Source organism: Oreochromis aureus, linkage group 3 (assembly GCF_013358895.1).
Source record: "Oreochromis aureus strain Israel breed Guangdong linkage group 3, ZZ_aureus, whole genome shotgun sequence".
Classification (NCBI taxonomy): domain Eukaryota; kingdom Metazoa; phylum Chordata; class Actinopteri; order Cichliformes; family Cichlidae; genus Oreochromis; species Oreochromis aureus.
This window is the reverse complement of record NC_052944.1, coordinates 81,477,420-81,549,508: the sequence shown is the minus strand read 5'-3', so window position 1 is coordinate 81,549,508 and position 72,089 is coordinate 81,477,420. Positions and strand designations below refer to the sequence as shown.

At 41.7% G+C, this 72,089-nt stretch overlaps 2 long non-coding RNA genes across 2 annotated transcripts; one reads left to right on the top strand and one right to left on the bottom strand.

Annotated features, from left to right (window-relative positions):
• The first annotated feature begins 19,237 nt into the window (after nucleotides 1-19,237).
• LOC120438354 lies at nucleotides 19,238-29,115 on the top strand. Its single transcript, XR_005611832.1, has 3 exons — nucleotides 19,238-19,408; nucleotides 20,509-21,072; nucleotides 28,941-29,115. It is a non-coding gene; the product is annotated as an uncharacterized LOC120438354 (long non-coding RNA).
• A 5,677-nt stretch (nucleotides 29,116-34,792) lies between these two features.
• Nucleotides 34,793-69,322, bottom strand: LOC120438347. The gene is made up of 6 exons (XR_005611819.1): nucleotides 69,052-69,322; nucleotides 37,542-37,723; nucleotides 36,949-37,444; nucleotides 35,869-36,467; nucleotides 35,662-35,763; nucleotides 34,793-35,519 (listed from the first exon to the last, which is right to left on the bottom strand). It is a non-coding gene; the product is annotated as an uncharacterized LOC120438347 (long non-coding RNA).
• Nucleotides 69,323-72,089: the final 2,767 nt, after the last annotated feature.

The following is a 72,089-nucleotide window of genomic DNA, read 5'->3' as shown; positions in this document are numbered from 1 at the left end:
GAAAAAACCTGTCAGGTGATTTTGTTTTGTACTTTGATGAGCTAATAATCAGCTCTCTTTTTCATTTTTGTTCTAAGCAGGCCTGGAAGAGAGTGAACGGACGGCGCTGACAAAATTACCGAGTACGAAAATCAGGTGGGCTTTATAGATTATAATTGATTACAATCAGAGACTGATTGGCGGCAAGTCTCTGTCTAAAAATGGATTGTATCGATTCAATCCAGTCAAAAGTATAGAGAACTATTTTCCTAAAAAGGAAAACGAATTAAAACAAATGATTGAGCTCATTTTGCTGATGTGGAGCATCTGATGACGTGCGCAGAAGGCTGCAGTATCAGCAAAAAATATCATGTGTGAATGCATGGGAGTGAATGTGAGTGATGGGACCAAGGGGGAAATAAATGAAAGGACAAGTGGGAGACTTAAATCTGGGGATGCGGATTTTGGGATATTGATGTTTGTTTTGAGAAAATTATTTACTGGGGTTGGATTATGTTATTACACTATAGAATGCTAAATGCTAAAAGGGGAAACATTGTTTGATGAAATTCAAGTTACCATTAACTGAGGTAATTCATGATTAATAACTGTTTTGTTTAAGTTTGTTTTTGTCATGACACAGACTGGGTCATAGAGGGAGAGTATGAAATGTAAAGTACAGGTTTTGTTTTCAGGAAGTTCCAAGGAGCCAGACTTTGCATGGAGCAACGATTTGGAGGAGATTTGACATGATGATTAAATTGATTTTGTTCCTTAAACACAGGTTTTCAGGGCTGGAGCAAAATACCGGAGAGGAGGATGGCTGAAGTGTTCTGAGAAATGATATGATATGACTAACCTTTTTTCCCTTGTTAATTTCCTAAGCTTGGGTGGAGCATTTTGAGTTTTTTGCCACATGAGATGTGTCAAAAAAGAGAGGGATTTAAGATTTAATTTGTTTAATTTGAAAGGGGTTTTACTAGGATTCTATAATGATTGGGGTTGTTTGATAATCTAGATATAGTAAAACTGAGGACTTGTTAAAAGAAAGGATTAAAATGAACTGAATTAGGTTTAGGAGATAAATTGCTGGGGTTAATAAGAAGTTGTACACCAAACTTAAAGGGAAACTGTGGGAATAGAGGATATGCTTTGGGGAAAATAGTGACGATTTTATGAGTAGAAAATGTGTGATTTCTTTTTGATTTTTAGGATAAGATGTCACAGTGACATAATGTTAGAATGTTGTTATAATGTAGGCTTTAGAAACAGATAGTAAATAGATTTATTTCTAGGGTAGAGGAGAGTTTTTATGAGGATGTTAAAAGTGTTATGGACTCAAATGAATAATATTGGAGATTATATATGTAGAGATGATTTTTCTTACACATTGCAATCGTGCTCATTAACAGAGTTGAGGTTCGGTCCATTTAAAGGTCATAAGCTTCGATGAGCGTTATGTCTCAGTCGATATATTGTAGGGGACTTGGAGCAACAGAAGGATAAACAGCATTCACGCTTACAAACACATATGGTTTAAACATAGGTGAGGCCTAGGGCCTGAAATTCCTTTAGCTTTTAACTGAATTTGAGGTGGCCCAATAACAAATGACAGAAAGAGGAACTGAATAGGAGTTTCGGTGGTAACTAAACTGGGTGACATGTAAAATATGGAGATAACACATGCAGTTCTAAATTAGTCCTCTTATATAAAATGCAGTTACAGAATAACAAATGCTTGTTGAAGTAAAAAAGTTGTTGTTTAAAACAGAAGCAAAGGGAGAAAGCTTATACATTTTGGTTAAGTCTGATAAAGTTTAAGTTAGAAGGAGTCATTACATTAAAAGCAGCAGAATGAAATAAAATGACAGATTCAAACAGGTTATCACCCAGGAAATGGGAGTTCAAAATACAGTGAGAGTTCAGTTTTTAGCTATGATGAAGTTTATCTAGGAGCAATTAACTAGGTGCTTACACTTAGTGATTAAAGTGGTTGTTTTTTCTTTGATCCTTTAGCAGAATAAGTGTTTAGGATTTTTCTTGTGAAAGGTGACTTTAGATGAGAGGTAGGCCCTTGCAGCAGTGACAGTTTGGTGTACAGGATGTGGGTGATTAGATAAGGAACAATAGGAAACATATGACAGCAGTGCTGTAAGACTGTTAAAAGCTGTAGATTGAGATGAGTGATGTTTAAGATTAGATAGGAACAAAAGTCAGAAAGTCAAAACATAATTAGGTTTATGCCTTTGAATGAAGAGAACAATTGAGGAAACAGAGTAAGTTAGAGCATCGGCTCTTTGAGCACAAGAATGACAACATCACGGAGCGTAAGTTTGATAACATCATGGAGAAACGCACGGCTTTCCAACGGGAGATTGAGAGACCAGTGTTGGACTGTTAGAACAGCTTTGAAATTCATATGAGTTGTTCGCACTAAAGTAAAAACCACCATCACTTCATGCAGATGCCCCTTTGGCGCCAGCTGCGGTCTCTAGGCTGGAGCTGAACAACAACACCCTGATATGGACTGTGTTGAGACTTTTCTTCCCATTCTATGCAAGGCCACCTGGCTTGGCTGTAAGACTGTTTACTTAGCCTGGCAGGGCGAAGGACACTGTCTCAGCTGAACTCTGGACACATACACACACACACACACAGACATATATACACAAGCAGATATACACTCATCCCCCCTCCAAACGCCTTCGATGCTTATTCCCTTCCGATGCTGACGGTGGATCATGGAGACCAGCGCATAGGCTGCAGGCCCGGATGTACTGTCTACACTGGCTGTCTCTCACCCTTTACCCATCCCTGTTGCTTGCCACGTGTTTCCTAAGTGTATTAAGAGTTTTTTCATGTGCTATGTGCAGAGGTGTTTTTTTTTCTGTTCTCAAACTGATCTCCCTGTTGGAGCTCAGTCTGGGGGGTTATTTTTTTTCTCCTTATCTTTCCTCATGTGGTGCATTTTCCATTGTTATACCTCTCTGACCTGTCTTCCCCATGTGATGTTTTTGTGTAATGTATGTATGGTCGGAGGGTAAGATTGCGCTGCCATTGCGTGCAATAGGTCGGCAGCCTTAACATGAAATTTCCCTTTGTGGGACTAATAAAGGTATATCAAATCAAATCAAATCAAATGTTTCAATGTGTTTTATATATTTTGCTGATTCATATTTTGTGGTAAATGTGAATAATTGCATACATTGTTGCACTTGTATATAAATTGGATTGATTTGCACACTCAGTCGGGACATCCTTGCAAAAGAGATTTTTTTATTCTCAATGGATTTTTTTTTCCTGGTTAAAAAAAAGTTTAATTAAAACATTGAAATGCAGCATTTCTATCATCTCAATGAACATCAGCAACACAAACGGTGTTGCAGCTAAAGTTTCAGCTGCTGTATTTCACAGGGAGAGAAAAGAAAGAGCAACTTTCACTCAAAGATGGAGAAAGATCAGAAAGAGGAGAGGAAGAAGAGAGGTTAGATATAAATGGAAGGATGCTCATTCAAAGCTCACATCCTCATGCTTTTAAATCAGATATTGGGTCTGTATGCTGTCAGAGGAAGGTTACATCAAGTACAGCAGAGATGAATATGAAGTAGAAGATTCATTCGTGCTTAAATTCATTCACTGAATTCCAGTCACACCAACTTTATACAGTCTAGTACAAAGACAGCTTGAACGGTGTACTGTCAGTGTAGAGGATGAAACCAGCCAGGACAGCTCATGAAACATCTGCTCACATCTGGTTGAATTCAGTTGTGTACAAAGAGCAGCAGGTCAGCTGATCACAGCCTGCACACTAAGAAAATCTACTGAAGCTCTCAATAGTGTCAGGAGGCGATGAAGAGATGACCCAAACGCTGGACTCACGGTGCGGAATGACGAGGATTTATTGGAGCGGGTGAATGAACAAAGCAGGAACAGCAAGACTGACTGAATGGCTGGCTGCACAACTGAATACAAATGGGAACGACAAATAATGGCAACATCAACATCTATGACACAACAAAGGCTAAAGGGAACAGAGGGCTTAAATACATGACTAACGATGACAACAATTGGAGACAGGTGAGTGCACGGCTGAACTTAGTCTAACTAATGATGCATGGAAGGAACTGGAACATGATACACTAGTAGACAGGCTGGCACAGAAAACATGGATGTGAAAATAAACTGAACATGACAAAACAGAAAACACTGGGTCAACGACCCAGGAAACCTGACAAATAGAACATCTTGATGCATTCTCAATCATCCAGCGTTATGTCCAGATGAACAGAATCAACTTTTGGAGACTGACAAATAGAAGTTAAACACTAATAGAGATATATTTTTATTTTCCTTCTTTTTCTCTGCTCATGTTCTCATTTACCACTTTATTACTTCTAGAAGGGAGATGCGCCCTGCACGACACGCTAAATGGTAGTGTGCCCCTGACAGTTTTATTACAAAAGCTCTCCGGTGGCACAAAGACTGTACAACTCTTCCTCACTCTGAAGTTGATTTTCCTGAGACTATTACCAATGTCATTCTGTTCCCTTTCAGACCGTGCAATATTACCCAACAGTACCTTATTGAATATTTGTTTCATCCCCCCATCATAAGCTGCTACTCCCTTTATTCTATTAAACAATACTATGTCACTTTCTAGAATCGCCTGCACTGATAGTTATTTATTCTCCAGAATATAGTTATATATATTACTTCGTTAGAGTTATTTGATACTATGTCTTGCACTATCCTACTGTATATTATTGTATACTGCTATTCTAATTGTATATATTGTATATCTTATTCATCTGTTCCTCTGTCTCCTGCTGCTTTGAGCATGTACATGACAAAAGAATTTCCCACGGGATATATAAAATTATTCTTATTCTTATATGTGGTGTCAATGCGAGCTGTTCTAAAGTGCATAAAGCCTGACTATGTGAAGTTAACTTACAATTCTAGTTTTCCTGCTCCACGTGTCTCTGGTCTTTAATGTTCTCTGCAAAATTAAAGACCATCATCAGCCAAAATGACGTTACTGTATAAACATGTATGTTTTACTATGGAGGAGGCAGCATTTAGCTGTAGCCTCCATAAAACCACAGCTCTTCTGGAGAACTTTGTCCAAAGTTTCAGTGACAGAGAAGCAGCAGAACAAAGCAGATATAAGACTGACGAAAGATGAGCAGCCGCAAATACTCTGCAGGGAGAGAGAGCATGCAGCGCTGCAGCACTTCCTGGAAATCATATCACTGTAATTAGAGTACAGGAGAGTAACTGAGTACACTTCCCCTTTGTATCAGTTTTAGTAGAGCCCTCTTGTTATCTCCTGTAGTCTGAGTGTAGCCATGATAACAGTGAGACAGCACTGCCACCATGAGGTCAAACTGGAGCATTGCAGGTAATAATTCTCAGCCTGAACACTGTTGGAACAGCAGACCTCCTCACACTTTGGACTCATTTGTTATTCTGAATGTTTCTAGTTTCACTTTGATTCTATTATTTTCTTCTCTCTGTGGTGATCCTTTGGTTTCTGTGCCTCCCTGTCTGGGTTTGCTCCTTATCTCTCTCTGTAATCACTTCCTGTTTTATTTGGAAAGAATCTGTTTCTGTCACTTTACATCCTTATATAAATATAGTAAACATACCTTGTGTGCCTCAGACTGCTCCCAAACACGAGGTGGCAAATAATACCTCTAAAACACTTAAGTTGGCTTTATTAAACGTTAGATCTTTAGCTGGGAAAACATTTTTAATTAATGATTTAATCACTGAGCACAGCCTTGATTTTATGTTTTTAACTGAAACTTGGTTGGACCAAAGTAACAGTGGAGCTGTTCTCATCGAGTCGACCCCTCCTAACTACAGTTTTATCAGTGAGGCCAGGGTGAGCAGGAGAGGAGGAGGGGTTGCTGTCTTATTTAATGAATCATTTCAATGTAAGCAGCTATCCCCTGGAAGTTTTCAGTCTTTTGAATATGTGTCTTTACAGCTGAAGGCCCCATCCAATGTTGTGTTTCTTAATGTTTACAGGCCTCCCAAATACTGCACAGACTTTTTTTAATGACCTCAGTGAACTGCTGTCTGTGATCTGTGTTGATTTCGACTGTGTAATTATTGTTGGGGATTTTAACATGCATGTGGACAACCCTCAGGACAAAGGGACTAAAGACCTGATTAACACTCTGGGCAACTTTGGGCTGACTCAGCATGTAACAGAGGCCACACATAATAGAGGACACACTCTTGACCTACTGATCTCCAAGGGCCTGAGCATTTCGAAGGTTACTGTGTCTGATGTGGGCCTGTCTGATCATTACTGTGTTTTCTTTGAAAGTAAAATTTCAGCCCACACAAATATATTAACAACAGTGATCACAAAACAGCGTATAACTGAATACAGTAGTGAGATCTTTAACCAGGTCTTCCCATTAACACCTAACCTGTCCAGAGGTTCAGTCAATGAGCTTGTCAATAGCTTCAATGCTAAAATGTTAAATGTTGTGGACACTATTGCTCCCATTAAGGTGAAGGTTATCTCTGGAAGGAAAAAGTCTCCCTGGAGAAACTCCACACTGGTGAAAAATGAAAAAAGAGAGTGTAGGAAAGCTGAGCGCAGATGGAGAAAAACAAATTCATTATGACATCTATAAAGAGAAACTTCACAATTATAATTTACAACTGAGGAGTGCAAGGAGGTGCTATTTCTCTGACATCATCACCAAAAACAGTCATAATGCTCGGGTCTTATTTTCTACAGTTGACAGGCTAACAAACCCTCCTGTGTCAGTGGCTGTTCTGAAGGCAGGACTGTGATGCAGTTTTCTGCCTCGCCACTAGAGGGCGCGGCCGTTTTGTGAGTAATGTTTTGACTAGAATGTAAAATGGTGTTCATGGAGGCAGTGTGAATCACAAGTTATCCTTTGGAGCGGTTTATGTGGGTTCATTGAGAGTGTGCGTCCATAAGACTGGTGAGTTACAGGATATTTCTTGTGTAAGAATGATAGCCTGCATGTTTTCTTGCTCTGGGCATCCTCTGTTCGTACATTTGCTATAAGCTAATTTATCGCTAAGCTAAGCGGGCTAAGCTAAGCTAAGTTCACCTAGGCCAAACTGAGTTTGGTTTGAGTTGGTGATTTGTTATGTGTATTTGCCTTCTTTATTTAGCATCATAAGTGAGTGAGGCACAAGGGTTAAGTGATAGAAAGATGTTTATTTTCTTTGTTGCCAAATATGGATCAGACTAAAAGTACAGGCCGTCAGCCTAGTAGTAAGTCCTATAAGACAAGTATGTGGCTGTAATATGTTATATAGTGATTATTGTTGTCTATATTTGATTGTAATTTGTGTTCTGTTTTCCCATTCTGTTTGTAGAACCACACACACACACCCACACATACCCACGCCAAATCTGCCATTAAAGAGCTGAACGATCATCCCTGTCCTCGTTATTTCCTGGAGGGTCATAGTGGCACTTGACCTGTGCACACCCCACGATCACCACCGTAGAACTGAACCTCATATCAGAAATCATCATAACAAATTGGTCCTTCGAGCCGGATAGGCGATTACAGAGAGTGAAGATGGATTATGACCCCAGAGAGCAGGTGCACGTCCCGGAGGGCTGTGCGACCACCAGGATGGATGACTCAGTATGAAGGCTACACACTGCCACCCACTGCTACATTGGAGCAGCAGCAGACTAGAGAGGATACGCCAAGATGACGCCCCTCACCCAGACTCCTGGTTCCATTGGAGCTGCAGGACGGACCCCAGTGTCACCCAGCCTTCCACCGGAGTTCATGAACATTGTGCAGCAACTGCAGGAGGACAACAGGCAACTTCAGCTGATGGTAGGAGACATGAGGAGGCAGATGGATCGCAATGTCACCACGTTGGAATCCACCCGCCACGTTCTGCCCAGCAGCCAGGGGCTACATTTCAGCTGATGACACTTGGGTCTCCACACCTCTAACCCCACAGCCTTTCCCCTGAGACCAGAGCAGCACAATACATCCTACACACAGGATGCAGCTGAAGAATGGCCAGTACCACCACCTCCAGTTTTTTCTCCCGAGAGATCATCCTGATCTACCAGAAGTACAGTTTGTTCCACCTCCACCGCTACCAGCCATTGCACAAGAGCTTAGCCGACGCCTACAAGAGCTACAGTTACAGCAACCCTCAGCCACTGAAGCTCCTGACTTTCAGCCTCGTGCACCACAGTCCACCCCCTTATCTCGATCACTAGCTGGACCTGGTTTCGACGCGAACATGCTCCCCCCAGAACCGGTGTTAGCTCCCACTACAGCCATAGCTGTAAAGGAGAAGACCTACAGAGGCCATCTCCTCCATCCCAGAGTTCACAAAGGGTGATCCCAGGCAGTTTGCTAGATTAAGGCTTGCCCTAGACAATATTCTCCCCTTTGATGCAACCGAGAGGTTCAAATATCAGGTCCTATGTGACCACCTTAAATTTGAGGAAGCTCTTTTAATTGCTGACTCATACAGTAACTCACCCCGCCCCTACTCTGACACGATGGCCTCGCTCACTAAACATTATGGTCAGCCGCACCAGCTGTCACTGCAGAGAATAGCAGAGCTTATGGATGAGCCCAGCATCCGCCCGGGTGACACGACTGGATTCAGAAGGTTTGCACTGAGAGTCCGTGCTCTGGTCGGCATGTTAGAGCAACTTGGGGAAGATGGACACATAGAGCTGCAATGCGGGTCCCATGTTGCTAGACTGACACGAAAGCTACCCCAAGACCTACGTGCTGCTTTCCGCCGCTACCTTTACCCACAGAAAGATGGAATACCATCATTGAGAGACTTTGCAGAGTGGCTGGAGTATGAGCTGGTCATTCAAGAGGGCGGAGATCACACAGAGAAGGTAGAGGAGAGCTCGAGAGACAGGAGCAGCATGAAAAGAGATAAAAGAGCCACCAAAAGGACTACCACCGTGCTGCATGGTGCAACACATAACACTGCCCCTCAAAGGTCCTCAGCCACAACCCCTTCCACCTCTGAGGTCCAAGACAAGCCCACAGCTTATTGTCCATATTGTAATAACACTCTGCACTTCTTAGATCAATGTGTCAACTTCAAGATGCTGACTAAGGAGCAGAAATCAACTTGGATTAAGTCCAACAATCGCTGCTGGCGTTGTGGGCGGCACCACCAGGCCGCTCAGTGTCGACTTAAAGTGCAGTGCAAGACATGCAGGGGAAAACACCTTGAGGCCCTGCATGAAGTGAACCTCAGACCTGCTGCACCCAATCCACCAATGGAACACGTTGCTGAGCTGGGGAGTAAACCATCTACTGAGGTACTTTATCTAGACCGGCGTGCTGGCTGTAGCCAAGTGCTTCTGAAGATAACCAAAGTGCTGCTGCAGAACGGTGAGCACACCTTGGAGACATTCGCCATATTGGATGATGGATCTGAGAGGACGATCCTTCTCCCTGAGGCCACTCAAAGACTGCAGCTACAGGGCATGGCAGAGAGTCTTACTCTACGCACGGTGAGACAAGGATTGAGAACCTTGGATGGCGCCTCAGTGACAGTCAAAGTCTCCCCTGCCAGCCAACCATCCAGAACATTCACCATTGAGAGAGCCGTCACAGCTGATGATCTAGGCTTAGCTGAACATTCATACCCTGTGAAAGCACTTCAACAGAAATATAGACACTTGAGAAGGCTTCCCTTGCAACCCTTCACAAATGCCCAGCCACTCCTTCTGATCGGCTCTGACTGTCCTCACCTAGTAACGCCCATCAAACCTGTGCGCCTAGGCTTACCTGGAGGACCAGCTGCAGTCAAGACTAGACTTGGTTGGGTACTACAGGGACCAATCCTCCCTTAAGCACTCTGCTCAACCGCAACAGTGCCTCTTCCTGTCAGCTGCCTCTCCTCAATCAGAGCTTCATAGTCAAGTAGAGAGGCTTTGGCAACTCGACACTCTCCCATATCAAGTGAGAAACTGGTGACACGGTCTCGGAGGGAAGAGCAAGCTATGAAGCTTTTGGAGGCAAAGACAACAAGATTGAATGTCGAGGAGTAAACAGATATTCAACTCCTCTTCTGCGTGTCAGTGATATGCCTGCACTCCGGTGCCACCTGAAGCAGTACTCCCCAATCTCGTGGCACGGAGAAGCGCCTCAGTCGAGACCCAGAGAAGGCTAAAAGCTTATCAAGCGGAGATGACAAAGTTGATAGCAGCAGGCTATGTCAGAGAAATCAGCGAAGAGGAAATGAGGGCCTCAAAGAATCATGGTTCATCCTCACCACATGGTGACACACAACGGAAAGAACCGTGTGGTGTTTAATTGCTCATTCACCTATAGGGATCAGAACCTCAACGAGCTGCTTTTACCAGGCCCGAACCTGGGGGCCTCTCTTCTTGGTGTGCTGCTACGCTTCAGAGAACGCCCATCGCAGTTAGCAGTGACATCAAGGGATGTTCCACCAAGTGAGACTACTGCCTGAGGACCGGCCGCTACTATGTTTCATCTGGCGCGATCTGCAAAGAGACACCCATCCCAAGGTGTATGAATGGCAGGTGCTCCCCTTTGGGACAACATGCTCACCATGCTGTGCAATTATGCACTCCAGCGACACGTCCATGACCACAGTGACCAGGGAGATGACGTGCGTGACTCCATTGAGAAGCATTTTTATGTTGACAACCGGTTACAGAGCTTCTCTTCTCCAGATGTGGCCACAGAGGTTGTGGACAAACTACGGTCACTATTATCGGAGGGAGGATTTGAGCTCAGACAGTGGGCCAGCAGCACCCCAGATCTCATCAGCCATCTACCACAGGAGATAAGATCGGAGAGCAGCGTACAGTGGCTGAATCGAACCGACATGGACCCTCAAGAACCTGCTCTAGGTTCTGCGCTGGATGTGCTGCTCTGACACTCTGCACTACAAGTCCAGGCAGCTGGAGAGTAATCCTCCTACCATGAGGAACATCTACCGGGTTCTGGCGAGTCAGTATGACCCACTAGGGTTTCTCGTCCCCTTCACAACGAGAGCAAAGGTACTAGTCCAGCAGTTGTGGGACAAAAAGCGTGAGTGGGATGACCCCTGTTACCAAGTGACCTGCTCTCTGCATGGAACGAATGGGAAGCTGAGCTGCAGCATCTGGACAACATTAGTCTACAACGTTGTTATGTAAGCCCGAGCTGGACAAATCCGACAGTAGGCGTGAGTTGCACATCTTCTGCGATGCATCTCAACAGGCATATGGAAGTGTTGCCTACCTACGGACGGAAGATGCTGCTGGAAAGGTGGAAGTTGCTTTCCTGACTGCCCGCCTAGGGTGGCCCCTAAACGGCAGATGTCCATGCCACGTCTGGAACTATGTGCAGCCTTGACTGGAGCTCAACTCGCTAGCCTGCTGACCAAAGAGCTCACCCTACCACTGTGCGGAGTGGTGTTATGGACAGACTCCACCACTGTCCTAACATGGATCCAGTCCGAGTCCTGTCATTTCAAGGTGTTCGTGGGAACTCGAATAGCTGAGATCCAGGAACTGACAGACAGCCAGTCTTGGCGTTATGTGACAACATATGACAATCCGGCAGATGATCTAACTAGGGGTAAGAAGCTACAAGACCTCACAGTCCATTCCCGGTGGGCATGTGGGCCCCGCTTTCTGCAGCTACATCGAGACCAGTGGCCACAGCACCCAGCCACACCATGTACAGACTTTGGTGAGGAGCAGCGTAAACCAATAACTTGCCTAGCTGTGTCTACTGACTCTATCTCCTGCCTGATGCACAGCAGTTTACCAGTTTTAGCAAGCTATTGGAAGAAACAGCCAGGTGCCTTCACGGGCGGCTGGTGACAACCTCACATCAGAGAACTACAAGGAGGCTGAGCTTATTCTGCTGAGAGCTGCTCAGAAAAACAGTTTCCCAGATGAGATCCAGTGCCTGACCACTGGGAAACCAGTTCACTCATCTAGCCGTCTGTTTTGCCTGGCCCCAGAATTCGATGAATCGCTTCAACTCATAAGAGTAGGTGGTCGCCTTAGACGGTGCCATGATTTGGAAGCTGCTGTGATACATCCAGTAGTATTGGACCCTAAACATCCAGTCACCAGACTACTCATCCGACAGGCTGACAGTGATTTGAAGCACCCAGGAGCAGAGAGATTGTTTGCAGAGTTGAGAAGGAAATACTGGATTCTTCGCGGCCGTGAAGCCGTAAGAAGTGAACAGCGCTCCTGCCCTGAGTGCCAAAAATGGAGAGCCCAACCTGTCAACCCAAAGATGGCAGACCTTCCCCTTGCACGCCTACGATTACATCAGCCAGCCTTCTTCTCCACAGGCATCGACTGCTTTGGGCCAATGCAGGTGAAGGTTGGTCGGAGAAATGAAAACGCTGGGGCCTGCTCTTTAAATGCTTGACGACTCGTGCCATTCATATTGAGGTGCTGTCTAGCATCAACACCGACTCATTTCTGATGGCATTAAGAAGATTTGTCTCTCGCCGTGGGAAACCAGCTGAGATACTGTGCGACCAGGAACAAATTTCCGAGGTGGGGATCGGGAGCTCCAGGAAACTTTCAATGCCCTGCATCCCTCTTTACAAGGCAAGTTAGCAGAGCATCAGATCAAGTTTCAATTTAACCCTCCCAGTTCTCCCCACTTTGGAGGATCCTGGGAGCGAGAGATCAGGTCCATAAAGGCAGCTCTGGCCTCCACATTGGGCTCGCAGGTTGTAAAAGAGGAAATCCTCCAAACAGTTCTGATCGAGATCGAGGAATGCTCAACTCAAAACCTTTGGGGTACGTATCATCAGACGTGGCCGACCCAGACCCCATTACCCCAAATTTGTTGCTGATGGGGCGGCTAGACCCTTCCCTACCCCAAGTGATATACCACGACTCAGAGCTCATTGGACGACGACCATGGAGGACCTGTCAGGTGTTATCCGATCGCTTCTGGACACAGTTCATACGCCACTACCTGCCTACACTGCAGACACGGTCAAAGTGGCAGAAGGACACTGCTCCGATCCAGCTGGGCACTGTGGTGATGATAGTGGATCCCCAACTTCCCAGAGCATCATGGCCTGTTGGGAAGATCAACAGGGTATTCCCGGAGCTGATGGTTTAATCCGGTCTGCACAAGTGAACGTAAGGACCGTACCTACGTGCGCCCAGTGAGCCGCCTTTATTCGACTACCTGCAGTACCAGAACAAAATGGACAGTAAACTACATTCTGCAAACTTGCGAGTGCAAGTTTGGGGGCGGCTGTTCTGAAGGCAGGACTGTGATGCAGTTTTCTGCCTCGCCACTAGAGGGCGCGGCCGTTTTGTGAGTAATGTTTTGACTAGAATGTAAAATGGTGTTCATGGAGGCAGTGTGAATCACAAGTTATCCTTTGGAGCGGTTTATGTGGGTTCATTGAGAGTGTGCGTCCATAAGACTGGTGAGTTACAGGATATTTCTTGTGTAAGAATGATAGCCTGCATGTTTTCTTGCTCTGGGCATCCTCTGTTCGTACATTTGCTATAAGCTAATTTATCGCTAAGCTAAGCGGGCTAAGCTAAGCTAAGTTCACCTAGGCCAAACTGAGTTTGGTTTGAGTTGGTGATTTGTTATGTGTATTTGCCTTCTTTATTTAGCATCATAAGTGAGTGAGGCACAAGGGTTAAGTGATAGAAAGATGTTTATTTTCTTTGTTGCCAAATATGGATCAGACTAAAAGTACAGGCCGTCAGCCTAGTAGTAAGTCCTATAAGACAAGTATGTGGCTGTAATATGTTATATAGTGATTATTGTTGTCTATATTTGATTGTAATTTGTGTTCTGTTTTCCCATTCTGTTTGTAGAACCACACACACACACCCACACATACCCACGCCAAATCTGCCATTAAAGAGCTGAACGATCATCCCCTGTCCTCGTTATTTCCTGGAGGGTCATAGTGGCACTTGACCTGTGCACACCCTGCGATCACCACCGTAGAACTGAACCTCATATCAGAAATCATCATAACAGTGGCTGCTGAACTTCATTCGACCATGGCCTGCAATGACTTTGCCAAATTCTTCACAGAAAAAATCCAAAAGATTAGACAAGCAATTGGTACATCAACAGCAGATCCAGGATATGTACTGTGTCCACCGAAAAACTGTCTAAACACCATCGAACAGTTTCACCCTATAAACAGCAAGGACCTGGAGGGCATCTTAGGTCAACTGAACTCCTCCTCTTGCTGTTTAGATGTCCTGCCAACAAGTTTTTTCAAAAAGGTCTCAAAGACTTTGGAGTCAGACCTGTTACAGATTGTAAACTTTTCTTTAATATCAGGTGTGTCCAGAATCACTAAAAACTGCTGTAATAAAACCTATACTGAAAAAGGACAATCTTGACAAGACACAAATGAACAACTACAGGCCAATCTCAAATCTCCCATTTTTAAGTAAGATCATTGAAAAAGCAGTTTCTCAACAGCTCAATTACTTCTTAACACAGAATAACTGCTATGATGCCTTCCAGTCAGGTTTTAGACAGAACCACAGCACTGAAACCGCTCTGACCAAAGTGTTTAATGACATATGTCTGAATACAGACAGTGGAAAAATGTCAGTCTTAGTTTTACTGGATCTCAGTGCAGCATTTGATACAGTTGACCACAACATATTACTCAAACGACTGGAGAACTGGGCAGGTCTTTCAGGAACTGTACTAAACTGGTTCAAAACATACTTAGAAAACAGGAAATACTTTGTATCAATAGGTAACTTCACATCTGAGCAGACAAGTATCACATGTGGAGTTCCCCAAGGTTCCATCTTCGGACCCCTTCTGTTTAACATTTACATGCTCCCACTGGCACAGATTATAAAGAACAACAAAATAAACTATCATAGCTACGCAGAAAACACACAAATATATATCACAATGTCACCAGGAGACCGAGGCCCTGTACAGGCTCTTGGTAGATGCATTGAGGAAATTAATGACTGGTTGTGCTACACAGTCTTTCTCTCGTTGCACCAGTTATTAGAAACCATATGTTTGCCCCCTGTAAAAATGGTATTCTGTCAATGCAAGACCTTTACATAAGCAACAAATCTGCCTCTTTTGAGCAGCTGGTAAACAGGTTCTCCATACCCAAATCTAACGTTTTTAGATACTGACAACTACGAACCTTTGTATCCTCACATACTGACTGGTTCCCGTCTCTCTGCTAGATGATACTTTTAAAGTTGCATTTGATCAGAAGCAAGTTATTGGTAACATCTGTAATAAACTAATCCAACACAGCTCAACCACTCTCAATTATCTAAAATTAAAGTGGGAAAAAGATTTCAATGTTGAAATTTCAGGTGAAGACTGGCTGAAAATTATAAGGATTTATTCATCTTCAATATGCCAACGTCATACTGTTATTCAGTTTAAAATTGTAATCGACTACACTGGTCAAAGACTAAACTGTTCAGATTTAGATCAGATCTGGATTCTCCCTGTGATAAATGTAAGCAGGCTCCAGCCACTCTTCTACATATATTTTGCTTCATCAGTTTTGGCAGTTCACAATGGATCACAGACATTATGCAGTATCTTAAACTGGAAAAGATGAGATGCTCCCTCAAAGAATCCACGTCCAGCTTCTACACTACCTGGCAACCATTTCTGACATTTATTGACAAATGGAAAGATGGACAATAGCTGCTTGTCTACAATTGTGTGCATGTATACATCTGTAAATGTCAATGTTTTTTGTCACAGTGCTTAACTTGAGACATCCCCCCCCCCCCTCCTTCAATTCTGGCAGATGGGCGAGTGGGGTTTCAGTTTTTATGTTATGTTGTACAAAAACCTTTTTCAATAAAAAGACTTTGATTTAAAAAAAAAAAAAAAAAAACAGTGAGAAGACATTAAAAAATGTATAGCCCAGAAACAGAGGTGTAAATTGCCAATATACAGAAAAGGTCACTTTATTAAGAGTTTTAAATAATGTACAGAAATTGAGAGGAAAGCAGAGAGACTCAAAAATAGGGATGTGTACCGGTATCCGGTACCATGATGGCACCGGTTCTGACATAAACGGTAGCAACCAGACCGAAAAGCAGCGCACATTTCGGTGCTTTATTTTGGTGCTTATTTTTTCCTGAGCTGTAATACACTTTGGATTCCAGCCAATCATTTTATGTTTCCGAGGATAGTAGGCGGGCCCAGGTACATATGTTCTTTTAGAGCAGAGCTACAGATTAAAAATGCCCAAGGCAAAGCGGACAAAAGTCTGGCTGTACTTCACAGCAAAAGATGCAAACTCAGCAGCCTGCAACAAGTGCTTTAAGGTGATACTGTGCAAAGGAGGTAACACCTCGAATCCGATGAAACGCCTGGCGACGCATAGCGTTTTTTTTAAAAGCCGAGAAATGCGCCGTGTTTGATAGCTTGCTGCGAGACCTCATACCGTGCACATCTACTGCGGGTGTGGTGCCTGTTATCGACGCGGAGTTAGCAACATCCCCCAAAAACCCGAGAGTAGAGTCCTGGCACCTAACCTTGCCAGTGTAGCAGCAGCTGTTCTTCTCTGCGTGAGTAGCTTAATGTTGTTCGTGTGTAATTTACGATGAGTAGGCTAACCACGTTATTATATTAATGTATGAAAGGTGAACTAGCCAACAGCATGGTAGTTAAATGCGGCTGTCTTGTTGTTTGATGGCAGATACTCCCTTCACCCTGGCCAAAAAGGCTAAAATGACCAAAGAAAAATTGGAAAACAGTTAAACATGAGAGGTTTTTGGACAAAGTTTGTGTTTTTTCCATTGTTTAAGCACTGCTTCCAGCCAAGAGTGATACCATATATGCCCTATAGCTGCAGAAAAGGCTAACATTGTTTTCTTTTTACAAAAAAACAGCTGAACATGAGAGGTTTTTGGACAAAGTGTGTGTTCTCCATTGTTTAAGTTTGAGCACCGTTTAAGCACCGGCACTTTTCAAAAGTACCGGTTTGGTACTGGTATCGGATAAAACCTAAACGATACCCATCCCTACTCAAAGAAGGCACCGTTAATGATTAGTGATGTTTAGATCATTGTCAGAGTAACTGCAATTAGATGTTATTAATTGTAGAGCTCTGTTGTGGTTGTTCTGTGTAATATAAATCTGCTTAATGTTACTCTAATCAGATGTGGTGACATAATTATATCAATTACATATGTGCACTTTTAAGGCAGTATTGATTATTTTCAGTTGCTTAGTTTTGCATAGAAAGGGTGACACTGAGTAACTAATAGTTAATCCCATGTTAGAATTGTATATACAGTTGCTTCCAGATGCCTATAGCACCTGGTGCTTATTGCATTTGTGTATAATACGTAATAAACAGTAAGACTAAATAGTGTTTTTTTTTAAAAAAAGAAGAAGAAGTGCGCCGCCTTCCTGCTGTGGTTGTGATAGTGAGGACAGTTTATTGTTTTAGGGGGAGATGTTATCAAAACAAGTTTCTGATCTGCTCAAAGTTGTTATTTCAGCTCCAAAAGTTTGGCTCTGTCCTAAAGCTCTCCAGTCATACCTTATACTGATTGTTTTGAGGTGAGCCCCACTTATTTTTCCTTAAGTCCTGCGTTTGGTACCATGGATCATGCATTTTACTCTCTCGTTTGGAGCACTGGGTGGGCACAGCACTGGAGTGGTTCAGGTCCTACTTGGTGGGAAAAACTTTTTGCGTCAGTCTCTGACCATGTTTCGTTCTCCACTCTGTTGTGTGGTGTCCCACAGAGCTCAGTTCTTGGCCCCCTCCTCTTTTCTTTGTATCTGCTCTCTCTTCAATTCAATTCAATTCAATTCAATTCAATTTTATTTATATAGCGCCAAATCACAACAAAAGTTGCCTCAAGGCGCTTTATATTGTACAGTAGATCGCACAATAATAAATACAGAGAAAAACCCAACAATCATATGACCCCCTATGAGCAAGCACTTTGGCGACAGTGGGAAGGATAAACTCCCTTTTAACAGGAAGAAACCTCCGGCAGAACCAGGCTCAGGGAGGGGCGGGGCCATCTGCTGCGACCGGTTGGGGTGAGAGAAGGAAAACAGGATAAAGACATGCTGTGGAAGAGAGACAGAGATTAATAACAGATATGATTCGATGCAGAGGTCTATTAACACATAGTGAGTGAGAAAGGTGACTGGAAAGGAAAAACTCAATGCATCATGGAAATCCCGGCAGCCTACGCTCTATTGCAGCATAACTAAGGGAGGATTCAGGGTCACCTGGTCCAGCCCTAACTATATATGCTTTTAGCAGAAAGGAAAGTTTTAAGCCTAATCTTAAAAGTAGAGATAGTGTCTGTCTCCCGAATCCAAACTGGAAGCTGGTTACACAGAAGAGGGGCCTGAAAACTGAAGGCTCTCCCTCCCATTCTACTTTTAAATACTCTAGGAACAACAAGTAGGCCTGCAGAGCGAGAGCGAAGTGCTCTAATAGGGTGATATGGTACTACAAGGTCATTAAGATAAGATGGGGCCTGATTATTTAAGACCTTGTATGTGAGGAGCAGGATTTTGAATTCAATTCTGGATTTAACAGGAAGCCAATGAAGGGAAGCCAAAACAGGAGAAATATGCTCTCTCTTTCTAGTCCCTGTCAGGACTCTTGCTGCAGCATTATGGTTAGCTGAAGACTTTTCAGTGACGTTTTAGGACATCCTGATAATAGTGAATTACAGTAGTCCAGCCTGGAAGTAATAAATGCATGAACTAGTTTTTCAGCATCACTCTGAGACAGGATATTTCTAACTTTAGAGATGTTATGCAAAATGGAAGAAAGCAGTCTTACATATTTGGTTAATATGTGCGTTGAAGGACATGTCCTGGTCAAAAATGACTCCAAGGTTCCTCACAGTGTTACTGGAGGCCAAGGTAATGCCATCCAGAGTAAGAATCTGCTTAGATACCATATTTCTAAGATTTTCAAGGCCGAGTACAATAACCTCAGTTTTATCTGAATTAAGAAGCAGAAAGTTAGCAGCCATCCAGGTCTTTATATCGTTAAGACATTCCTGCAGTTTTACATTTCCAAAATCACATTGTAGTGACGTATACAGAACACAATAAATTATATAATGTAAGCAGCTACCTGAGAAACAGCAGATACAGCAGATAAATTAATTATAGGCTATTACTTTTGTATCGTTTATTGCATTTATGGAGGGAGAGGTGTATGCTGGGTAATGGCACAGCTAGCGACTGGGTGACTTTATTCACCCGCTTCAGCTCCATACAATGGGCGTTATTAGCACAAATCAGTCCCATAGATGTGGGGCTATCTCCTGCTAGATTGTTCAAAAGGTTGTTATCATCCATCCAGATGGAGGATCAGTAACTGGAGCGTGGAAGACTCCAGAATCCACTCTGGCTGGAATCCGGTGGATACAGCAGTGTTACAGGTAAGACCATTTAAACGGACAGCATTTATAGAATGACTATTAAAAGTCAGCGAGTGTCAATAATGTTAATGTGGTTATGTTAGTAATACAGCGAGTGCTAATATAACAGCTTTAAGATGCATTTGTAGATATTATTACGTGTTTTACCGTCTTTATGGTGCTAGCTTAAAGTTACGGTGTAAACGTTAGCTTATATTGTAGTAAAGCTGTTACTGTTTAAACGATGTTGGGACAGAAATATTAGCTTCTGTCATGACTGATGAAGTTACTAGTTAATAAAGTTTCCAATAAAGTGATTAATCGCAGCCACAGATTGACAGTAAATATCACGATTAGCTTCAATGCATCTGTAATAAATATGTGCAAGTTTCAGTGCTTCGTTTAAACTGTATGATACTTATACTGACCCAGGGTCAGTGTAAATACAATCCTAGCTGTGTGAACGAAGCCTGGCTCCTTTAATCCTGCATGACAAACCTCAGGATGCAGGTTATTATGACTCTTTCCTGCTGGCACACCTGTCACACCTGAGAGTCAGCTAGAAACTTACAGTGACGTGGACATCATGCAAAGACTGCCAGACTGTAATACTGTAAATGATCAGTGACTCAGGTTAACACTAAACTTTAAACAGTCCCTCTGTGTCTCTGTGTGTGCTGAACATCTAGGATTGAGTCAGGCTGCATTGACTGTGGGACTTTAATGTGTTAAAAACAGGTTGAAGACGGCTCAGAAACATTTGACGATTAAAATTTAGCATTATGGCTGCTGGTGATTTGTAAAGCCTCTACTCAGCTTTGTTACTAATTTATGTTTGTTGTTGTTTAACACAGATTTCAGAAGAGCAAAGATGCTTAATAGTTTAACTAGACTGAAAATCAAAAAAGTCCAGATTCATCTTCCACAGAAGTTTCATTTGTCAGTGTGGATCTGCTGAGTCACCTGAAGAAGTCATTTCATTCTCCATGATGTTGATTTACAGAAATGTTTCACAGGAACTGTTTCCTCCCAAAGGGTGAACTAGTGTGTTTCCATAGATTATCTCTGTATGAATGTACTTCTTAAATGAAGGCAAGTGTTTGTCCTGTTTTGTTCCTCAGGTACAGTACGTGATATTAAGGGCAGGCGGTCATCACTGGGGGAAGACAAGAAGCAGACGTACTTCCAAGAGGGAGCTGCAGTGAGGACACAGCCTGGTCACTGAGGTCAGAGGTCAGAATCTGAAACAGCTCAGGTTCATATTTTAGGGGTTATAAAAAAATCCAAATGTATTTATAAAGAAACCTTTAAATAATATTTCAAATAATAGTCATAATTATGATTATTATAAGAAATATCAAACATTTTAGTGGATTTTCTGTTACACATATTTCTTAGCCCTGCGATAAACTGGCAGCCTGTTGTGGTGGCAGATTTCTTTTCTCATGTATTAATCACATATTTAATCATATCACATTAGTTATAGTAATATCACTTTCTCACTTTACTATAGTAAGAGCACTCCTGTCACTATTTTACATGCATGTGGAAAGTTAACACAGTGAGGCCGTTGTAATGGGACATGTTAAACAGATAGTGAGACTCCTTCCGCTTATCAGGGATGTAAATGCTTAGGTGAAGGCTAAGCAGAAAACAAGGTCATAATTCTCTCTGTGAGGGAGGAGGTACAGCTTGCAACAAGTAGATGCAGGGTCCTAGAAACTCAACGAATGTGGGTATCCTAGTGTGAGAAATTGCACCTTGTTGCAGTAGTAAGTGCAGGATCTTAGAAGTTCAATAATTTGAGCGTTCTAGTGTATGGTATTTTAGCACTTTTGCACCAGTGAACAAAGGCAGAAAGGCCGAACAGCGGACGCGCTTGTTCGTACAAAGGAAGCTGAGCTCAACAAAACGGCTACTGGAGCTGTGGGAGGCATTCCTCTACATGGTCTGGTTTAAAACTCCAAGTGTGTGGAAGATGATTGTGTGATAGAAAGAGATGCTGACAGGGATAAGAGCTTTTTTGTTTGTAGTTTTTGTTTGTTGTTGTTGTTGTTGTTTTGTTTTGTTTTTGTTTTTTGGATGGACCACTCGGTGGGAAACCTCAGGAATACGACGTCTGATTTCAGGACTGTTGTGGGAAGGACTCTGTCCTTAGTTTATGGTGTTTAACACTTTTGTACCAGAAGGAAAAGGCTGGACAGTGCACGCTTGTCCGCAAAGCTGAGCCCAGCAGCAGGAGGCATCCCTTTAGGTGGTCATGGCAAATCCAGGTTTTGATGGCATGATTTTTTTTCTGTTTCAGAAATATGGGAAAGAATACATGCAGTATGAAGTGTGTAGAAACTGAGGAGTGCAGTGAAGAGAAGTGCTGTGTGTTTGTATAACCAAGAGTAATGGAAAGAGATGTGTTAAAATGTGGACAGAAGAAAAAGAGAGGGAAAGTGTTAATAAGTAGTGATGAAAATGATATTAAATGCATGTCTTAGTTTGCTTGTACAGGTGACTACGGAATTGGATCAACACCCTCCACAAGCACAGCGGCCGGAGCAAAATGACAGATTAACATAATTGGAACCACACCCAGCCGTGTTTTGGCTGAATATTACACAGCTTCACTCCATGTACATCTTAACCTGAAGAACAAGCTTCGAGGGCAATCAATCTCGCCCTGAAGACAAAATGCAGTTCAAGAGCAACAGCGTCGACTTCAAGAGTCAACAAGGTGAACACACAGCAACACTGCCCTAAACCCTAAACCTTAAAGGGTTCAGCAGCATGTATAAATACCATGGAAGCATGCGCTCATGATCACAAGCTGGGAGGTTCACCTGCGACATCATTGTGTGTGAATAGACTTGAGAAGACTCTGAGTTTCACATTTGCCATACTAGGAGTTGAAATGGCAAAGGCAGAGACTGAAAAGAGTGAAAGACAAAAGACAAAGCTGAAGAAGAACGGCCCACTGGGCCCCTGACACGCCACAACTGTGAACTGCTGCAGATGTGGGAGACAGAAGCTGGGAGAAGTGGGGAGAAGTGGGGAGAAGAGAGCATGGAGGAAAAATGAAGTCTGTTGTTGTTAATGTGAGAACACATGGAAATTGGGTTGGAAAACTGTGGCCGGCTGTCTTGTGGAGGTTGAGAAATGTCCGTAGGATCGCAACAAAGTTAAAACTAAAATGCACACAAACACACATAAACAGAGAAATGTGAAGGAAAGGCAGCTTTAAGGACATGTCCTGCTGAATCTGCACACACATCCATTAAACCTGCCTGCAAACACACACACATATGCAATGAAGATCAGCTTGTTATCTGTCGTCAGTGTTAAAATAGTGTAAATTTAACAGATACTTGTTATCAAATGCTGAGTGTATCCACTGCTGACAATTAACTCTCTATGGTTGCAGGACAACAGTTTAACTTTTGTGAAAGGGAAAAAAGATTCTGGTTTGACCAACCAGTGATCAGACAATAAATTTGGTTGTTAATATAGTGAATCGTGAGATGCTTTCTGCTTGATTGGTGCAGCACAAGTAATTTACTGTATGAAGGAAATTCTCTTTTGTGATAATATTTTGAACATGCATTTCTGTGGTCCTGTCAACTTAGTGGGTTATGAGCTGATATGCAAATTAGTTGATTGTTACTAGATCAGGGAAAAGATGACTGGATTATAAAACAAGTGAATAAGATGTAGCAGAGGGTTGAGTTTCCTGTTTCTGATGTATGGGTGAAGCTTGCACCCAGATACACACATCTGAATACATAAAAACAAACTTGTTTTGTGAAATACATGATGACATGTTACACGTTTACTTATGGAAAAAAAAAAGAGAAAAGCTAAATGAAATGATTAGGTCTGTGAAAATGAAAAATAAGTGAAAAAGCACAGACCTGGGAAGAAATTCACATTCCAGTGATAAAACATTGATATGAAGTGTTTAGGAAGCTTTTAATGGTGAACATTTGTGTTGTGTGAACTGTGCAGCTGCTAATAAAAGGGGGGAAATTTCTCTGTGTATTTAGCAGGTGGTGTATGTATGTTTGTTGGCCCCAGACTTTCCAGAATTGTGTGATATTCTGGACACTTGTGGGCAACCAGTAAAAATGATGTGGGGAACATGAACAGAAGCAGTGACTGCAGCACTGCATGCAGGTTCTAATCCGTACAGCATGTTGTGTCACCAGAAAGCAAAATATTTCCTGTGATTTCTGGCAGATTTGTTGTTTTGTTTTTTGTTTTTTTTGTTTGTTTTAGTACCAGGCTGATTCTGCCAGTTAGGTTTGGATTGTTTTTCTTTTTCTAAGAGAAAGACTGTTTGTTTGTTTTTGTTTGTTTTTTTACACTTAGACATGCCCGAAACTGGGCCTAATTTTGGTTTTGTTGTTTCTTTTTTGTAACAGTGCACTTAGGAAAAAACCTGCCAGTTATCGCCCCTCTGGGCGTGATATTTTGTGTGTTGATGATTTAAAAGCAGGCCTGCAAGGTGGGGAGCAAAAGCGCTATAAAATACTTTAATTGAGAGCAAATATAAGGTGAGCTTCTCTAGATTACAATTGGATTCTGAGAAAATTCACCTACATAGGACGCTGACCATATTAGATGGTAAGTCCTGTGTTTAAAAGGATTGTAGCGATTCAATCCACTTCAAAAGCAATAAGAATTGTTTTTGTTTTTGGAATGACGAAATATTGCTGTCAGTGGATATTTAAATTTGTGCGCGGTTTTCCACTGTCAGCAATGATCGTTATGAATGCATGTGACTGGATGAATAGAGATTGACAGACCACGTGACTTTCGCGCATTGCATGCCGGGAGGTGGTGGAAAAACATTCAAAGTACCGCATTAAATGCAAGCATTTGCAGCACCGCAAAAACGTTTATTCTCGGTTCCAGTACCTTCTTGCTTTTTCTTTCCTCACCAAAAAAAACGTACAAAACGAAGGAGAACAATGCCGGTCCGTACAGAGACAGACTTGACGAAAAGGCAAAGAAAAGGTACGAGGAAAATATTAAAGGAGTGAAAGGGTCAGACCCTTATCAGCACACAGAGTGGACAAAAGACGTCAGCGTACTGCCCAACTTTCACCACGCTCAGATTTATAATTATACGGTTCTTGGAGTGAGTGCATACACTCATGAAGTTTTTAGTAACTTCAGGTCACTGCAACAAGCCCAGCTACAGTTTACCGACGGATGGGTGCAGGACCTTGAAATGCACCGTGTAGAACACAAGACCATCGTACGAACAAAGGTAAGTTTACCAGTCTCACAAATCGTCTTCATAAACGTGGCAATTATTATATATATAATATATTATATGCCCAGTCTGGATCGCATTCCAGCATTTCGTAGGCTGGTTTGCCAACAAAATACAGCAAACATTACACACAGCAGCATAGCGCGATGATTTCTGTTCAGCGCCAATTAAGACGTATTAACTACCACAAAACACTTACCTTTGTGGAAATGCTTGGAGCAGACTAACATGTGAGGTGGAGTGTTTTCGAACGTTATATTAGGTCTTCTGATAGCGGCAATCCAGGCCATCCGTCGCCTCTTCGTGACTTCGGAGACATGGCTTGACAATTTCTCTTCCACGCCGAATCCGATAAAACCAATCGCATTTCCGTCGACTTCACGCGCTGCTGTCGTTCGCCCGGCTTGTGCAGTTAATAATACAACAGCTTCTTGCCATTTTTTTGTTTCTTTTTATCGCTGTGTAACTGATTTCTATTGAAAGCCTGTGCCCGCTAGTACCTCTTGCCACTACTTACCAGAATCCTTTGCGGTTTTACCCCTGAATGACGTCACATTTTCAATCTCTATGCATGTGACTGGTATAAATGCAAATACAGAGGACTGTGGCTGGACTGATGATATGGACTAAATGTGACTGACTTGAAATTGAAAAGACTAACTATTTTAGGATTAGTCACTTCTAATGCCTAACCCACCCAAACAGTGAAAGAAGGGTGGATGTGTGTGTTTTTGTTTGCTTGTTTTTGCAGAAGCAGAAGGATGACAGAGACCACAGGAGGAGTGACTGTAGGTTCACATGAGTGTGGCCGGGCCTTGCAGACTTAACCCTTAAGCTGTTACTTTTCTGTTTTACTGATTTTGTGTGAAAGAAACTGTTTTTACTGGCTGCTTGTTGGTTATGGTAACACACTGTATTGTTGGAAAATGTCAAATGTTAGAAGTTGGTAGAAAACATAGCAGCCATGAAGAGCGTGCAGAGAAGGCCAGGCCACATCAGCTGCAGTTAAGCTATGCTCTGATTAACGGCTTTCACCCACCCACTGCTGACTTCATTAGGAAACAAAATTTTAATCAAAACACAGACGAGTCCGTTGAATGCATGAATTGGGCGCGCCATGTGCAGGAAGTTGTTACAAACTTAAAAAAAACCCAAAAGAAGTGACAAAGCTCTGACCATAGATTTAATTGAGGTGGATAAATGCTAAATGTAGTGAGGTTGCACCTTCACATGACGACAGGGTGGATGTATCTATGTGTGTTTCTCTGTTTTTAAAGGAGTGGAAAGATGACAACAACATCCTTGCGTGCTGATTTAACCTTTTAAAAGCCACTTTCTGTGTCTGTGAATTTACCAGTGGAGTGTTATTATGACCTAGTATTGCCAAATGCAGAGGTCACTGTGGGAAAGTGTGTATACACCTGTGTGGCGCTCACATTTATGTTCTCTTTTCTACAGCAGAGAGTTCATCATGTGATCTGATTCTGTGATTTATAGTAAGAAACCCAACTGGTTAATTTTTTTCCCCTCACAGGATTACTGGGTTTATGTGTGAAGGCAAGCGTGATTACAGGTCCTATGTTGGTTATGCAATTACACTATGTTGTTGAGAAAATCACCTCTGGAACCTGTTGATCCAGGAAAAACCTCCAGGATGCTTCATATGTTTTGCTAATGTTTGTTTCTCTCTAAGAGTGCTGGTGGAGGATTCGGCACAGACACACACAGACATAAGTGAAACAAAACAGGTTGTGCAGTGATTACAGAACATCTTACTGTTGAGCTCATAGTGTGAAAACAAGTGAGTGACATTACTTAAGAAAGTCACTGGGTACTGTAGGTTTGATTAAACACATGGGGTGATTCATGATTTGGGTAAATTATGGCAACAGTAGTGTTTTTAATTATCTGGGGAAATAAAGTGCACATGGCACACTTGTGTCTGTGGTGTGAGATGCCTTATTGCTCCTATGACCCTACAGTTGTTTGCAAGTGTGAAGTTTGTATTTACTCACAGATTTTGCTTTCTATGTAATTGTGGTGTGGATGCGAGCACCAGGCAGAGCTTAGAGTTAGACCGACTTAACATGACATGAATATTAATTTTATTCTCTAACGCAGGGTTTACAGGGCTGGAGTGAAATTACTCTGGAGGAGAAGCCCTGATGTTGTCTGAGACATGATCTAATTAACCATTTTCTTTTGTTATTCTCCTAGTTCTGATGAGTTGACTCATGGGAGAGACCAAGTGTCAAAAGGAGGGATTCCAGGTTTAACATGAAACAATGCTTTCTATGTTTTCCATGATGATTTTGTCCATGGCTTTTTACTGTGATTTGTGCGATAACAGTTCATTGCAGTAGGGAGATACAGGTGCAGTGGTCAGAGTATTGCTGGAAGAAATCATCCCAAGGGTGGAATCTCCAGACTGAGATTGGGTGCTGATCAGAAGTCTTCAGAGACCCAGCGAGAAATAGGAAACACTCATGGCAGAGCTGATGGCCCAGGCAGTGGTTGAGGTCAAAGGTCATGCAGTTTTGGGCCCTACTAGTCATCATGAGAACATTCCAGAACCACAGCAATAACCATAAAGCTGCGTTGGAATGAGAGGGTGAGGGGTGAAAAGCGCGCCCTCCTCCAACAAGGGCGTGCCAAGCTCCAACTCAACGACTGCAGAGCAGACTCTGAGCCACCGAAGAGGGATCAGCAAATGAATGCGGATAACACCTGCTTAAACAGCCAATCAGTTTCCCTGGGAAGCTTAGTATGTTTTTAAGTTAAGGAGGTCGTTGGTGTGACGTTAATAATCATCATATAAATGATCTGCATTTACATGACTCTCCGAACATCACAAACTCTGTTAGAGTCCTGAGCCTGAGTAGAAGTGATTGGAGTAATTATAGCATGCAAGATTTACAGCAACTTGTGCGCATTTTGTAGGGAAGCTAGACTGATTATCTAGCATGTCAGTTCCTGAAGTGCATTAGGCCCTCATTGTCTGAGTAAACATAGTAACAACAGTTGTGAGTTTTTTTGACATGTTTACTCAATTTTGACACATTTGACACCGTAAAGATAGGATTTTGGGTTCATCACATTTCATTGAGGGATTTTGATCGGCCTCAAACATGCTGGAAGCACCTAAAGCAGGAGGTTGTTCTTCCAGAGTTAAATGTGGTTGTTTTGGTTTCCACAATCACTGATGTGGGGACAGTAAAGATAATTGTAAATGCTCTTGAGAGGGTTTACACCTTTTAAACGGGCTGATGGCCCTATAACAGAAAAGAGTACAGTACGCTGCATAGACAGAGAGGAAAGATCTTTAATTCTGTTGTAAAATGTAGCTCAGAAGTGTTTGATACATGTTGGCTGTGTGGAAATTCATGGCTACTTTTGGGTTTTACTTTAAAACTCGAGAAGCACTAACATCAGTGTTAGTATGTGTTTGTGGTATTCATTTAGCTACAGGTTCAGACATATTCACTGTCCTTGATGGCAAACATCTGGACAGGGCAAAGCAAATGGCACAAAGGAGAGTGTGATGTTCGATGAGGCATGTGTGCCTCAATCCCTAATAACACTGGGGAAGAGGGTCTTTTATAGAAACAGTTAATAAATTGGGAGATTTAATGATAAAGTGGGAAAATATATCACACACTGAAAACTTCCTTATCTTAACAACGGGTTCTTATGAGAGAGCAGCTTGATGTAACTAAGGTTGAAGTTTTCTTTGCAGATGAAAAACAAACACTGTTTCATTTCTATATATGATCTCATATTGTGTTTTATTTTATGATATAACTGCCATCCTTCGAACAAAGGGTGGAGACTCAGATGGAGAGAAGATGACCATAAAATGTGAATTTGTTGTTTCCTTCTGACTATAGGGAAGATGCACATTGTGAATTCTTTGAGTACACAATGGTGCTGATGTACAGTAGTTAGAAAAGAAATCTCCATGTGTTTTATGTGATTCTTAATTAATTATTTTTAATTCTTAATTGTGGTATCACAAAGGGTGGAATGTGGTGGCAGATTTCTTTTCTCGTGTATTAATCACATATTTAATCATATCACATTAGTTATAGTTATATCACTTTCTCACTTTACTATAGTAAGAGCACTCCTGTCACTATTTTACATGCATGTGGAAAGTTAACACAGTGAGGCCGTTGTAATGGGACATGTTAAACAGATAGTGAGACTCCTTCCGCTTATCAGGGATGTAAATGCTTAGGTGAAGGCTAAGCAGAAAACAAGGTCATAATTCTCTCTGTGAGGGAGGAGGTATAGCCCCCCGTGAGAGGGGGGTAGGACATGTAAGAGTTTGTAGAATGTTCTTTGTCTGTGTGTCTGTATATAAGATGTAAGGGCGGTGGCCACAATTCAGAGATGGTCCTGGTGTTTCACTGGGATGCTCTCTCCACATTGCAATGTGTTGATTAAACCCACTTCAAATCAAGCTCACTGGGTGTGTTGCAGGTTATTGTTAAAATTTCCACAACACTGTCTTTGTCCTGTATCAGCTGGGATAGGCTTCATCCTCCCGCAACCTTGAATGGGATACATTGTATTCCAATTATGTAATCTCATCATTTACAAACTCAAGGTATCCAATCAAAATATAAGTAATAATTATAAAATGGGAAAGCAGAAATAAGTGTGACATGAATGTAAATGTGTGAGCTGACATAGAGGACAGCTACATGTAGTCTGAAAAACCTTTGTTGTCATGTTTGCAGGTCTATCAGCACGAGACATTCTTACATAGAAGAGACTGTTAAAGTCTCTAACTCAGTGAAGCATTATTGGTCCTGTCTGTTTGGATAAATGTAGTAAGTTGATGTATGTCCATTTATTGACACATTTTCTTAAGTGCTTATCCAGGATCACAGTGGAGCTGCAGCTGCATATGTTCAGTAAAGAAACCTTACAAAAGTTAACATAAACCTGCATCTCTGTACGTTGTTGTCCACAGGATGAGAAAATCAAACTGGAAGACTGTGGAAGACTTAAAGAGCATTTAAGGACGTCTTTTGAGTGTCTAGTTGAATTAATTCTACTGGCTCTCATGGTCATTTGTGATTATGGACATATTTTTCATGTTCATCCAGCTATTTAGTAAATTCTATATATTTAGTCATATCTGTCAGCTATAAAATATAATATAAATATAAAAATATCTAAATATCTCCTGCCCGTTATATTTTAATGATGTAAGTCTGTTATCATGTTACATTAGCATTCCTCACATATCAATGAGATGCTGTACAGTACAATCCTACTGACACAGCAGAGGGATAACGACGGCTATTTAACATCGTTGGACAACACATTCGAGCTGCATGATGCAGACAAAGTGACTAAATCATCTTTTTTGTGGTCTATTGTCTTCAAACCAGCAGACAAAGCCGATGGCAGAAGATGTTTGGAGAAGAACTTCAGGCCGTGGACTGAAAAGGTATTTTTTTTCTTGTTATCAAAAGAGATTTGGAGTGACGGCTTCTACAACTGGTTGCGCTAAAGTAAAGCTTACAGTCTAAGAAATCACAGTGTTGATATTCAGCACAGAGAAAATTCAGAGAAAATCTCACGTGTTTGAATTTATTTACAATCATAGTTTTTGTAAATTCTGACTGTAAACAGCTTTTACAGCTTTGATATTGTTTGACACTCGATATCAGGTGATAGGGTTTAATTTAAAGGTTTCTGTGTCCCAATGAGCCATTTACACTGACCACTGTCACTTAAACTGTAACACATTCATTATTTAGATCCAACAGAGAAATAACTGAATGTAAAAATGGCAGCACTCAGGCCAGGTTTATAGAGATATATTCATGCATTATGAAATTTATGTATCCCAGATCATTTTTATTCATCTAGTCCTGGCAGACCCACCCCTTCCTCCCAAGTTAACTGCAACCCAAAAGAACTAATGGTATTTACACACTCACAACCAGTGTCTGTCAGCCACAGATGTGCTAGAAGCTATAAGAGTTAGAAACTCTACTTATGGAGAAACCTTCTAAGCCTAACAGGGGACAGGTACTCCTGCCCAAATAACATGATATAACCCCACATACAGCCCAGCCATAAAATGAACCAAGTCATTTAGTTAAAGACAGCATGGGACCAAATGCATGTAACCAGCCTGCACCAGCCTGACATTTCTTCCTCCTGAATTAAATGAATGAATGCATGAAAGTTAAATGACTACAAACCTAAAGCCACTAGTTCCCACACTGGAGTTCCCCGACACTGTGTGTTAACCGTATTTAGCTTGTATCAACAGTTGTAACAGGCTAAGATACGTGAGAAACTGCATTGAATGATTGTTTCTATCTTAATGGTTTCAGCTGACTGGTTTCAGCTCAGATGTTCTGCTTTTTCCTTTCAGTAGATCAAAGCACCTCATGCTCCTTCTGCTTCCATTTTAATGGCAAGAAGAAGAAGACTTCAGCGAAGTGGCGTTCATGGTCTCAGTGGACAGTCATGGTCACACACTGCATGTGGTTTTAAAAGCAACATGTCTGTTCACAACAATGGAGATGTGTAATATAGGTGCAGCTAGGGTTTGTTCTTGAACATCAGTTCTGTTTTCTACTTTGACCACTTACACCAAAATAGGTTTGTTTTCAGATTCTTTCTTTTAAATCTATAAAGCACCTGTTCATTTTTATTACAATTAGTTTCACATAAATGTTAGTGTTTCCTTTATGATCTTTTAATGCTTACACTACACTGTACACGTCTACATTAGAGACATTTCTGTTACCTGTTTCCGTTGACTCAGAGTTGTGAAATGTTCTTTGATTAGATACACAATATGAAGTTCATAATTTTCTTACAAATAAAACTCTAATGACAAACATGAACAGCTGTGGTTATTTCTGAGACATGAGTTTTTTTAATGTGTTCATATTTAGACAGTGTGCATTTGTATGCTGAAACTGTAACGGTGAACCTGAGGTGATGGTCAACACAAAGCAAACATATATAAATATAAAACAATATTGAAGTAATGTCTTTACCCTCTGCAGCGTGTACACGCGATCACCTTATTCACTGTAGTAAACGTACACCGCTAGCTCACGTGACTGACTGTCTCCATAGTTACATCGTATATTACTAGCTATGTAAACCGCTTCCAAAGATACCGCCATAGCTCTCTGCAGCTGTAACACTTTCACACTTTACAAATCATTTAACGTGTTTGATAGTTATGAAGACAGAATATGTTTTTAAGGTCATGCTAGGCGGTTAATGGTGGTTGCTGTGGACTAGGGTGGACCGCGTCCGATTCCTGTTGTTAGCTGTCCGCCGTAGGAAGGCTGCGTTCCATTTACAAGTAGTGACAGTCTGCCGCAACTCGAACTCAAACCCCACTTTGTTCTTTAATTATAGGCCTTAGCCGTTCATGATACGCACACATACACACACATAAAACACTTTGCCTCACAATGACAGTGCAACTTTACCTAACCTAACCTTTAAAGTATCTGATATAGGATAGAAAAATGAAGCAACCAGAGATTTAATGATGAAGACTCTGGGTTCTGTAGTTCACATTTTACAGTCCTGAATGACTCTTTGCCTATAATTTATTGAAGAGGAGTTTAGAATGCACTTTACATTTAAATTGTTGCTGTTTAATTTTTTACATTGTTACCATGTCATGAATAAGGTTCACCTGCTGGGGGTTTGATGGATCAGCTGGCCAATACAGTCAAAGACAGACTTCATTCATCATATGCAAGAATCCTAGTTAGATTTTTGTTTTCACTCATATTTTAGAAACAAATATTGAAAACAACTCTGACAGACTGGATACCTGGTCAGGGTGTACATTACCTTGTACTCAAGCATCCCAGGACAGAGCCCTGCCCCACCATGAGCCTGGGTGGATGCGTGGTTATAATATAAAAGGACCGATACTGAATATGAATATTTCATGAAAATCGAATTATAATACAAATTCCTAGGTGTTTGTTATATCCAGCAAGTGTAATATTGATTACATATGTCTGAATTGCTAACCCTAACCCTAGCTCAACAGACCACAATGCCCTGGACTGTCACTATTATTACATGCTGTGAACATAAGTAGCTTTGATCACAGTTTATGTTGTAAAAGAGAATATTGAAAAAAAGATCAACATTGTGATATTATTTCTTCCAAACTGACCAGAAACATGCTTGTCAGACTCTCACAGCACAGGATCAGACTCACTGTGCATGACGGCTCAGGCCAATAATGTTTGTTAGATTGTCAGTTGTTTAGTGCTTCTCTACAGTTAGGGTCACCATCTCCCACTTTACTATCCATCATCAACAGTTCACTGAGGCAAGGCTGTGTTCCATCTTATTTTAAACATGCTGAGGTAACTCCTCTGTTAAAAAAACAGAACCTTGATCCTAGCTCTGCTAGTAATTACCGACCTATCTCAAAATTGCCATTTTTAAGTAAATTACTTGAAAAAATTGTTGAAAATCAGTTCAGGTCTCTATTATGTAAACCACACATCCTTGACCCTTTTCAGTCTGGCTTTCAAAAGCAGCACTCTACAGAGACCGCTCTCCTAAGAGTCTATAATGATCTGTTAATGGCATCTGACGCAGGGAATTGTTCTGTGATCATCTTGCTTGATCTTAGTGCTGCCTTTGACACAATCGATCACAAAATCCTACTTAACAGGCTCAAGGTTCTGGCTGGTATATCTGGCTCTGCCCTAGACTGGTTTTCTTCCTACTTATCAGACAGGACCTTTTCTGTTAGGACTGACAGGTTCACCTCTGACATTGCTGCCCTGACCTGTGGTGTCCCACAGGGTTCAGTTTTAGGTCCATTACTATTTTCTTTTTATATGCTTCCTTTAGCTGGTATCATTCAATCTTTTAGCGACCTGTCTTATCATTTTTATGCTGATGACATTCAGCTCCATATGTCTTTTAAGCCTCACCAACTGGATAGGCTGTCCACCCTAGTCCAGTGCTTAACCCAGGTTTCTGATTGGCTTTCAAGCAACTACCTTGTCCTAAATACTAACAAGACAGAGACCATGATCATAGCTCCTCCTGAGCTACATTCTAAAATCAGTCAGGTTCTTGCCTCCTTCTGTCCATCTGTCAAGTCAAATATTCGAAATCTCGGAGTAATATTTGACTCTTCTCTGGGCCTCGACTCTCATGTAAAATCTTTGTCTCGTTCCTGTTTCTATCATTTAAGAAACATATCTAAACTGCGACATATGGTTTCCTCAGCTGAACTGCAAAAACTAATTCATGCATTTGTGTTATCACGCTTAGATTATTGTAATTCCCTGTTTACTAGCTTGGATAAATCATCTCTCTCTCGCCTCCAGGCAATACAAAACGCAGCAGCCAGACTATTAACTCGTTCTACCAAGCGTGTTCACATCACTCCCATCTTATATTCTTTACATTGGCTCCCAATTGAGTTTAGAATTCGCTTTAAAATTCTTGTTTTAACATACAGAGCACTAAATGGCCAGGCCCCAGATTATTTATCCAAGCTTCTTATAAAATACACTGCTGCTCGTCATCTCCGCTCACAGACTCAGAGTCTCTTAGTTGTTCCCCGTACACGACTGAAGACAAAAGGGGACAGAGCCTTCCAGTCTGTTGCACCAAGGCTGTGGAACAATTTACCTCTACAGTTACGTTTGCTTGACTCTGTGGATTGTTTTAAAAAACAGTTAAAAACCTTTTTGTTTAAACAAGCCTTTTGTTGATCTCTTCATATTTTATATTTTTACATTATTTACATGTGATCTTTTATATTGTGTACATTGTCTATTGATTTTATTGTTTATTTTAATATTTATGTACAGCGCTTTGTGATGGTCTATCTGTGAAAAGCGCTTAATAAATAAAGTTTACTTACTTACTTACTTACTCTATTTCAGAATAATTAATATGCAGAAAACACTAAAAGTTCACTGTCTTCCAATATTCTAGCATAATTAAAAAACTTTGACTTTGTTAGTACATATTGTTACAGTCCTAATGCCAATATGATTCCTCATAACTCCTGCTTTGAAATACTGAGCTTTAAAATTGACCTGATGAAAGATAATTTACAGTGGCAGTCTGTCAGGATCATTCTGACTGTAAGATCACTGTATTAATCTGAATCCTTCTGAAATGTGCTGTGAATGAATGCTGATGCAACTCACTGTGGGAAAGCTGTTAATAAAATGAATCTGTGACACATGCAACACATTCACAGAGGAAGAGGACACAAAGGGAGAACACGCAGAGGCTGTGTTAAAGTCAGAAATCCAAATCTTTAGTCAAAAACAGGCGGCGGTTACAAACAGGAAGACAAGCAGTCCATCAAACAGTCTACAGGGTCAAACATACAGAGAATTCAAACAGCAGTAAAAAATAACTGGACACTGAAAAACTTAAACCAATGTGTGTCGCAATAAAAGGAAGCAGCGCAGTATATTCACTGAATTATCATCAATTACAAAAGAGAAAAAGAGAAAAGGAGAAAAATGATGATTTCTATGAAAATAAACCTTGATGGAAACATACAGAATGTAAACTGTGAGTTTGGTGAACTTTGTTAGTAACAAATGAGGTAAAAAAAAAAAGAGAGAGAGACAAAAACTCAGTATTCATTAATAATTAGAAAGCATCTAAACATTCTGGTCATGGATTTTTACAGTCTTAGTTCCGCTCGCTGTCATCATTAAAATCATCATGATCAATGGCGAGGTCCTGAGGTGGGCGGGGCTGTCTCTGGTGATGTCACCATGAAGGAACAGCGTCTGGCACGTGTTGTTGAAACATCCCAGTACTGGTGTAGTTTCCTCTCCAGCTGTTTGACATTTGACACTTCAACATTAAGGGGAAGAAGAAGAAACAGTGTTAGGTCAGGTGACCACATGGTTTCTAAAGTAACTGACAGGAAGTAACCAGGCTGTTAGAAATGGATGGCATGTGTTTAGAGTTACTGTAGTTAGGTAACTCTACTTACCAAAAGCAAAGCTGCTGAATGTTGCAGGAACATGCTCATGTGTGGTGGTCATTCAGTGCTGCTCCTGCAGGTTAGACAGTCCAAGACTGATATCCTTCCCATCTGAGAGTTTCAAAACACACATGCAAAGATTTATTTTGTATTACAGTCAAAGTTGGATGTTCATCTTTGTCCTTTAAAAATGTTTGTGTATTTGAAAGCACTAACATTTAAGGATGACTCGGATCGTCTCCTTTAAAGGGGAGACAAGTGTATCCACTCATCCACGTCACTTTACCTGGATGATGACTCCTCTCCCCCTCACCCAGAAACACTCCTAAAATAACCAAGCAAATAAATAATACAGAAGATTTACTCACATTACAAAAACAGCAAAAACATCTCCCTTTGATTCTATTCCTCCATTCCTGCTGAACATCAGGCAACAAATATCCCAGTAAATCACAGTAAAATGTAAAGCACATATTTTCTCTGCTTTCAATTCAATTTCAATTCAATTCAATTCAATTTTATTTATATAGCGCCAAATCACAACAAAAGTCGCCTCAAGGCGCTTTGTCTAACCTCTGCAGAGCCTCTGTCAAGAAAAACAAATCTGTAAGCATAAAACAAATATACATTTCATAACACGTCACTGGACAAACCTTGGTCAGTTGATTTCCTCTGTGCAGTGCAGACGAGCATCAGTCAGCAAGTCAAGGTGGTGAGATGGACTCGTGCCCTTGGTGACTCTGCTAGTTCTTCTGAGGAAACACCACCGTCTCTCCACACCGTCACCATCTGTGAGCACAAACAGCTGCTCTGCTCTGCCAGCATGTAGGAAATCAGATATCACACACAAGGGTGAAGAAACATTAGAGCTCAACTTTGGATACTTTAGATCTACACAGATCAAACTAGCTCTTAGTTTCAGCAATCAGTGAACAGACAGACAATGATACCATAATGATTCTGTATGAATACAATATAGTATTTTCAATACAGGTGTCAAATTAATTTATTAAAACTAATACAGATATATGTATATATATTTTTGATAAATTAGTTTGCTAAATTATAAGAATATATATTTTTTTCATTTAACAATTGCAACTGAAAGAAATTAAATATTGAACAAAAATATATTGTCACATTCTGAGCACGCTCAGCACGCTGACAGACTTGAAGTTGCTACAGATTTTAAAAAGTGATAATTATAGGGAAGAAACTTCTCTTTTTCATCCGTTTAATCAAACATTTGATGCCTCAGCTGTCTCAGTCCTATAGCATTCTGCAACTACAACTAACCTGAGGAGGCTTGGATTTGGCTGCAGGTGCTCCTGTACATCCTTCTCAGCAGCACACATGTGGGTACCATTTAATCACACTTCTTCCTGAGCTTTGCTTCATCACAAGACCAAAGGTGACATCCCATGTCACGGTCTTATCATCGTCCAGAAGAAACATTTGAAGAAACATCATTTAGAAGAAACATTTACAGGCCTCCTGGTTTTGTTTTCTGATCCTGCAAAAAGACTGAGGACAACAAAGCCCAGAGAACATGAGATACACAACATCCAACATTCAGACTCAAAAGCCTCCATAAATGAAGAGCACCAGGTTGGTTCAGTTATAGTAGATATAAGCATACTTCACATTACTGGGTATGAATAATAATGAGGAGGCAAACTTTGAAGATGCAGAGTATGATGTCCCATCATCAGACTGTAAACAAACATCAACCAGGCTTCTTTGTTGGCAAAATTGATGATTCTCCCATCAGGGATCAGTAGAGTGTATTAACCTGTGATATAAGCAGCAGTCACTGAAATATTACTGTTTCAGATAAGAAATCTAGCACATAAAGCCAGGGTGGGAGGGATCTCTGCAAACTGACTTACCTCTGCAAGTGTGAAGCTCAACAAAAACCTGACTCTCCAGTCACAGACAAACAAAAAACTCCAGCTGGGAGATAGAAAACGCTGCCTGGGTCTTGCTGGATGTTGCTGGTCAGAGTCCACACATTAGCAGAGTGCTGCTTGGTCCCACTGACCCATGTGGACAGCGACTGTGGAGAACTGTTCTGGAAAACAGAAAAGAGAATTAAAATGACAAAAAGCCAAACAGGATTTCCACTACGACTCTCTTAGAATCAGCAATCAGAAAATCATTGGTTCATATTACAATTAAATATGACCAGGCTCCTTAAATGTAAGCAGTTAAGATCTGATTTAATTTAATTTCCTTCACACAGCACATTTGTCCAGGCTGTTAGGTAAACATAGAATTAATCTCAGGTAACATGACTCAGAGTAGAGATTCAGTAAGAAAGATTGCCAGCTCTAATATTATTACCACACAATCCAAGGACACACCAACAGCTCAGATTTCTAGAACTATTTAAACAAATGTCAGTCTATCCATTCATTTTCTTCTGAATATTCAATTCATGTTCACAGTGGGAGGGTGGGGGGGGGGTGTCGTGGAATTTTTAAAATAAAGTCTGCAACACAGAAAGAGCTGTGATCAAGCTATTTATTACTGCGCGCAGGAGAGCCAACACACATCAAACATCACAGTTCAGTCATGTCAGCTCTGCCACAGAAGTGGTGCTCCTACTCCTTTATGCATTCCAAGGAAGAGGGAGGAAGTTAAACTGATCATACCACACTTCACGCGTCTCGCTATGAAACCTAACGGATCAATGGTTAAGCTGTTTTGTGCCCTTGGCCTTATCAGCACCTGTAAAGGGAGTTGTTTTCTCAAACTGCTGATGCTAAAGTAAGTTCATCTAGTTTTAGAAACTTTCACTGAACAGTCTATAACAGTATCACAACTAAGCATATGCATAAGCACTTAAATACTTTAAATGAGAATAATAGAAACTTTCTATTAGAGCCTGTCCCAGTAGCCACAGGTAGAGCACACCTGGACAGGTCACCAGTCTGTCAGAGGACTAACAGAGAGACAGACATCAGAGTAACAAATCTATTTAAAATTAATGTAAGTTTGCTGCAGCTGTATGTATGAACATGTGTTTCTGTGCTCACAGTCCACCTCTCAGGAACCTGCAGTTCATTTTTAGTCTACTTTAAACAGACCTCACAAAAGGCTGATGTGGCTGGATCAGTAGTTTGATTTAAGTACGATACCTTTGGCCAGGGATTCATGTGGTACATCGCTTCACTGTAATCTTACGTATTTTCCCCACACCTGAATTAAAAAAAAAATACTGATATACAGTGGGGCAAAAAAGTATTTAGTCAGCCACCGATTGTGCAAGTTCCCCCACTTAAAATGATGATGTATTATTTTCAGACATATGGAGGTCATGTCACCCCCCTCTCCTCCTCACCATTAATGTTCTAGCCCAATATCTACTTGGGCGTGACTTAACCAATTAACCAATACCTACTTATTATATGTCACCTGACCTATCTGTGAAGTTTTGACTGGTTAATTTGAATTTTTTTCTGTTTCCTGTCTTGTATTTAAGCAATTTTTTTACAATGTTTTACTATGACCCTGATGAAGGCCACAAGCCGAAACGCGTTGGTCAGTTATTAAAGTTGTTCCTCTTTCTTCAAGTGTTGCTGGAGTTCCTGCTTTTTTAATTCTTTCATCTTCTCCATGCACCTTGGAAGTAGGTGAAGTTGTGCCAGGATTTTTTGCTGTGATTTACCACACCTGAATTAAAAAAAAAATACTGATATACAGTGGGGCAAAAAAGTATTTAGTCAGCCACCGATTGTGCAAGTTCCCCCACTTAAAATGATGACAGAGGTCAGTAATTCGCACCAGAGCTACACTTCAACTGTGAGAGACAGAATGTGAAAAAAAAATCCATGAATACACATGGTAGGATTTGTAAAGAATTTATTCGTAAATCAGGGTGGCAAATAAGTATTTGGTCAATAACAAAAACACAACTCAATACTTTGTAACATAACCTTTGTTGGCAATAACAGAGGCCAAACGTTTACTATAGGTCTTTACCAGGTTTGCACACACAGTAGCTGGTATTTTGGCCCATTCCTCCATGCAGATCTTCTCGAGAGCAGTGATGTTTTGGGGCTGTCGCCGAGCAACACGGACTTTCAACTCCCGCCACAGATTTTCTATGGGGTTGAGGTCTGGAGACTGGCTAGGCCACTCCAGGACTTTCAAATGCTTCTTACGGAGCCACTCCTTTGTTGCCCGGGCGGTGGGTTTGGATCATTGTCATTTTGGAAGACCCAGCCGCGTTTCATCTTCAAAGTTCTCACTGATGGAAGGAGGTTTTGGCTCAAAATCTCACGATACATGGCCCCATTCATTCTGTCCTTAACACGGATCAGTCGTCCTGTCCCCTTGGCAGAAAAACAGCCCCATAGCATGATGTTTCCACCCCCATGCTTCACAGTAGGTATGGTGTTCTTGGGATGCAACTCAGTATTCTTCGTCCTCCAAACACGACGAGTTGAGTTTATACCAAAAAGTTCTACTTTGGTTTCATCTGACCACATGACATTCTCCCAATCCTCTGCTGTATCATCCATGTGCTCTCTGGCAACTGAGGAGGATTAAAGCCAAGAAGGCAGCGGGTCCAGATGGCATCAGCTCGAGGGTCTTCAGGTCCTGTGCGGACCAACTGTGTGGTGTGATGGAGCACCTCTTCAACCTGAGCCTGAGGCTGGGAAGAGTCCCACAGCTCTGGAAAACCTCCTGTGTTGTACCAGTGCCAAAGACTTCACGCCCCAAGGACCTCAACAGCTACAGGCCGGTGGCTCTGACATCCCACCTGATGACCCTGGACCAACCCTGGAGCGGTTGGTCCTGGCTCAGATTCGGCGCCTTGTGAGCTCATCACTGGACCCACTTCAGTTTGCCTACCAGCCTGGCATTGGAGCGGATGATGCCGTCATTCACCTCCTACATCGTTCCCTCGCTCACCTGGAGACCGCTGGGAGCACTGTGAGAATCACGTTCTTTGATTTCTCCAGTGCCTTCAACACCATTCTTCCCTCGGTTCTGAAGGACAAGCTGGAGAACTCAGGAGTGCACCATCACCTCACTACCTGGATTTTGGACTACCTCACCGACCGACCACAGTATGTGAGGACTCAGGGCTGTGTGTCGGACAGGGTCGTCTGCAGTTGGGGGGCACCACAGGGAACGGTTCTGGCTCCGTTCCTCTTCACCATCTACACTGCAGACTTCTCCCACAACTCCACCCAGTGCTTCCTGCAGAAGTTCTCTGATGACTCTGCAATAGTTGGCCTCATCACTGATGGGAACGACAAGGAGTACAGAGGACTGACTCAGGACTTTGTGGACTGGTGCCAGCTGAACTACATCCAGATCAATGCCAGTAAAACCAAGGAACTGGTGGTAGACTTCCGCAGGCACAAACATCCTCCACTGCAACCACTGAACATCCAAGGTATGGACATCGAGGCTGTGGACAGCTACAGGTACTTTGGTGTTCATCTGAACAGCAAACTGGACTGGACTCATAACTCAGACGCCCTCTACAGGAAAGGGCAGAGCAGGCTGTACCTGCTGCGGAGACTCAGGTCGTTTGGAGTGGAGGGCCCACTCCTGAAGACCTTCTATGACTCTGTGGTGGCCTCAGCCATCTTTTATGGTGTGGTCTGCTGGGGCGGCAGCATCTCTGCCGGGGACAGGAAGAGACTGAACAGGCTGATCCAAAGGTCTGTTCAAGGATGCCCTCTGGACCCAGTGGAGGTGGTGAGTGACAGGAGAATGGTGGCTAAGCTGTCATCCCTGTTGGACAACATCTCCCACCCCATGCATGAGACTGTGACAGCACTGAGCAGCTCCTTCAGTGGCTGCGGCACCCACGGTGTGGGACGGAGAGATTTCGCAGGTCTTTCCTCCCCACTGCTGTCAGACTCTACAATAAAGACTTTAACTGATCTAACACACACATCCACAAATATGCAATAACACTAATGTGCAATAATCTTTTCTGGCATCGTTGTATTTTTACTGAGTTGTATATAACATGTGTATTCTATTTTTATCTTATTGTATATTTTATTCTACTGTGTATATAGTATTTTATTTTATTCTGTACAGTTGTGTACTGTATTTATTCTTATTTTATTTTATTCTAATTTTTGCTTCATAACTTTTGCACTGTCCACTTCCTGCTGTGACAAAACAAATTTCCCACGTGTGGGACTAATAAAGGTTATCTTATCTTATCTTACATGCTTCCCCTAGCCAGCATCATTAGAAGACATAGCATAAATTTTCACTGCTATGCAGATGACACGCAGCTCTATCTATCCATGAAGCCAGGTAACACACACCAATTAGTTAAACTGCAGGAATGTCCCAAGGGGGTTTCTGAGCTTCCTGCTCGAAAATGTAATGCCCAAATTAAATTGATTATTTCTCTGCAATTACAAACTCTGTCCTTACAATCTTGGTATCAAAATAAAGCTAACACTTGGGAAATTTAATCAGAGGTGTAAATATTAAAGCAGATATTACTGTGTCAAAGTTACTGAGACTGGAACACAGAAAAAGTAAGTAGATTTTATTCTCGCCTATTTTGTTTTTGTAATTTTTAGCATATAACCCTTTTAAAAATATGCCTCAGCTCACATTTGGTTCCAGAAATCCAGTAACCAACATATAAGCATAATCTGTGCAAAGATTTGTGTTTCTAAAGTGAAACAGTGAAAAATTACAGCCCTGTCAATACATGAATATCCAGACGTTGTACAAAAATGTCCAATTTTGGCACACAATTGGACACCATGCCAGTTGATTTTTTTTAGGTATTAAAGAGCAGAAAGTAATAATTTTTATTAACAGACCTAAAAATGCTTTTTAAAAATATATATTTTGAAAGAATTAACCACACATTCACATGGTAATGGCCCTAGAGCGCTTCATTGGCCTCTGGCCCTTTAAACTCCGAGGGGCTGTAACCTTGGTTTTTTTTTGGTCAATTTGCATGATTGACACCTCTTTTTAATCGTTTTAGCCAATAGATTCAAAGTAATGATGCCACGTTCGTGTCACTTCAACCAATCAGACATTGTAATGCCAAAACCCACGTGGGCCCAAATTTACTACATGTGGCGTCTGTCCAGTCACGTGTCTGTAGGTGGGTCTAGAATGGAGGTTGTTGACGGAAAATGGCTCTGATGCAGCTAGGTAGGCATGGTAACTACCGGCAATCACGTGGTTACCGGCTACCGGCGAAAATGACGGAGGAAATCGGGAAGGTAAGCCAATTTCTGTCTTAGCGCATTTGCGCTGCTGTGTGTTTTTGCGGTCTTCTTTTGCGGCTAATTCAGTGAATTTTGGTCTGATCGTGGTGAAACTTGGTGTGTGGAGTCAGTGATAGCTCTGGGAGCTAACCAGCCTGTCTTTAACCAGTTACATGAAGTCTGAAGAATTTCTGGTTCGGTTTTGTTTGTTTAGCGGACTTCTGCGCATTTAGGAAACTGCATGTTTAATCGCGGCTTGTTTTCGGTGTGTTTGGTGGTTGTAGAAATGGTTTATATGACATTTTAGCTGAGATTCTGAGGTTTCTGTGGATACCACACGTCTGGACTTATATTTCTCAACCCGCGTTATAACCGATTAAGCGTGATCTCCTCCTTTTTGCCTCCGGTACCGGGGGCGTGGGGCTTAAGTGGTTAAAGATATAAAGACCTGGATGGCCGCTAACTTTCTGCTTCTTAATTCAGATAAAACTGAGGTTATTGTACTTGGCTCTGAAAATCTTAGAAATATGGTATCTAACCAGATTCTTACTCTGGATGGCATTACCTTGGCCTCCAGTAACACCGGAGGAGTCATTATTGACCAGGACATGTCCTTCAACACACATATTAAACAAATATGTAAGACTGCTTTCTTCCATTTGAATCATCCCCCCCCCCCCCAAAAAAAAAATAAATAAAAACAAGCTAAGTCAGGAAAGGAGGTGCTATCTAAACCCTATTTGAAACATAAACCAAACAAAAGACACATGCTACACCTAACTCCCTACCTGAAATAAAAAGGAGAATATTAAGGCAGCTCACCCCTTCTGCTTCAGTGCCTATTTACAGTTTACTATTTACAAGTGAAAATGTGTCTACACACTATGTACAAAGCTCTGTAGGTCTCAAGAATTACACACACGAATGCCACAAAGTTTGGAGGCCAAGGATGGGTCTGCTGCTGCTGTCAGTTGCTGCTGCCAACAACTGCTGGTGAGGGATGTTTTAAAAACAGCCACATGATGAGGGGACCAATAACCCACCGCCAGCTCTCCAATCAGGAAAGACCTGTAGATACTTAAAGACATAGCACAGAAACAAACTCTAGACGGTCAGGGCCATAACAGTTATTGCCAATAACCTTCAACTATTAAAATACATTTTGCTAAATGACTTTAATGTCTCCTGTATTAGATCAAAATAAGAGAAAACAGATAACCACTGTTGTGATCCCCTTCATCTCTCACCTGGGTTTGTTAGTTTTGTCAAGTCAATTAATACAAAGAAGGACTGGCTTTGTTGAGGTTCCTCAGTTAAAACCCTGAAGTTCAAGATTACAGAAAACAAACTGAAGCAGAATTAAGAGAAACTCTATATTTGTTTTGTTTTTTTAATCAGTACCTGTGACAAGACTGTTCATACTGTGTTGTTCTCTCTGCAAAGGTTTCTATCAGTAAATCTCAGAAAGACAAAGTAGACATTTAGGGTCAGGTCCCGAGCTACTGCTAAAGATACTGTTACTGTGCCACGTGCATATCTTTGGAAATTGAATTAGGTGGCAAAATTTGAGAATTAAAATCAGAGGCTCGGAGGAACAGTGTAAAACAAGATTTTATTTTGGCAAAAATCACTAAATATGAACTAAAGGTGAGAGGCAAATGAATCTACCCTCTGGAATTGCTCAAACCCATACACACGCGATGCTACAAACTCAGAGGACTAAGAAACTGGAAATTAACCCACACTATGGCAAGCAAGAAACTCAGTGTACAAAATTCAATATCCAAGTGGGACACTATGAACAAGAGCTGAACTATGAAGTACTAAACTATCTATCCATCTATTCGCTTCCTCTTATCCTTTTCAGGGTCGCGGAGGGTGCTGGAGCCTATCCCAGCTGTCATAGGGCGAGAGGCGGGGTACACCCCGGACAGGTCACCAGTTTGCCGCAGGGCTAACACACAGAGACAGACAACCATTCACACCTATGGGCAGTTTAGATCTTTGGACCTTTGGACTGTGGGAGGAAGCCGGAGTACCTGGAGAGAACCCACGCAAACACGGGTAGAACATGAACGGGTAGAAAGAAAGACCCCGGCCTGATGGTGGAATTGAACTCAGGACCTTCTTGCTGTTCAGCAACAGTGCTAACCACCGTGCTGCCCCTAAACTATACTACTAAACTATATTAGAGCAATCTCAGTAATTTACTCAATAGTCACAAAACATGAAATCATGAGACAAAAGTCAGACTACGTGTGTTGTAGCAGAGTAGTTGGGGTCTGGGATGAGGGTCCTCCCTGCTGCTGTGATGCCAGGGGCAGTCTGCTTGTCTCCACCCCAGGGAAAAGGGTAACATCTCCTGGGTCTAGGTGCTGTTTCCCCCTCTGGGGGCGAGGGTACCTGGAGCTGGGGTATAGAGTATGTTTGGGAAGTGTGACACTGTGTGTAGAGTGTCCATTTGTGTCTGTCTCCACATTGGGTGAGTGCCTAACCCCTTTAACAGTCCATCATATACAAGCACAGGTGAGCCCATAAATGGCAGGAAGTAAACATTCTTTACCAAATAAGGAAACCAGAACCTTTACATGGAATGTACCTGCAGTTTAAGACAAGGTTTAAAAATTTAAGTACAACAATGACAACTTTTATCAAAATCACTCCAAGAACTACAGATCAACTTACCTCAAAATATATAAAGCATATAAACAATTACAGCAGAGGTCTCAAACTCAATTTAGCTGGGGGCCGCTGGAGGCAGAGTCTGGGTCAGGCTGGGCCGCATTAGGTTTTCCACAAGAAAGGCATGATTAAAAAATCCCAATCTTCTCAAATCTCTTTATTTTTATTTTTTTAACACAAAATAAGATGAAAAATAAATAAACAAATTAAGAATTAATAAGAAAATAAATCAATCTGTAATACATAAATAAAATGATAATAAGATATTTTTAGTCAGTGAACTTATGTGTTTTTTTTCAGTCTTCTATATCTGCTGAATTTAGATTCAAATGTCTGTATTAACAGTTCTATAACCTTCTTCTGAACATGAATGGAACACTGTAGAAAATGAACTGTTCTTCTGAACATGGCTTCTCTTGCCTACTCCTTGCTGTTAGAGACCTGGCAGCGTTTCCTCTCGCATAGCCGAGCCAGATTTGGCCTGAGGGAGGAAGCAGTTGAGACCCTCAGTATGTCTTGAAGATGATCATCCGTAAGTCTGGACCTGTACTTGGACTTATTGAAGTTCAAAGTGGAGAAGAGCTTTTCGCACAAGTATGTGCTACCAAAAAGGCACATGGTCCGCTTGAACATTTGGGAAAGCCGAGGGAAACTAGGGCTCAATTCTCTCAAAAATTGTCCAAGCTTGTCTGCTTTTCCATTCACCTCCCTGAACTTTGCTTTGAGTTCAGAGTTGCACTGCAGCTCAATGAGCTCCATTTGAAGCACAGAAGGGCATCTTGCACATCAAAGGAGAAGGGGTCCATAAAATTTGAAAGGTGGCTCTGTGTGTCTTGAAGTCAGCAAATCTGTGATCAAATTCCTCCTGTAGCCTCAAATGACATCAACATACTTGTCACCACTGAATGGTGTGCCTGCATCCACGAGTGCCTTGCATGCTGGGAAATGGCAAAGGTTTGTCTGAGAGAGCTGGGCTTTCCATAGCGCAAGTTTTGTGGAGAATCAAAGGAGTTTGCAAAGAAAAAAGTCAAAACTCCTTTGACTACGATGACCTGGATGACTGAGAACCTTCACAGACATTTTGTGGAGAATGCTCTCACGTTGTCATAGGCAGCACTGACAAGTTGCCCCTGGCCTTGTAACTTCTTGTTTAGTACATTAAGCTCATGTGTTATATCAACAAGAAAAGCTAGGTCCATGAGCCATTTGGGATCACTTAGCACAGGAAGACTAACTCCATCCTTCTCCATGAAGGCTTTCACTTCTGCTCTCAACTCAAAAAATCTATTTAATACATTTCCCCTGCTGAGCCAACGCACCTCAGTGAAGTAGAGCACATCCCCATATTCTGACTCCATTTCCTCTAAAAAAGCACGGAACCTTCGGTGCTTTAAGCCCCTGGATCTGATTTGGTTGATGCATTTCACAACAATAGACATCACATTGTCAAACTTCAGGCATTTGCTGCAAAGGACCTGCTGATGGATAATGCAGTGCAGAGCAATGGCCTCCTCCACGCCTTCCTCTTCCAGTTTTTTTTAAACAAGTGCCACCAGTCCATTTTTCCTCCCTGTCATTGATGGCGCTCCATCTGTTGTTATTCCAACAAACCTCTTCCATGGCAAACCAACATTCTCAATGACATCACACAGCTTGTGAAATATCTCCTGAGCGGTGGTCTGGCCATGCATTGGAATTACTGTGAGCAGCTCCTCCATCACTTCAAAACTGTCATCAACACCACGGACATACATTGCGAGCTGGGCAGTGTCGGTGATGTCTGTTGTCTCATCAAGAGCGACTGAGTATACACTGAAACATTTGGCTTTCTCACACAGTTGGTCATAAATGTCACTTGACATGTCAGAAATGCGATCTGCTACGGTGTTGGCAGAAAGGCTGATGTTGATAAACTGACCTTTCTTTGCCGGACAGACTATATTTGCAGCCTGCAATATGCACTTTTTGACAAATTCACCTTCTGTGAATGGCTTTCCTGCTTTAGCAATCATCTCACTAACCACGTAGCTAGCTTCCACTGCTGCATTATTCTCTTTGGTTGCTTTCTTGAAGAAATCTTGCTGCCTCAGTAGATCTGCTTTAAGACTGGCAACCCGGTTTGCTCTCTCATCTCCCTGGTATTTTGCATACACCTCAGCATGTCTAGTTGTGTAATGACGTTTCAAATTGTATTCCTTGTGCACTGCAACTTTCTCTGTGCAAATAAGACACGTCGGGGTGCCCCTGTGCTCAACAAAGAAATATTGCATTTCCCACTTTTCCTGAAATTGTCGGTGCTCATCACCAACCTTTCTCTTCACTGCAGGCTTTGAAAAAGACATGTTTGGGGCTATGTAACATTTATAACTCTACTTGGTGTCACTGTCGCATTGAAGTTTCAATCAAGCATTTAGCTGACGGACGTCTCAACGCATAGAGAACGTCATTTCCCCTTCTTTTTCTTGCAACCGTAGCACGGCGATCGGCGGATAAAAAGCCGGTAGCAGTCTCCTTTGTTTTTACGGTCGATGTTCACGTCTTTCATGATGACACGAACACCGTGGCATTTGCAGATGGTAGAAAGTACAGGGATAGCGAGCGCAAAAAAGGCGACTGCTCAAGGACTGTTAGCCGCCGGGCTGTTGTTACAGGAAAAAGAAGCGTAAATGACACCGTGACATATAACACATAACATCACCTGTTTCTGATGTTAGTTGTTTTGACTGCTTTTACATTATATTGAAATATATGTAATGTTCATGTATGCTGCAATGCAAACGGAGTGATGCAAATAAAAAACATCAAACCAAAAATTACGGTGCGACCCTATACTTAGTCCGGGTTACCGGGGACTGTTATTGCCGATGAACAGGTGTCGCTATGGGACTGCAGACTAAATTGGGCTGCATTGAGTTCATTGCTTTTCTTTTATCCCGCCGCCTATGCATCGCAAAGTTAATATGAGGACTCTCTCTGTGAAAAAATAACTAAAAATCCCACTGACGTGTGTATAAATCTATATATGTGTAATGTCCCGCTGTGCAGCAACTTAAAAAAATTTTTTTTTGAAGTGTTGTGAACGCAGCGCGCTGGGGCGAATGTCCGCGTTTGCCCAATAGAAAGGAGGCAGCCAGCCAGGCACAGAAAAGAAAGAAACACTCCAGGGCAATGCTGCTGTAACTTTTACTCATTGAGAAATGTTTCCCTGCTTGCATCAAGCCCGGCTGATAGTCACCTGAGATCCATATCCCACCCCGATTGGTAGGTTAGTTCAGCTCCGCACACAACACTGTAAAGTGTCATACATTATCAAACTCGCGGGCCGCACTAATATTAAATTTATTTTCATATTAAGGTGGGGGCCACAAACTATTGTCCTGCGGGCCGCGAGTTTGAGACCCCTGAAATACAACAAACACAGCAGTACTACTAATGCTAAATACTCAAAGCTTCATAGAACTGAAATAAACATTTATTTTTAGCTCCATTCTGCTACTGATATATACTTTATTTTTTCTGAATATTAAACTTGTTGCTGCCTTTCATACTGTGTAACTTGAAGGCCCTGAGTACTTTCTCCCACACTGAAAACACTGGAATGATAACATTATTTGAACATTACCTAATAAGACTGATTCAGGACAGACAATTAGTTATTTAAAACATTTCTAGCAGTCCTTCACAAACAGTGAACAGTCTGTCTATTCTCTCCATCTGTCAGCTGCTGCTGGCTCTTCCTCCTCCTCTTCCTCACACAAATTAAAAGAAACAAGTACTGTTGAGAAACTATAATACAAAAATTACAATTAAAATTGTTAACAACAAAAAAAACTGGTGAATATATAACTAATATGTAAACAACCTAACAATCCCCCAAAGTCACGTCACATGACAGCGTAACATCTAAACACAAGAGGGGGGAGGAGAAGCAAAGTCTGCCTGCCATTCGCTGACACGGGAGCAGCAAGTCCGGCGACCTGGCTGTTTCGTCTTTGCCGAATGCACAGCATTGCAAACAAGAGCAGAAATTAAAGTACAGAATTGATCTCACCAGGCTAGAATTGATCCGATACCGACTTGTAGGGCTGCACGATTTTGCATAAAATGAGAATCACGATTTTTTTGCTTAGAATTGAGATCACGATTCTCTCATGATTTTCTTTTCTAGTATAAATGTTTATTGCGCTTTTTAACTGCACATCAACTTCGTAACAGTTGAGACTGAACATAAAAACAATAAATAAACATAACAACAACTGTCTCACATTTTGTCGTTGCTGCTTGAAATTCCGTCTCCACCGTTGCTCGACACTGCGTGTAAAGAGCAGGAAGTGCAACAATAGAAAAATAGTTGCGGGACGGCACTGTGTAGCGTTTGTCTAGGGCAGGGGTGGGCAATCTCAGGCCCCGAGGGCCGGTGTCCCTGCAGGTTTTAGATCTCACCTTGGGTCAACACACCTGAATCACATGATTAGTTGGTTACCAGGCCTCTGGAGAACTTCAGGACATGTTGAGGAGCTAATTTAGCCATTTAAATCAGCTGTGTTGGTTCAAGGACACATCTAAAACCTGCAGGGACACCGGCCCTCGTGGACTGAGATTGCCCACCCCTGGTCTAGGGTGTTGATCATTTTCCTAAATCCCTCGTTTTGCAGTGTTGATGGGAGCCATATCTTTGGTCAGGTGATAAGTAATAGCCTCCGTAATTTCTTTGTGCCTGCGGGAGTTCAACGGGTATAGGGAAGCGCTGTATAAGGTTCCTGTTATTGATGTTTGGGTTGTTGCCCGGAACGGATTTTCTCCTGTCACTTTCTCGTCATCCCTGACGTGCTCTCCGTTGTTTTTTCCCTGCCAATTTTAGCATCACACGGCACAGCTTCTGTATCACGTGGTATAAGGCTCCGCCCTTGTCATTTGTTGAGCAGGAAGAGTGAGTGCTTGTTTTCATGCAGATTACGTCCCGGATCAAAATGCGGTACAATCGTCGTCGTCTTTTTTTTTTTTTTTTGTAAATCGTTGTCATTTGGAAATGAGATCGCACATAAGTATGAATCGAGATCGCGATTTTCTAACGATTAATCGTGCAGCCCTACCGACTTGGTATCAAATCGATACCAAGTCGGTATCGATTAATAACGCATTGAATAATGCGTTATTGATTCATTAAATCCTGAATTGATTTCTAAATATAAATGTATTTTGCCAAAAACGCAGGGAGCTCACAAAACTATTTCAATGACCACCAAACAGTTAAAACAATAAATGAGAGCAGGTGAACAGATTCCACACAAAGACGTGAACACAGAGCGCGGACCTGATGGATTAGTGACATGTCGTCTTCCTCACCCGATGGCATGAACACGGACACGCCGTCGGCGCAGAAAGTCAACATCTCACTGATTCTGAGCTGCAGCCTTTTTTCCTCTCCGACCAAAAGAAAGCTTCATTTTTGCTGTTTAATACATTTGTTTTTTAATTATGCCAACTTGAAAAACGCTTAGTTTGTTTGTTAATTTGGGTTAACATAGTCTGCAAGGTAGGAGGGAGGTTGTACTTGGCACCTTGGGCGAGTTGATTCTGAGACATCTTCATTGAAGAAGAAACTAGGCTGTATCTTTAGGATCCAAGGAAAGCACCATCCGGCTCGAATAGGGATGGGTATTGATAAGATTTTAACGATTCCGATTCCATTTTCGATTCTGTTTAACGATCCGATTCTTTATCGATTCTCTTATCGATTCTCTTATCGATTCTTTTGAAAAGGGAGAACACTCAGGTCGATTAGCTTTTTATCTTCTCTTTGAACAAGATAGAAATTTAGGAGTAACATGGCCTTACAAACCCAACAGTGCGATCTCAAGAGAACCAGCCTTCATTGGGGTGTCACAGGGTCCCCAGGAAAAAAAATGTAAATGTAAAATAATAAAATAAATATTCTTCTATACTATAACATAAATTATTCTGTAGCAATTACACAAGAATATCCAGTAATGTCCCTGCCTACAATTAAACACCTTCACTTACCGAAAATCGGGGGCATCTGCTGTGACAAATGGGTGCAAGCCTTTGACCATAAACTTAGTCACTGCTCGGTGACATTCATCCTGGCCTGTAGACTGCAGCGACAACTGCCAGCAGCTGAGCCAGCCCGACTCTGTCTCTCTCATCACGGTCACCTAAATGCACAGTAATGGCAGGTTTTGTAATAAAGCAGATCGCGCTAACATAATATGCACTGTTAGTTGATTACTTACCTGCCGCATTAACGTGCGAACATTACCGCTGCTGCTGAGTTCAGATTCACGAGTCCGGAGCGGAATTAAAAACACGACATTCATTTAAGGTCATCGCGTGTTTTGTGAGCAAATGCTTTTGCAGATTCATAGTGTTTCCTCCCTTAAGTGAAATATCTACTTTGCAAGTATTGCAAGTTGCCCTGTTGTCATCCGTTCTCGAAAAGTATAAACAAACTTTTAAGCGTTTGCGCAGCTTAGGCGCCGTGTTTCCTGCCAGGTACGCTCCGACGCTCCGCAACATGGTGACGTCATTCGGGGCGACTGGAATCGATAAGGGAATCGTTTGCCAAAATGGCAAACGATTCCAAGGAATTGAAACAGTGGGGACTGGTTCTTAACAAGAACCGGTTTTCGATACCCATCCCTAGGCTCGAAGGACCAAGGTTAATTTGGGTTGAACCCAGGACTGTATAGGCGTTGGCTGAATAGCAGTGGTGTTCACCTTGGTGTGTCGGTCAGAACACACAGGACGCACAGTTAAAGGTTATACCGTCTTTACTGTGATTCCTCAGCTTAACAGCACAGTACAGCAACACAGTAATGCAACCGCAGGCTTACAAATTGGTGAGGGGTGTGGGTGTGGTCTGTGAACAGAACACATACAGAATACTAAATGTAATAAAGATCGAAGTCATGAATTATGATTCATTAGCTTTCTTCGAATTTAACCAGAACTACAAATGGGAATTCCTATATGAACATTTACATGCACAAGTTTCATACACTACTCCCAAACCCTTACAGTACATGACACTGATTGCCAATACACCCAACAACAATATATCACAAAACACCAAATGGCTTTAGCTTACAGCTAGCAAGCATGTAGCATAACAAGTAGCATTAGTAGCATGAACTAGCCACATAGCGAACACGTCAAAACACATTGCACTTCTACATCCACTAAATGTCTAACTGGCATAAAAGACTAAAACTGTCCTTTCCAGGCAGGGCTCCACGTCTACTCACAGTTCTTTAGCGACGCACACAACTCACACCGTGTGTAGACATCCCCTGCTCAGTCAGTCTGTCAGGTGGCTCTTGCTATGTCTTAGCTCCAACTCTGATCACTGGAACATGTGCTCAATAGCGCAACTGTGCTCTCTCGCCACAAGGGGGCTCCCCCACACAGTTGACAGCCTTTCTAATATTGCTGTTTTTCTGTGTTTTATCCTCCGTTACTTTGAAACAGTTACTGAGTTAAAATTGAATTGAATCAAATCGATTATAGAAATCAGTGACGATACCCAGCCCTAATGAGTAGCCTAAGCCCAACAGAAGTGGATGTAGCTGTGGGTAATGAGAAAAGATGAAAAGGTTGATAACACATTATATGCAGTAAATGCACTGCCCAAGTGTCCCCTCTCCCCACTGCCTGTCAATAAAGAACTTTGTGTTGACAAGATTGTTAGGTAATCATTTACAAATCTATAATATCTGCACTGCAGCAGTGTCTATTTGTGTCTGTCTACATGTTGGGTAAGTGCCGAGTATTTGGTTGTGTATATGGGGGTGGGAATGCACGTTTGAGTCTGTGTGCGCCTGTTCTTCTGTGTCTATATGTCAGGTTGGGCCTTAGACTCGACCTCTCTGGGAACATATCAGGCCCTCCAACGTACGGAGGCCTATCTCCCCTCACCACACTCCCTGTCGGTGGCTGATGCCCTCAGACGGTGTGCTGGTGGTTCTTGTGAACTGGGGCTGGGTGCTCATGTATGTACCGGCTCACTCCTGGTGGCCAATTGGTGGGGCCTGGCGCCTGTGGCCCGGCTGGGCCCCTTCCGGGGGGTGGGGTGCCCCCAGGCCTCTGGGCCTGAAGCTCGGTCCTCTCTGGCACAGCTGGCCGAGCCCGCGGGCACGCCACTGCAACCCCCTCCGGCCTCTGCTCTGTGGCTGCTGGGTGACATCTCGTTTGGAGGTCTACTCAGCTCTTCCCAGGAGGGTGGCACGGTTCCCCCCCTTTGGTGGTCCTCCTTGGGTCCTCATACTCTGGGGCCTCTGGATGTCTGGGGACTGGATCTCCTCCATAACTGCTTCATGCCCTGGGGGACGGGGCTATGGCTCCCCACACTCCCTAGCAGATCGTTACATGGAGAAACCTTTGGAATACAAGCATGCTTATCCACACAGGTGTACACACGGGTGTTCACAGACAAACTACACCTTTCTTGGCTACTACCTCAAAGCATATTGTGAGCCATCTTGCGTGCTGCACAACAACATTTAATATTTAGTATCTACTGTTATCTACTGCTAGCTAGTTTATTGTGATGGTGCTGTATTTATTATGTCGCTGTTTTTTGGGGTTTGTTTGTTTTCTCTTCTGTTTTTTTTCTCCACAGGTGATCCAGGTGTTTTGTTTGTTTTCTCTTTCTTCTCCCCTTTCTCACATCTCTTCTACCCTCTATTTTTCTTTCTCTCCCTCTCTTTCTTTCATTCTTTCTCCCTGTCCTATCCCCCAGTCATGTCTGTCCCGACTGTAACAACTGAAAATAAAATAAATACATAATTATAATAAAGGTCAATCAAATGGACCAAAATGGCAAGGCCATGATGATCCACTTGGTAAAGTAAATCCGCTTGGCATCTCTCTTGGCCTTAAGACAATTCTGATGGCTAAAGATCCAAACGGGACAGGGAAAAAAAAAAAAATCTGCATGGACAGCGTTAACTGATGAGGTTGAAAAATTCAATACTTACTGTGGTGTCGCGATTGAGGAATGACCAGGGACGGTAACTAAGATATTGACAACGCCACCTGGGGGAGGGCGTTACAACCCAGGAAAGATTTCTCTAGCCAATGTACGTATTGCACTGGCTACCAAAGCCCACAGACTCGTTATTAACGGCAGAGGTGAGACAGATGAGGCTGTTAAGGGTCCGAAATTGAGGACGAGAGTAAAACAATGATGGTCCAGAAGAGGTCAGTCAAACAATTGATTTTAATGAATACATGCCGCGTGGAGAGATGTAAACTGCAAGACATCAGTTGTACATCTTCTTCCCAAAATACACTTCAGATTGCTTTTATACCATCAGGGTATTGTAACGCCCCCTCTTTCGTTTACAGTCACATAATTTGCATCTTAAGAACATTATTTGCCTCCTCTACAGATAATGATCAATTCTAAGAGATAAATGCAGACACAGAAGTTCTTCTTTCTGGCATCCTCTTCCGAATATGGTGATGATCTTAGGCCTTTGAGGTCACCATGAACTTGTCCTCCTTTTGTCACCTGTTACTAGGCAAACTCAAATGCAACAAGAAGCTGAATACATTCAGGCCTTTGCTCAGCTACTATTTTACTGTATCAATATACTCAGCATATGAGTTTTGATATATATATTTAACTCAATCATTTAAAGTGGTTATAACTGCACCTGTAATAAACATGTTAATATGTGATTATGATAACCCCTGTAATACAAATTATAACATAATGCCAACAGCTTCAATAAATGCTTTGATGAAATGATAATTAATGCAGTGATAAAGATGATGGTTATGTACAGTAGCAGTAAAATAATTTCTTTAACTCTACACTGCCAAATAATTCCTTCTGATAGTGGAGCACAGCTGTTTCTTATAAGCCTGGTAATTGTGGGCTGGGAAGGTGTGGATGCCAGTGGTGCGTTTGTGGACAGCATGTAAAATCCTACCCCAGAATCTACTTCACTACATTACATTTAAAAGTTTACTCTTTGGCCACCACGCTTCTGCCATTTTTTGTTTTTCAAAATAATTAGCCACAGTCAAAGCTGTGCTATGAATTCTGGGATGTGTTGGGCCGCGAATGATACACCTGACTCATCCTTCAAGTCTGGGGAAATGAAGGGCGCATTTGGAATTGGGACAGCCTTCATCACGTCGCTGTGGTGTAATCAGCCTTCAAATGGGGTCTCAAAATTGTACCAAAAAACTCTGTACCTCCCTCCACCCAACCACACCCTTCTTCGGGTTTGCCATCAGCCCTGCCTGCCTCAGGGAAACCGGGACGGTAACCAACCACTGCACATGCTCCTATAGCTATCACTATGAATGACGACATCATCCAGGTAGGAAACAGCACATGCAGTGTGAGGACGCAGCTATCGCTACAGGAGGTGCTGAAAAATGGCCGGGGCTTCAAACAAGCCAAATGGAAGTGTGACGAATTGGTACGAACCATACAGAGTGGAGAAGGCCGTTTTTGTCTTTGGACTCTGCAGACCAGGGAACCTGCCAATCAGCTGCATTTCAAAGTGGTGCTCCAAGAGAGTCGTGCAGACGGGCAGGAGGGAGAATATATCTGCAAACCACTGTTGCAATGCAGGAACATCTGATTTATTGGAATGTGTGAGATGTTAACCACAATAACTCTTAAACACACGGTCTGAAAACGTCATGCCCACAGCACGTTTTTGAGAAAAATCAAAATTTTTGTCCTTGAAGATCATTTCAGAGCTTTTAATGAGGTGCAAGAACAGTGTTCAGTGTGAGTGGAGAACAGCCAAGTCTCCTCCTCTGATAAACCTCCACATGTACCACTGAAAACAGTTAAATTAGTTTGAATTTGAAATCATGGCTCAAACTACTTGTTCTGAGACCAATTCTTTATTTTTCACACCAAACTGTTTAATAAGACAAACTTTACACAGAGTTCATCAAATATAACTAACACTTTAACATTATTAGGATTTCATAATACAAACTTCAAATCAACAGGAAAACAGCTGCAGAACATGTGGATCAAAATGAATCCATTAAAAAACAACACGTGGACTTCAAGGATACAGTAAATACACTAAAGTGAAAGGAGGAGCCAAAATTTGAAGGAATTTGAATTAAGTAAAAGTCACCTGTGATCTTTAAAATGGTCCTGATGTGTGCTGCTGTTTTTACCTTTCAACATTTCTTTGCTGCCACTGTGAATATGAATGTGGTCTTTGCCTAATTAAATAAAGGTTACACTGACTCACTGCTTCATCTTCTGGTACAAACTGGTATTATATGGAAGTACAGCCCAAAACCAGTTTAGCTTGAGTTTCTTTTTTCTGGACATAAAGTCACAGCAGGTGTTGTTTCAAAGCTGGTGGACAGATTTAGTTCATTTTGGAAGCTTTAAGAGCAACTGCTGTGTAATTATTTGCAGTTTTGGGAGAAAATCATTTAAGAGAAGGGATTACCACAGCAAAAGTTTACATATGAATGAAGGATTGAAATTTAACTTAGGTAACACATAAAATGAATACAACTACTAAACACTACTGTGTCCTAAGGGAACAAAGAATAAAATGTAACAGGGATAACATTTTAGAGAATTAAAATCCCTCAAAGGAAAAAACATAAACTTGATATGCATATCTATACATGCAGCTTCCTAAATGCAACATTCAGGATTATTCACTGCAGCTCCAGAAATCAGAGCTACCTCATCAGATCCAAGTGTGACATCAGCTGACACTCTTTACAGGAGATTCCATCTGAACTCTGTGGAGCCTGATCTCAAGGTTTTTAAGTCTGACCCTGAAACCAGAAGAGGATCTTTCTCTCTCTTCAGATTAATTGTGATCCAGTGATTTCAGTCCTGCATGATCAGGCTGATGTTTGCACAGAGCAGATAATGAAGTGAATGTTTTTGCACATTGGTAACAGTGAAACAGTTTATTTACAGTGTGGGATCGTTTGTGTTCGGAGTATGAACTGAGATTCCTGAAGCTCTTGTCACACTGGTCACAGCTGAAGTTCACTTCCATGTGTGTACGTTCATGTTTGTTACGATGACCTGATTGTGAGAAGCTTTTGTCACAGTGTCTGCACTTGTATGGTGTCTCTCCTGTGTGGATTCGCTTATGCTATTTTATTGAATTATGTCCAGTGGTGAAGGATGACCCACACTGGTCACAGATGTGCTTTTTGACCCCACTGTGGAAGAGTTCATGTATTTTTAATGTACTTGGTGTGTGGAAGCCTCTCCCACATTCTTTGCAGTAGTTCATTTTGTCTCTAGTGTGTCTACGTTCATGTTTTTTTTGGTCCCGTTGATGATTGGAAGTTTTTCTACAAAGGTCACAGAGAAACTCTTTCCCACAACCACAGTGACGACAGGGTTGAGAACTGGATCCATGTGCTTTGCTCCACTTCTAAACAAAGACAGTGTAAATCAGGGAATTCCTTCAACGTTTTTATCCTGAACGTCGCCTGAAATAAAGAGCATCTCTGCCAACGTCCAATTACATTTTACTGTTTACATTATAACACTCAGCTTACTGGGTGAAAATGAGTCTTCATTTTTCCAAACAGTTCATTCAGTATAACTCCATAAGTTTACTGATCAGACTTGTTCCAAACACTCAGGTTACAATTACAAGATAAAAAACTAAATACATCCTCACAGTAACTGTACTTGTAGAGTTACTTTCAGGTGTGGATCTGTTGGTGTTTTTTCAGCTGATGTTGATATTTAAAAGACTTTCCACACAAGTCACAGCTGTAAGGTTTAACTCCACTGTGGATGAGTTGGTGAGTTTTTAGGCTTTGAGCCAGGGCAAAAGACTTTCCACACAGGTCACAGGTGTAATCTTTAGCTCCACTGTGGATGAGTTGGTGAGTTTTTAAGCTTCCAGTCCGGGTAAAAGACTTTCCACACAACCCACAGCTGTAAGGTTTAACTCCACTGTGGATTCGTTGGTGAGTTTTTAGGCTTTGAGCCAGGGCAAAAGACTTTCCACACAGGTCACAGGTGTAATCTTTAACTCCACTGTGGATGACTTGGTGTCTTTTAAAGTCTCCAGCCAGGGTAAACGACTTTCCACACAGGTCACAGGTGTAAGGTTTAACTCCACTGTGGATGCGTTGGTGTGATTTTAGGTTTTGAGCCAGGTTAAAAGACTTTCCACACAGGTCACAGGTGTATTCTTTAACTCCACTGTGGATGACTTGGTGTCTTTTTAAGTCTCCAGCCAGGGTAAACGACTTTCCACACAGGTCACAGGTGTATTCTTTAACTCCACTGTGGATGCGTTGGTGTGTTTTTAGGTTTCCAGCCAGGGTAAAAGACTTTCCACACAAGTCACATCTGTACTCTTTAACTCCACTGTGGATGCGTTTGTGTTTTTTTAAGTCTCCAGCCAGGGTAAAAGAATTTCCACACAAATCACAACTATAAGGTTTAAATCCACTGTGGATGCGTTGGTGTGTTTTTAGGTTATGAGCCAGGGTAAAAGACTTTCCACACAACTCACAGCTGTAAGCTTTAACTCCACTGTGGGTGACTTTGTGTGTTTTTAAGCTTTCAGCCCGGTTAAAAGACTTTCCACACAAGTCACAGCTGTAAGGTTTAACTCCACTGTGGATGAGTTGGTGTGTTTTTAAGTGTCCGGCCTGGGTAAAATCCTTCCCACACTCATCACAGCTGTAGGTTTTCTCTCGCTTTCTTCTGTGAGGTTTGTCGGCCTCCTGAGAGCGCTGACTTCTCGCTCCATGTTGGTCCTGCAGTGACAGAGATACAAACAGAGGCAGTGAGTGAAATGCAGTCGTGGAACAAACTGAAACTCCCTCCATTGGTGAAATCAAACATGTCAACAAAAACACATTGTAGGTTTGTTACCACCACATTCTGGTGATAGTATCACATTACAATGATGTGCTACAATGAGAGTTGTAATGAAAATGACATTATTGAAGAAATATTGATCAGTAGAGAAACTCTTTTATTTCAGAAAAAATTGTGATTTCAACTGATGATATTGTTGTTTCAATGTGTGTAGAGAAAATATGATCTTTGTATTTTCTTGTAACTTCTGTGGTTTTTGGTTGTGAATGTAGAGTCTGTATATATGGAGGAGCCCAGGATGGAAAAGATAAAGCTGCTGTTAATGGGTTTTTAAAAACCAACCAGCTGTACACACAGTTTCAATAACAGTGTAACTGTGATGTTTTTCTCACCTTCTGTGTTGAAGTCATTGTTTCCTCTGTAGTGGCTGAGCTGAGTCCAAATGGCTGAAATTGTTCCTCTGCTGCACCACCAGACTCTTCTCCTCCTGTTACTCAGCTGGGACACAAAAAGTATATAAGTGTATTTTATTCCTGACCAAAAGAAGCAGAGCAAATAAACATGACTAAACTCCTCAGTGACAACAATACCTATGAAGATTCAAGGTGAAACCCCAGAAGCAACTACAAAAAGAAAGTCATCAGTTGCCTACAAGAACTTGAAAGGGAAGAACCCCTCACCCCCCTGCATATCACCGCCTTTACCCTGTATATATGGACTTCCATAGATCCACAAAGACGGAGTCTCGATCAGTATAAACTCAGCCGCCTACAACATTTCAAGTACCTAATTACCATCCTAGCTCCCCTAGAATGGGAACACAGTGTGGTTGGCTAGGTTAACTCACAAACAGAATTTAGCTGTGCCTGACTACAATAGAGACTTTCTTCTTTAGATGTTTCTGAAACAAGAAGGTGTAGTACACAGAGATTTGTTTCAGAAAAAGGGGAAAGTAATTAAAACGACATACATAAGCACAGAGTGTTTTAATCCTACTAACACATACACACACATGCAATGAAGCTCATGAATACCAGATGGTATTTTAAGCCTGTGTTTCTGATTTTATCATCTTGTTCGGCTCACTTAGTAAGATGAGAAGTGATATATGAACTAGTGGACTAATATTATATTAGGAAAGATGATTGAATGATAGCAGGGGTGAACAGAATGCAGCAGAGGGTTTAAATGAGTGAGACTAAAAGATTCTTAGTTTCTTGTTCCTGATCAGATAAATGGTGAGTTTAAAATCCAGTTAAGGAACAAAGAAGGCCAAAGATTTTAAGTTTTTAGGAATAATTTTTGATTTACGTCTTAAACTAGACAAGCATGTAAGGAAGATTGATAAGATGGTCAAGGCTAATCTGAATTGTTTTGAGTTAATTCAGCACTATATACCTGCTTCAGCAGCTCAGTTATTTATGTATTTGTCGCGTTCTGGGTCTTTTGAACCAGTGTTTTGAGTTCTAGTTCATTTTTGATGTTTATGGTTTATGTTTAAGTTCTTTAGGTCAGCGAAGTTCACACTGAACTCTCAATCACTTTTGCAACTTTTTACTTTTGTGTTACTCACAGCAACAAGTCCACCTCATTGTTAGTCCATTTAAAAAACTGTGCTTTTCCTCAACATTTTGCTGCCACGTTTCAAAGAGCCTCTGTTCTGGGAATCCATCCTACCTAACATACCATCCTACCTGTTGTTTCTGCACATGCGCAAAACCATCCTACCTTTGTTAATCTGAGCTAGAAGCATACTTTAACAGCTAAAATTCAGTGGCGAACCATCCTACCTTTGTCAATAACAGCTAGAAACATACTTTAACGGGTAAAATTAAGTGGCAAACTGTCCTGGCTTTTTGAATATGAGCTACAACAGGGGTAGGCAATCCCAGTCCACGAGGGCCGGTGTCCCTGCAGGTTTTAGATGTGTCCTCGAACCAACACAGCTGATATAAATGGCTAAATTAGCTCCTGAACATGTCCTGAAGTTCTCCAGAGGCCTGGTAACGAACAAATCATGTGATTCAGGTGTGTTGACCCAAGGTGAGATCTAAAGGGACACCGGCCCTTGTGGACTGGGATTGCCCACCCCTGAGCTACAAGCATACTCTGATGGGCAAAGTTACCGTATTTTCATGACCATACGGTGCACTTAAAAGTCTTAGATTGTCTTCAAAAAGTATGGCGCGCCCTATAGTGCAGTGTGCCCTGTGTGTTGTAATGAGGACGTAGTAGAGAACACCATGAGAACGCTAAAGGATGAAGTGTGGGCATTGACTGTACCGGTATATACAGGGAGTGCAGAATTATTAGGCAAGTTGTATTTTTGAGGAATAATTTTATTATTGAACAACAACCATGTTCTCAATTAACCCAAAAAACTCATTAATATCAAAGCGGAATGTTTGTGGAAGTAGTTTTTAGTTTGTTTTTAGTTTTAGCTATTTTAGGGGGATATCTGTGTGTGCAGGTGACTATTACTGTGCATAATTATTAGGCAACTTAACAAAAACCAAATATATACCCATTTCAATTATTTATTTTTACCAGTGAAACCAATATAACATCTCCACATTCACAAATATACATTTCTGACATCCAAAAACAAAACAAAACAAAGACAAATCAGCGACCAATATAGCCACCTTTCTTTGCAAGGACACTCAAAAGCCTGCCATCCACGGATTCTGTCAGTGTTTTGATCTGTTCACCACCAACATTGCGTGCAGCAGCAACCACAGCCTCCCAGACACTGTTCAGAGAGGTGTACTGTTTTCCCTCCTTGTAAATCTCACATTTGGTGATGGACCACAGGTTCTCAATGGGGTTCAGATCAGGTGAACAAGGAGGCCATGTCATTAGTTTTTCTTCTTTTATACCTTTTCTTGCCAGCCACGCTGTGGAGTACTTGGACGCGTGTGATGGAGCATTGTCCTGCATGAAAATCATGTTTTTCTTGAAGGATGCAGACTTCTTCCTGTACCACTGCTTGAAGAAGGTGTCTTCCAGAAACTGGCAGTAGGACTGGGAGTTGAGCTTGACTCCATCCTCAACCCGAAAAGGCCCCACAAGCTCATCTTTGATGATACCAGCCCAAACCAGTACTCCACCTCCACCTTGCTGGCGTCTGAGTCGGACTGGAGCTCTCTGCCCTTTACCAATCCAGCCATGGGCCCATCCATCTGGCCCATCAAGACTCACTCTCATTTCATCAGTCCATAAAACCTTAGAAAAATCAGTCTTGAGATATTTCTTGGCCCAGTCTTGACATTTCAGCTTGTGTGTCTTGTTCAGTGGTGGTCGCTCTTTCAGCCTTTCTTACCTTGGCCATGTCTCTGAGTATTGCACACCTTGTGCTTTTGGGCACTCCAGTGATGTTGCAGCTCTGAAATATGGCCAAACTGGTGGCAAGTGGCATCTTGGCAGCTGCACGCTTGACTTTTCTCAGTTCATGGGCAGTTATTTTGCGCCTTGGTTTTTCCACACGCTTCTTGCGACCCTGTTGACTATTTTGAATGAAACGCTTGATTGTTCGATGATCACGCTTCAGAAGCTTTGCAATTTTAAGACTGCTGCATCCCTCTGCAAGATATCTCACTATTTTTGACTTTTCTGAGCCTGTCAAGTCCTTCTTTTGACCCATTTTGCCAAAGGAAAGGAAGTTGCCTAATAATTATGCACACCTGATATAGGGTGTTGATGTCATTAGACCACACCCCTTCTCATTACAGAGATGCACATCACCTAATATGCTTAATTAGTAGTAGGCTTTCGAGCCTATACAGCTTGGAGTAAGACAACATGCATGAAGAGGATGATGTGGACAAAATACTCATTTGCCTAATAATTCTGCACTCCCTGTACGATCGCACATACCTGTATAAAAGAACAGGTATGTGCGTTATGCAGAACATTGTTGTTTTAACAACCCTGAAAATGGCAAAGAGACACGCTTACGAAGCACAGTTTAAACTGAAGGCCATCAGCTACGCGGAGGAACATGGAAATCGAGCAGCCGCGAAAGAATTTAAGATTAATGAATCGATGTTTCGCAAGTGGAGGAAGCTAGAAAACAAGCTCCGGCAGGTCAAGAAAACGCAGCTGAGTTTCCGCGGACATAAGGTGAGGTGGCCCGAGTTGGAGGAAAGACTCGAGCGGTGGATCATCGAGCAAAGAATGAGTGGGAGAAGCGTTTCGACGGTCACCATTCGGCTAAAAGCAGTTTCACTAGCAGACGAAATGAAAATTGAACATTTCCAAGGAGGCCCGTCTTGGTGCTTTCGTTTTATGAAACAGTGCCATTTTTCCATCTGGACCAGGACTACGGTAGCGCAGCAACTTCCAGCGGATTATAATGAAAAGCTGGCCATCTTCCGCTCCTACTGCAGCAAACACATCGGCGACAAAAACATCCAGCCCAGCCACATCACAAACATGGACAAGGTGCCGCTAACTTTCGACATCCCGGTGAGCCACACTGTGGAGAAGAAGTGGACCAGCACGGTAGCGATACGCACAACGGGGTACGAAAAGTCTTCTTTTACTGTTGTGCTTGGCTGCCATGCTAATGGACAGAAACTGCCGCCTATGGTGATTTCTAAGCGAAAGACTTTGCCTAAAGAGAAGTTTCCAACAGGAATCATCATTAAGGCAAATGAAAAGGGCTGGATGGATGAGGAAATGATGAAAGAGTGGCTGAGGGAGGTGTATGTAAGGAGACCAGGTGGTTTTTTCCACGCATCACCATCGCTCTTAATCTGTGACTCTATGCGTGCCCATCTCACAGCCGATGTGAAAAAACAAGTGAAACAAATGAAAACAAAGCTTGCTGTCATTCCGGGAGGCCTGACAAAGGAACTCCAACCGCTGGACATCAGTGTGAACCGCCCGTTCAAAGTAAGGCTGCTAGCGGGGTGGGAGCAATGGATGACCGATGGAGACCACAGTTTCACCAAGAGTGGAAGGCAGCGCCGGGCGAGTTACGCCACAATTTGCGAATGGATTGTAGATGCTTGGGCTAACATGTCTGCTGGGACTGTTGTTCGAGCTCGATGGGTTTGATTGATGACAATTACCGGTAATAAAAATCTGAGTACCAAACTCGGTTTTGCTTCTGTTTTTATTTTTAAATACGCACACGTGTATGCTTGTGTGTTGATGATGAAGATTACCGGTAGTAAAAATGTGAGTACCAAACTCAGTTTTGCTCCCGCTTTATTTTTAAATACGCATACTTGTATGCCCCCTACAATGAGGTGCGCCTTATGTGTGTGTTAAATACAGTAACCGCACACATAACTGAGACTGCGCCTTTTTAGTACGGTGCGTCTTATGGTCGTGAAAATACGGTAAGTGGCAAAGTGTCATAAAATTTGTGCTGGAATTACTCGACAGCAGAAATGTACATAAACTACTTACAATAAGACATTTTGCCAAAGTACGATGGTTTGTCAGAACACTAGAAAGTAAATAAGCAGCAGACAGAAATGAGGCAGGTCGAATCTTCTTGCGTTTCACGCATGCGCAGTACTGGCACGTAAGCGTTTTCGGGCCGTTTTAATCTGGACGTGCAACGCTGTGAAAACGACTGAAAATGCTAGTGTAGACACGGAATGTTTTCAGAAGAGAACGCCGTTTTCCAATCTATCCAGGCTAGTGTGGACACAGCCTCACTCTTCTCTCAACATCTTCACAATAAACTGTGAACAGATACCGAGGAGAGCAGCAGAAGACCTCATCCAGGAGCTGTTGAAGTATGATTCTTTTTGATGGTAGCAATCAGGTGGAGACTTTTACTTCCAAAATCAGACGTCTTCATTTGCGCTGGCAGCAGGGGCGATATTGGCCCATTTTTGGGGTGCTTCAGCCAGAGCGATGGCGGCTGAGAAGCAGCAGAGCGGAGGTGTGAGTGTCTGGCTTAAAACAGGACATGTTAGCTGCATTTAACCCTCAGTTACTCTTTATATAGTTAGGTAGGACTCAGACCATGTTTCTTTTTAGCAGAAAAACATCACATCACATCTTTTCTGACGATGTTTGCTACTCTACAATCCGTCCTACTCTCTAGTAAAATTAGCCACATCTGACCGTCATGGTTCCTCCCATTGAAATTTATATAGCCTATTTAAAATCTAAAACTTAAGATTGTCCGTAGCCTACTGTTGTTACCACTGTCCTGTTTGCGACGTATACTGAGAGAGGACTTTTTGTTAGTGATCTTAATAGATTTTTTTTCATATGTAAATTTTTGTCTAATTGAATACAATCTATTTGTGTATGATTGTCAGTCCAAAGAGGGAGAGAGGAAAGAGGGGAATGTGAGGAGAAAGTACAATGTCAGGAAGAACCAGGTAAGAAAACAGACAACTGACAGGCAAAACAGAAACTGTTAACCTGACAAAGAGAAAAAACCTGATTTTACTCATACAATCTGGAAGTTGTGTTCTCCCTATCTGGTCGTAAAGTCTGACGTCACTAGCCGTGTCTGGGCTTAAACTCCGCTGCAGGTCCATATGTCAAACGATCACTATGGCATTACTGAGAGTTGAAAAACTGTCTAAAGTCTTTAATAAAATGATCAGCGTTCTGCTCTACCAGGTGTAACAATTGAGTTTAACATCCAGGCTTCTATGAAAACAGAATTTATGACATTTAACGTAGTTAGAAGTTAGCACGAAGTTAGCTCGCTGGCTTCTATCTAAATACAATATAGCATGTCCTGACTGCGGGGTTTTGGAAACAAATTCAAACGTACAGCTCTGTTATCACTTCCAACATAAATGAAGACAGAAAACTAAACAGCAGTGACATTTGTAGAGTTACTGAAGTTTGGCTAGCTGGTATATAATGATGTGCTACATGACCGCTAGCGACACAGCTATGTTAGCATAATATAAACAAGCTAACTTTTTTTCCACTCAATAAAAGTTAACGTGAGTGTTCTCGGTGGTCAGGAACAAATGTAATCGCATGGCAGGATGCTGTAAAAGGACTAAACTTCAGCCAGGAGAACAACTGAGATAATCCATCCACAATACGAGGTTAGTCATTCATATACTGCTGCATGAGCTGGGCTGTAGTTACATCCTAAGGTTTTAAAAACTGAGCTTTAATAAATGATTAGCGGTAATAAAAGCCGAGGGATCAACAGTGATCACTGACTGTTTTAGGAGCTTTTTGAGATTAAATAGAAGAAAATACAAAACATTAACCATGTTAACAACACAAAAGCGATATTAAACGCAGACTACTTATCTTATTCATCTGTTCCTCTGTCTCTCCTGCTGCTTTGAGCATGTACATGACAAAAGAATTTCCCTCGGGATAAATAAAGTTGTTCTTATTCTTATTCTTACTTTAGGCCCGGAAGTAGGATTCGTCACGTCATCACTTAACAACCAGATATTAAAGCTGCTATACAGAATCTGCAAAACAAACTGGGTTGAAACATTTTTGACCCTCTTTAACAACATTCCAATATAACATTATCATTGATTAGGGAGATTAAAATTAATGATATATTTTATATTATTCAGCCACAACGGTGCAGCCGCAAACGGTGCCCCGGTGGAGTGAGGAGCTGTAAAGAGAAGCCGAGCGCTCTGTTTATATTCTAAAAATGTTGTAAGCTTGTTTCAAAGATTATGTACTGCAGCTTTAAATGTTTTACAAAAGCACACATACACTTATCAGTGTTTCTCAAACTTTTTACAGTGTGTACCACCTGATAAAAATGTCAAGCTCTCCTAAGTACCACTATGAAAGCATGAAACTCATAAATCTTACAACACAAAATTATTATTATTAAATTAGTAAAATTAGTATCTGCAAGATTTTTTCATACATTGTATACATACTACGACGGGCAAAGTTGCCTCTATTTATAGTTTATAGTTTTTATTCATATTTTGTAATAATTTATTCTGTTTTGGGAGTGTTTTTTAATGTTTCTGTATTATACATTATACACATTAAAAGTGAATCTCTGTCCAAAAAATGCACTCAGTTTACTTTTTACTCACTATGAGCATCATTCATTATTCTCCCCCAGTAATTAAGGTTAGGATATGTATTTTTTTTTATTCCAATCCATTCTTCTTTTGCGGCAACAACATTTAAGGATGCAGGGACTGACAGCACCCCCAAAGCTCTGATCCTAGAATCGCCCCTGGCTGGGAGTAAATAAAATACAGATGCATCTGGACATCATCCTATGAACTCCTATTCTAAAGGCTGATCTGAGGAGCATTCCTCACACGCGGGGGTAGCCCTTTGGCACCCCTGCTCAGTGGGCTTCCACTGCTCTCTCTCTCTCTCTCTGTGAAAATGTGACATCATTCCGTGGTAAAACCGCAAAGAGTTCTGGGAACTCGTGGCAAGAGGTACTACGCACGCAGGCTTTCAATTGAAATCAGTTACACAGCCATTCAAAGAAACACAAAAAATGGCAATAAGCTGTTGTATTATTAACTGCAATAGCCGATCGCATGACAGCCACGGGAAGCTGACGGGTAAAGAGATTGGTTGTTTTCGGATTACGTCGTTGAAGAGAAATTGTTCGAGCCATGTTTCCGAAGTAACAAAGAGGCGACGGATAGCCTGGATTGCAGCCATTCAAAGACCAAATATAACATCCCAGAACACTGCAGCTCACATGTTAGTCTGCTCCAAGCATTTCATAACATAATTGGTGATGTAGGTTATGCTCCTTTGTTTATTGTGCATAAATAGTGAATTGTCCTGACAGAATATTGCGTTTCGCTTCTGTTATTACCACGGTACATTGACAAAAACATATACTTTTATTCACAGGATAAAACAGTTTTTTTGTATCACTAATTGGCCAGTACGATTACAGCATACAATATTATTGTCACTGAAACATTTCTGTAATGCCTACCAGAAATTATTTCCACTACTAATTAATTACCGTTGAGCTCAACGGTCCTATAAATAAACAGTTAACAAATGTGTATTTATGAAGATGATTTGTGAGACTGGTAAACTTATGTACGATGGTCTTTCGTTCTACACGATGTATTTCAAGGTCCTGTGCCCATCCGTCGGTAAACTGTACCTGGGCTTGTTGCAGTGACCTGAAGTTACTAAACTTCATGAGTGTATGCACTCACTCCAAGAACAGTATAATTATAAATATGAGCGTGGTGAAAGTTGGGCAGCACGCTAACGTCTTTTGTCCAAACCTTTCATTCCCTCTGATTTTTTCCTCGTATCTTGTCTTTGACTTTTCATCAAGTCTGTCTTTGTACGGACCGGCATTTTTCTCCTTCGTTTTGTACATACCTTTTTTGGGGAGCAAAGAAAAAGCAAGAATTCATTGGAACCGGAGAATGAACGTTTTTCGGTGCTGCAAATGCTTGCGGCATGCAACGCGCGAAAGACACGTTGTCTGTCCCCCAGGCTTGTACCTGTGGCTTTCTGTCCTGAGGGTGGGGGTTGGCTGTTCTCCTGCCCTGCAGCCCATCCTTTTGTTCATATTCAAAGACTATTTTTCTATATGTATTCTTTCCCCCTAGCAACCGTCATTTCATAATGTTGCACGAACTCTACAGTCTGTCTAACTCCAGTGTATACCAAGCAATCTATTATACTCAACAGAGCTAAACTCAACATAAACTGAACCCACATTAAAGTTAGCTCGGTGCTTACCTTTAGTTGAGCCCACAAACCGAGAGAAACTCCGCGATGAAGCTGGAAGTCTTTCCAAACACAGGAAACAGATCAGGGAGCAGAGACCCACGTGGTTCACGCTGATCTCAGCTACAATCCAGGAGACAAGGGTGTGCAGATCGATCCAGATATCGATCAAAACGTTGGTAGTGGTATATGTTCCTGTAAGTTCACTACTTTACTCCCGTTTCGTGAAAAAGCAGCTCTCTCTGCTGGACTCCTCTCCTACACACACACTTTCTCCACCCCTTTTCCCGGCTCTGCTGTGATTTGTGGCTGTGCGGTCACGTGACTCAGCGTCACAAGTTATCCACGTGAGGTGTTGGGCGTTTATCAATATGCGTACTTGTGCGTACTTGCGTTCTCGTGTACTCGTGATACGTCATCAGTCGGAGACCAAGGCTGTGTCCCAATTCAGGGGGCGTTTATCAATATGCGTACTTGTGCGTACTTGCGTTCTCGTGTACTCGTGAAACGTCATCAGTCGGAGACCAAGTACTGTTCCAATTCGAAGTACGCATCACGCCGAGAACGCGAAAAAGTCCCGGATGTGTTCTCGATCCGCCCATTTTATCGAGCATGCATCGGTGTAGACTTGGGACAGCTAAATATCCCAGAATGCATTTCGTCCAAAACTCAACAGCGGACTCCCGGCACATCGTCCCCCCCCCCCCTCCGCTCGCGGACTTCTCTCTACTCAGGTTAAAGAAACTCCAGCAGCTGTCTATAGTATTGAGTGTCCACTAGAATAGAAATAAAAGCGTTCTAACATCTCACCTGCTTGTTTTATTAAGGTATGTACACGTATGTACATGTACACTATTTTTATTAATAGAGGTTTCACTACTGAGGTTAAAATGATATATAAGTCACTTAGATCACTTCTAAATGTTAATGTTTGGTTCATTTCAGTGTTTTATTTGTTCCTGAGTAAACCGGTTTGGCTGTGATTAAAGTTAAGCTTCATAACATGTTACTCACAGTTAAATTAGGAGGGGACGGCAGTAAAAACTCCGGACCTGTGACATCATCACGTACGCAGGTGTTCCGACTGTACAAATCACAGGTCCGTGCTCGCGTACTTGAGAATTGAGAAACATCCCACGAGTCCGTGCTCGCGTTCTCGGCGGGTACGTACTCCCGTGCGTTCTCGGCGAGTACGTACTCACCGAGCACGCGAGTACGTACTCGCGTACTTGGGCATTGATAAACGGCCAGGGTTTGTTTTTTTTTGTTTGTTTTTTTTGTTTGTTTTTTTAAACAGAACTTTATTTAACAAACAAAGAGTATACAACATACAAACAGATGAAGTATACAAAAGAACAGAACATGAACATACAAAACCAGGGGTAAAAGGAAAAAGTAATAATTATATGAATACACGCAAAAATTCACAGATATATATTGTTTTGAGAGCCTTTTTGTTGGTGGAGTCTGATATTGATTCAATGTACATTTCCACATCCTTAACATAATGACAGAAATATGGTGTTTTATTAGTAAACTTACATTTATGGATAAAAAATTTAGCTAAAAGTACTAACAAATTAATTATAAAAAAGCATTTATCATTCTTCTTGGGGAACTTAAAGAAACAGAATAAAACATTTTCCCATCGTAAAGAAAACTCCCTTAAAATATGGACAATAACAAACCTGCTGAATTCCTTCCAGAATCTCTGTGTAAAAGAGCAGTACCAAAAAAGATGTGTCACAGTTTCTGGATGATCCCCACAGAAAGTGCAATTAGTATTTATGTCTCTTTTAAATTTTACCATGTAGTGGCTGGCTGGATAACATTTATGTAGAATTTTAAATGAGACTTCCTTCACCTTATTTACAATCAAGTATTTATGGGGGATCATCCAGACTGTCTTCCACTTGATATCTGGAACATATCGGTTCCAGTAAGATATTATATACGGGAGAGAGACGATATCTTCTTGGAATAAACTACGTATTCTCTTATTGCTGTTACCAAGTTCTTGTGAAAAGCAGATTTTTCCTATTGGTGACTCAGCTGGATCAGGGAGAGTGACTGAGGTAGATATTGAGCTATCAGCGTTTTTATATAACATTAAAGTCCCTGAGGGTATGGCACCAAGCACCATTGAGAATTCCTGAACACTGATAGGAAAATTATAGAGTGCAATAAAATCGTTGTAAGTAAGTAGTTGTCCCTCTTTATTAACCAGCTGAGCCACCAATAGGATCCCATTTTGGACCCAAGTTTCCAGGAAAAGTGATTTATTTTTAAATAAAATGTCTCTGTTGTTCCAGATAAGGTATTTGTGAGGTGAAAAGTTGTGTTTATAAATGAGGGTCCACGCTAAGAGGACTTGCTTATGGAAGGATGAAAGTTTTACAGGGAGTTTCTCAACATTGTAATTACAATTTAAAATAAAATTAAAGCCACCAAAATGAGAGAAAATATGATATGGTATAAAGTTCCAGATAGAGGTAGGATTTTTAAGAAAATGTTTAGCCCAATTAATTTTGAAAGTGTTATTCAAGATAGAAAAGTCTAAGACGTTAAGCCCACCTGATTCGTACTTATTCATCACAACAGTTTTTCTAATATAATGCGTACGGTTCCTCCATATAAAATTAAAGAGCATACGGTCAATGTCTTTACTAATTTTCTTATCCAGATGTAAAGACAGAGCAGCATATGTTAATCGGGATTTCCCTTCAGCTTTAGTAATCAACACTCTACCTTTCAACGACAAGTCCCTTTGCAGCCACTGGTTGAACTTCTTTAGGGTTTTCTGTATAATTGGAGTGAAGTTTGAAGAGCATCTTGATTTTTGATCTTTGGATATTAACAGTCCCAAGTATGTGACTTCCTGTTTAACAGAAATATTACAGATAGTATTTGCAGGGCAGTCTTTAATTGGTAGTAAATCACACTTTTTTAGATTTAGGCATAAACCAGAGGCCTCAGAGAAATCTCTAATCACACTAAGAGCTGGAGGGATTTGGTTGGCATTCTTCAAGAAGAGTGTGGTGTCATCGGCT